Genomic DNA, 60,948 nt, shown 5'->3' with positions numbered 1-60,948 from the left:
CCAATGATACAGATATGAAATATTTATGAATCTGCAATGTCCATGTGTCCTAAAGGGCAAACTGAGTTGGCAGAATGGCAAAGGCCTTCTTAAAGGCTTAACCCCTTCAAAAAACAGATTAAAGCGCTGTAATTCCATGACAACAGGATGGACAATGTACTCATTTTTTATCTTTGCAGGCCAGTTGTACATATCTCTTTTTGCAGCCTTTTTTATTTATATGTGCTATTCAGTGAGATTCAAAGCCTGTTGTTTTCTTTTGATAAAGATATTGAAATGTTGCACAGGGCATTTTCTTTGTTTTATTGTGCTACTGCATGAATTGTTTCGGAAAATGAAATATTCCCAGTGATTTCTTTGCTTGATTATTCAACAGTTATATTTCATCCATTGACGTACTGCACTTAACTCACTTCTTTATTCGACTGAAAAACAAACATTCGATTTTATGTGCTTAACAGCGATCACTGTAGTGGGGGTACATAAACATTTCTCATCAATGCCATTTCAAAAGCTTAAAATCTTTATTGCTGTGTAGTTGCAAACATTTTCCCACTGTAATATCCAAAGCAGATATCCAACTTCCTGTTGACCCCTTTTCATTATTTTAATAATAAAAAAGTCATATAGTCTGAAAATGTATGGTAGTCATTATAAAGAATGCCGACTTGCATCGTGTACAGCGTTACTTCATTTTTAAACATAGATCAATGAATCGATGTCTTATCTGTGACCGCCCTGTAAAATGTCAATAAAGTTTGATTTCTTCAAAGACAACAAACATGGCGGCCGCGGTGGATTGCGAGCACTACGTACGGAATTGTCGTTTGAAAGTGAGGAATTTACATGATTTTTAAACCATGATTTTCCAGGGTGATTTTACGCAATGTCCCGTCGCGGCGTTATTCTGCTTTTTAGAGCTCGGAGAGAGTAAAACTCCGCAGCGTGGTCGTTAGCTGGCCAACGCGGACGGAATGACAGCCTCAAGTTTGGCTTACACAATCACTTTACAAGATCATAATTACGCGATGAAAAGATATATCTCATATTGCGGACGCTCGTCCGTGGATTAATATGAAGTCTTTTTTTTTATTTAAAGGCTCCATGCTGTGGGAAGCTGTACGTGTGCAGACTGTGCCATGATGCTGCAGAGGACCACGAGATGAACCGCTTTCAAGTGGAAGAGGTCCAGTGCTGCGTGTGCTCCGCCGTCCAGCAGGTGATTTCCTGTTGCCTGAAAGTGAAGTGATTGTCATTGTGAAACACTGCAGCACAGCACACAGTGACACAACGAAATATGTCCTCTGCTTTTAACCATCACCCTAAGTGAGCAGCCATGGCAGGCGCCCGGGGAGCAGTGTGTACTTTGCTTGAACCGACAACCTTCTGATTATGTGTCCAGTTCCTTACCTGCTAGGCCACCACTGTTGTATATAATTCTGGAAGTGATGGAATATCTGACTTCCAGTTAGTTAAACCCAAATCTGTCAATTTAAAAGTTTCTTAGATTTTTAATTTTTTTTATTTTTAGAACAACTGCTTCAGTTGTGTTAACAGAGCTGAAAACAAATTGGCCAAATTCACACTAGTACAGTATTTCGAACCCAGCAAATTTGGGTTCCACCTACATCATTATTTTAAAAAGTGTCAATAAATGTTCTAGATTGTAGATTTTCTGTAAATGCTTTCTGCGAATGTTTAAAGATTTTTGAACAGTTGTGTATAAATGTAGTGATCGGGTTTTAGTTGTGATTCTTCCCAACTCTCCCACCGTTTGGTCTGGTTGATTCAGGTGCAGCAGTTTTGCCGGGACTGTAACGTGAAGTTTGGCGAGTATTACTGTGGTATCTGTCATCTCTTTGATAAGGACAAGAAGCAATATCACTGTCAGCCGTGCGGAATATGCAGGTCAGTTTACATACATTTTCAAATTAATTATTTGACAGTTCAGATACCATTACAGTCAGAAATGTGATTTTATGAATATGCATTTATATATTTCAGTTCAAACCGTAGCCCATCCTACTTATATAGGGTGGTAGTAGCCTAGTGGGTAACACACTCGCCTATGAACCAGAAGACCCGGGTTCGAATCCCGCTTACTACCATTGTGTCCCTGAGCAAGACACTTAACCCTAAGTTGCTCCAGGGAGACTGTCCCTGTAAATACTGATTGTAAGTCGCTCTGGATAAGGGCGTCTGATAAATGCTGTAAATGTAAATGTTATGTTGATCTTTTGCCATTTATATAGACAGCGCTGGTTAAACAACTATGAAAAGGTAGTGATGGCTGATAGTTGAATTCACTCTTAAAAACGTATGGATTCATTCATGTATTGAAAATAATAGCATCACCGTGAATACAGTGTATATCACCACATAAAACATCACAATTTATTGCTGTATCAACATTTTCTAACAGCCCTAATATTTCGTAAAACCCCAGGACCTTCAGTTGCACAGAAATTTAATTTAATGCTTGCTGCATCTCTGCATTGAAATTATAATGTTGTCTTCTCCTAGAATTGGACCAAGAGAGAAATACTTTCACTGTGAAAAGTGCAACTTGTGTTTAGCCAGTGACCTGCGAGGAAATCACAAGGTATAATCTTCATGAAAGTCCTTGCATGAGTAGTTGGAGACAGTATGTAAATACCCTCATCTCAAATTATTATAAACTTGGATTTTTTTTTTATATATATATTTAGCTGTTACTTCTTTAGTTACTCAAGGACATTTGAAAAACAGTAATTATTTTGTTCTGAAACGGTTTTGTTTTAGTGTGTTGAAAATGTCTCCAGGCAGAATTGTCCGGTGTGTATGGAGGTAAGATGATCTGTTTTTTTTTTTTTTTTTTTTAAACTCAAACAAGCTCTTTTCCTCACACATCCTTATTATCCTTTCAGGACATTCACACATCCAGAATAGGAGCTCACGTGCTTCCCTGTGGCCATTTGCTGCATAAGTATGTATTAGATTTTTTTTTTTTTTTTTAAACAGAACAGATTTTCTTCTTAGCTTTAATCTGCCATTCTCTCTTTTACAGGACCTGCTTTGAGGACATGTGTCGAACAGGGTTAGGGTTATCTTATATAAATAATTATTTTATGCATGCACTTTTAACAGTATGCAGTGTACCAAATTGGAATGAACAGGATTTTATAGTGCTTATGTTCCTGTAGTGCATATCGCTGCCCCCTCTGCATGCACTCAGCCCTAAACATGGAGACATACTGGGATCAGAGGGACTCGGAGATTGCAGAGTCACCCATGCCGAGTGAATACCAAGACGCCACTGTTAAGGTGCTTTATCCAGACTTATTAAGTTTAAATGGTGACTAGTCACATTCAGTTTTTATATAATTCAAATGTGTAGTAAGCTATGCCTTAAATCTAGGCCACTCTGCTGGGCCTTCACTTACTACTATGCCGTAAATTCCAGGTCATTTTAGGCTGGTCAAATCCTTTCATCAGGGTACAGTGTAAATTACACCAGAAGACTTGTGTAGTTGCTCCACACAGTATTTGGGTCTGGAGTACACATCTAATCTGTTGTACTGTGTATTATTTATTTCTGTGATTTGAATTGTCAGTAATAATAACCAGGCCTTTTTTCCCCCCTACCCCTTCAGATTATCTGTAATGATTGCCAGACACATTGTGTTGTTCCGTTTCATGTGCTGGGACTGAAATGCACTGGCTGTGGATCATACAACACTGCACAAGATGGGGGACTGATGCAGTCTCAACAACGGCGGGAGTGATTAATCACAGATGCAATTACAAGCATGCCGGGCCGCTGGAAGACCAAGGGTTCCACCCTCCCCCGTGTGACGTTGGACTAAGACAATGCAATGTTATTTAGTAGTGAATTCGATGTGCTCTGTATTGTTCCATGCAATATTTTGTTTTCATTGAACAGGATATTATTTGACTCAAGCTGACCCATCTACTAACGGTGATCTCTGATCAACTGCAGCTCATTTCCGTACTTGCCTAGCCTTTCGTCTCATGTATCATGTATCAGCGAGAAGCGGATTATTCACTGTGGAGTGAGAACCATATTACATTACAGGTTATTTTAGATGCGATTGTGCTCATTTCTTATTGATATTGAGGCTTGGCATCTTTATCTGAGTGCTGAACAGTATTTTTGGATTATGGGAATTTGCAATCGGTTTGTCATTTGTTCTTAGCATCTATAAATCGTTTTCTGAACTGTCAGTCTGCCTGAACTTCTTTTGAACTTCACACTATCATAACACATTTTTAAGTCATTATATGAAATGTGGAACTAAGACTCTACTAGAAGATTTGTTCTGTTGTTGCACTTGTAGCTGCTTTGCAAGGATGGCTTTTCCTGGTCTACATTTCTGTGTCTCCACAGAAGAGAAGACCGGTAGTGGTGGACTGTGTCCACATTGAAGCGGTTGGCTATGTTTCAATCTTCTTTCTTTCATTCATTCATTCATTCATCATCCATTATTTGCTTTTCTCTTCTTAAACACTACGGAGGAGATCCCTGGTTGGTCCATGTCTTATCCACCAAAGTCATCAATCTGGCAACACAACGAACAACTTAACCGTTTCAGTCTTTTATTTCGATTAATATTTCAAGACATTATATTGGAGTTCTTTCATGCCTTGAGACACAAGACGAGTCCGTCGTGAGCTGTACGTCGCGCATGCGCAGTACGGACTGTTTTAAACCCGTCCCGGCAGAGCATCGTTCTGCAGCGCCACGTCGTCTCCTCGGGGGGGCTGGGTCCCCGCGGTGCTGGCGGCCTCCAGCGGCGCAGGAGCCGGCGTGGGGTTCGCGGTCGGGTCCGTCGCCGCAACCGCGACGTCCGTGGCCGCCGGGAGCGGGATCGTGACGCCCTCCGTCGCGGGCTCCGGCTGGACGGTGGCCGCGGGGGGTTCGGGCCGAGCGGCCTCCAGCGACTCGGAGGACTCGGCGGACTCGGCCGACTCGGAGCACCGCGGGGCCGCGTTGGCCGCGCACTGTCGGCCGAGCACATGGTCCCGTTAGACGACATATTCTGGAGCGACCAGCGTTTCACGAGAAAAGGCGCCTACTTACTGCTGCGACAAAGAGCACCAGGACCACGGCCCTCAGAGTCTCAAGCCTCTTCATTTCACCACCTGCAACGTGCAAAATAAAAAAGAATCTGGCAAATGAAGGAACATGGTAGTATTTGTTGTATAAGGACATTACCTTGCATTGTGTTTGATATAATTCTGGTTCTTGCCCCTGAAGCCTGTGAAAGCTGCATTAAAGTGAAGGTCCTGCCTGTTTACATGAAGCCCTTTATGCAAAACCTTTGCCCACCCACTATAGTTCATTCCTAAAAAAAAAAAGAATAATTCATATGTGATGCTCAGGAAAATATGTGTTATAATTACGATCTGTACCATAATTACAGATCGTAGTACAACACGATGTGTCAAAACAAGATATGAAAATTAAATATATGCCCTTGTCCTTTTAACTTGTAAACATCTCGTTTTATCACCGTGGCCACGACATAACTTATACCTTCCCGACAAACAAGATCCCCACTGCGAGCTGAAGAATGTCGTCCGCAGGGCAGCTCCAGATTCCTCCCTTCTGAAGAATGTACGCAGATTGGAGCAAGAACGGTCTACTTTGTACATTTCCCACTGGTGGGACTAATAAAGAATCATCTTATCTACGATGGACCAGGATGAAATGATGACTGGTGGATTTGAGTGACACAGTTCAAATTTTTGCCACAATGCAACTTTTTGTATATTTGTCATTTATTTGAAATTCAGACATTGTGATGCGAAGCAAAATCATTTATTTGCAGGCATCTTTATATTTTTCAGTCTGTCTTTTCAGGCCACATCTGAAATCTTACTTTTACAAAGTGGCAACCATCTTAGTCTCCATAACTGCCACAGAATAGGTGTGGTCAAACTTTTTATTGGTACTTTACCTTTTACCTTTCTGAATTGACAAAATAGTACTGCAAATGCAGAGAAACACCAAATGCCACAGACTGTTAACTTTATTTTAGGCCACAGAAAAGACAAAAAGGGAAACAAAACATGCAGCAAACATGCACCTATATGCAGCAAAAAAAAAAAACAATTAAGATTCAAAGTGGACTGAGAGAAAGTCTGATGTATGTTGAATGTCCATAGTGTTTCATTTATGTGCTTCGACATTCACTTGCTACTGGTTCATGAGATTTATACCAGCACAATGGCATTAACAGAAGTACGGTGGCAGTAAGAATACAAGCTAGCCAAACTAACCATTTAATTGAAAAAAAAATTTCAAAATCGGTCAAGTGTAGCAGTTTTCACAAGTGATTACAAGAACAGCATACAGAACACAGTGGGTACCGAGAGCATCACATGAAATAACTTGTCTTCATTTCCATTTAATTAAAGCGATGTGGCACTCACCAAGCAAGAACATATTAAAGTTTATTTAGTAACTATCTGGTATGCAGATTCTCTCACTCACCGTAAAGAACATTTTATTGTAAAATAACCCGAAACGTTGCTGATATAAGGGGATGGCTAATTTAAACAGACAGCCCAGTAATCACCTTGGGCCAGGGGGTGTAGGTGTGGTTCTCAATGTATATCTAGAACTGGAACACCAGCGGTCTCAGCATGCCATGTTGGTTTTATGTTGTTGTGCTCTCTGGCCGAACGGTGGTCAGTAACTTGGGCAGAGAGGTAAAGGGGTTTCCAGGTTAACATGAGCTCAACCTGATGGCCAGGAAAAGAGAAATGGAGGACAGCATATACATCAATTGGGAGGGCAAATTAAATTTCTTATTCGGTCAGAAGAATACAGTTCTTTGAAAGTGACTGGCGCTGTATGTCTTGAGTAGATTTAGAAAAACAATTAGGCTGGCTGGCTAGGGGATTTCATGATCAGTAAATGTTCACATGATTGGAAAATAAGCACCTTACTGCTGCAGCAAAAAAAAAAAAAAAAAGAAAAAAAAAAAATTAACAGCTCTCATCACCTCAGTTTCTGAAAAATTAAACTGCTCAAAACACACCACTAAATACATATCACTCACGTCTTTCAAGCAATTGGATCCTTTCAAAAAGTAATTGTTCTGGACTCAAAAGGACATGACTAGTCAAAACTTACATTTTGGTAGGGGCTGAACCCCAGAAAAACCCACAGACAGGAACAGGATTCAGAAATAATTATAAAATGTTTGAAAGACGTCTACATTTAGACAAGTGTACTACACAAGACGCAGACTGTCTGCACAGTTCAAAATAAATTTTCCACAGACAGAGGACTTGAACAGACTTTATTGAAATAAACACATTAACGTGTAGAACAAGGAAGGAGTCCTAGTCAACAGAAGACACCACATCCTGTGGGAGAAACTAGTGGTAAAAACTAAACTTGGAAACAAGTATTGCATTACAGTCAATATAGACTGTCAGATGTTCACCTCAATCTGCTTCTTTAGGAACCGACTCTTCTGAAGGAGATACTGGAGTTTCGAAGTCACTCATGCTGGTCTCCCTCATATCTGGGTTCGCTCGATTTAAAGCAGGAAGACTGGTGCACAGAAAGTTCAATATGTAAAAAATAAATGCATTAATTTCCATCCCTTTATTCAAAAGCAGAACCAAAGTTTTTAGATAAAGACATGTTGCTCCTTGGAGTGTTATAATAATAATAATAATAAAATAAAAATGGATTAACATAAAAAAAAAATATATACTTTATATATTTTTTTTATTATTTATTTATTTTTTTGTTCCGCCCTGACGATGAGCCTCAAGTAAGTCTGCAGGCATCGGTGCATGGGAGTTATTTTTTAAATAAAATCAAATGTCACGAGACACGAAAGGCCTCTTTCAGCAATCGATATTTATCGATTTAATTGATGCATTGTGGCAGCCCTAAAACAGTCAGTGTAAAAAGATAAAAATAGAAATATACCTAATGCTTGACTTCTTAGTCTTGACTGCAGCAATGATGACCCCAACCACAATGATGCCAGCACACACTGCTATGGCACCGTAAGAGACAGGACTTAACCCTTGGTGCATGTCTTGGCAAAAATCCCCACTGTAGCCCTTGGAACAAGCACAGGCGGTAGCCCCATTCTGGGACACACATTCGCCCCGCCCACCACAGAGATGCTGGTCACATGAAACTGGTTCCAGGACCTGTAAAGGCACATTGTCCAACTTGCCTGAAGAGCGAAATATAGACCTGGGAGAAGCAAACATGGCTGGGACACCTACAAGAAACAATAGAGCCGCTGGTACAGCAGGGGGAAAAGGGGGCTTGAGAATCCACATTAGAAGTATATCATTTCAAGACTTACAGTTCTCGTCTGAGTAGTCTGGGCAGTCAACTTGTCCATCGCAAAACTTTGAAATGGGGAGGCATGTGAGCCCATCTAGGCACAACTTGGATTCAGGAGGACAGTGCTGGTACGGGACACAGTCCATGGCATTGGCAAGGAGGTAGCCATGGGAACACTGGCAGGTCCTGCCCCCAGGGAAGGGGAGGCACAGGTGACTACAGCCTCCATTACCATCAGAGCACAAGTTGGTCCCTAAACATTAAAACATTAACTTAAGGCAATGAAGGGCCCCTGAAACTCGATGCGATTTCAGGCTAAACATGAAATAAATTTCGTAGGTGGATTGTTGAAGTTCTGCATATCAACCACATGGAAAGGAAATAAATTTGAGGGGTTAAAAGGTGACTTATTGGGAGTAACTTCTAAAACGCACATGAAACACAAATGAGAAAAAAAAAAAAGAAAAAAAAAAAAAAAAAAAAAAAAAAGTATATCTCTGATCGAACCAAACACACCCACGCCGCTTTGGCAATGTTGTGGATCAGCTGGATGTGAAATTACTACACAAGGTGTAGTGTATACAGGTACGGGGAGGTAAAATATAAAAGGGACAACTGTATTGCACCCGTACCTTTTTGACTGGACGTGCTAAATCCTTTCATACTGACGATCTCAGTATCAACTTCAAACCACAGATTTTCAGTGAGGCCACCTTCACTGTACCAAAATCTGGTCATGTCTGGACAGAAAACATGGCACTGCACTTAAATGCAATACACAAAACAATGCATTTGGTACAAGGGGAGAAAAAAAATTTAAATCCAACATTTAGCTCTCCAAGGAAAAGGACCACCCAGAGTTCACACGGCACAATGTTAGCTAAACAACGCCACCTTCTGGCAATAAGGTATCAGTATGGTTAGGAACTGCAATGGCACATTACCCCTTTTAGTCACCCAGACGAGAACGTTATTTATAAGAGTAAATGCCTTCAAGCCAGAAGCAGTTTTCAGCTCCCTATATCTTGTACCATCAAGGCGAATGGACACTATATCTCCAGTACCTGAAGAGACAGAAGACATTTTACAAATAAGAACCAATTAAAACCGCTTACATTGCCAAAATTATTTCCAAATGCAAACCTCACCAATGTCAGCCCAGTACAGTTCACTGCCATCTTGCGAAAACGTCAAGGATTCCGGCTGCACCGAATCCTTCCACAACAGAGATCGGTTTCGCCCGTCCATGTAGGCGCATTCTACTCTGGCGACCTGAGCATCTCCACTCTTCCCGAAATGAACAAAGCAAAGGCGCCCGCTGGGTGGGTGAAGAGCGATGGCTTCCAGGCTGTTCTCAAACGTGCCACTGATCAGCACAGTGGTATACTTTCCCTGCGCCGAGGTGACCTGAAGCCGTGGCTGCTTGGTGCTGCTCCAGTACACGTTCGAGGTCACCCAGTCCAGAGCCAGAGCCGTGACGTAGTCCTCTGTCTGCCAGCGCAGCTGGCCCCTCGAAACCAGTGAGGAGTCCTTCATCTGGAAAAGTCCCACTGCGGCCTGACCCGCATCTGCCAGGAACAGAGTCTGGTCCCGAACCACGAGATCAAGCATGGTGGGCTCGTTCATGTTGGGAAGCTGCAGCAGGTGATGTTCTGGCCAGTTCTTCAAACCTTTTGTACGATTTCTTCTGTGTATATATACCTACAGCACAGTATTGGGAGAAATTCCAATAACTTTTGCAGTGAGAGGAAAAAAATATCTAAGAACATACCTTCGTAATTGCAACTGGGGACAGCAGCAGGATGAATGACACGTATTTTGGTTTAGAGCATGTCAATCCATCCTCGTCCAGGAGCAGATAAGATGGACATTTGCATTCAGCTTTCAGGCCAGGTGCCAGCACACACAAGTGAGAACAGTGAACCTTTCCACATGGGTTCTGCATGCTCGGTTGCAACAAAGGATGAATAACCTGCAAACAGGACAAATCAGAACAAAGAAAATGTTCCTATAAAAGACTGGAGTCATGAGGCCGGGAAAAAAAAACTTCACCTTTAGTCCGAAAGGCTGCCCAGGTCGTTTCAGAAGAACTTCACGGTTCTTTCCGGTAACTTTGTTAGCCTTTTGGATGGTTCCCCTCTTTGTATCAGACCAGTACACCATATCATTGAAGACAGACACAGAGAAAGGACTGGGAGTCTCCATCAACTGTAGGAGCTAAAAAGGTTTAAAAGGAGGTTCAGACATGTCCACTGTAAACACATTCTCTGTTCCACTGCATAGCAGAACAGGTCTCTACGGTGAACCTCCTTATTTCAACATTTGGACTCCGTACCTTGATGTCTCCCCCATCCAGGGTGGCCGATCCAATGCACTGTAGTTTCTCATCAGTCCAATAGATTCGGTTCTCCAGAGGATCCACAGTCAGACTGACAGGCCACCTCAGGCTTTCTTTGATCAGCACAGTTCGGCTAGAGCCATCCATACCAGCCTGTTCAATATGTGCCTCATCTCCAGTTGCAGACCAAAACATAACCCTGGGATAAATCACAAATTTCAGAATGTTCACGCAACCTTGTATTTGTGTAATTACAGTGGGATGTCCTCACCCCCTCTGTGGCAGCAGAGCCAGCGAACGTGGCTGTTCCAGATCTTCATCGATCACGGTCACATAGTCCTTGGCAGTAGTATCTAGTCCAATGACATTAATCTGACTTCCAATTCCATCAATCCAATACACATTCCTGCCAACCCAGTCCACTGCAATGCAGTCTGAATTTATTCCTGCAGGAGGGCGATTATTCAGTTTTATAAGAGATCATATTAGTCAGTTGAAGGTGAAAAATGTACCATATTTACTGACCAACCTTTGATTAACGTTCCTTTGTCCTTCTGGTCCAAAGAGGACCACTTTATTTCATCAGCATTCACATTGGCCCAGTAGACTCTCTGCTCCTTGTGGTCATAATCCACCGAAAAGATGAACCGCTTTTCAGATGAAATCAGCACTTCAAGGCTGGAACTTTGAAGTCCAAGAAGGAATAACTCTGACTGCACTGATGCCAACAAGTACGGCTCTCCTACTTTATATAAAGAAAAAATATTCAACAAAGTTAGTCGTGAGATTAAGTCATTCGAAAGCTATTCGTACCTGTAACCTTGCAGCTATGGCCATCAGGTTCCAGCACATATCCTTGGCTGCAGTTGCACCAGAACGACCCCTCAGCATTGACACATGAATGATCGCATATATTTAGAATATTTTCTGCACATTCGTCAATATCAGCACAGGTCACCATGTCCATCAGCAGCCTGTAACCGGACTTGCAGCCGCACCGCTGCAGACGGCCAGCCAGAGGTAAGCGTGAAAACCACAGCAAAACGGAAGCGGTTATTGGTGGCTAGTCGCAACTCACCGGCCCTCGTGGGGTGCTGTAGCAGATGTGAGAACACCGGGACTGGTCCGTGCATTCTGTGAGGCAGGTGCCACCTTCATCGGAACCATCCAGGCAGTTCGCGGCATCGTTGCAGACCAGGTTGACGGACAAGCACTCAGAACTGTCACAGCGGAACAGGTGTGACGGGCAGGTCACGTTACCTGGGAAGGGGAAAGTCCGCCTTTGACTCGTTTGGTCAAGGGTCATTTGCGTTACGTTGAAAGGCCAACTTACAACCAGCTTCATCGCTCCCATCAGCACAGTCGCTAGTGCCATCACACTTCCATATCTTCGGGATGCACTGGGTTCTGGAGGCACAAGTCAGCTGGAACTCCCCACACTCCAAATGGACCTTCTTACAATTCTGGAATAAGTACACTAGATTATTTATGTACCTTGTAGAATCAAAAGTCATATCTGCAGTAATGTCCGTTTCTGTCATGTGGTCAATATCTTGGCAGGTCGATTCTCTGTTTAATGGCTCTGGAGGCTTGATTATTCACCCTTGGGTGCAACTTTCTGAATCAATAGAGTGCATTTATGAAAGCACTTTATAAGAGAATGACTATTTGTGATCGACTAAAGGAATAGGGGTTTTAACAAAACACAAGAAATGCTGGGTCATTGAGATTTTTCATTGTATGCCCTACAATGACAAAGAAATCAGGATTCTGCCCAAAGCAAAGGTGGTAGTAGCCTAGTGGGTAACACACTTGCCGGTCAACCAGAAGACCCAGGTTCAAATCCCACTTACTACCATTGTGTCCCTGAGCAAGACACTTAACCCTAAGTTGCTCCAGGGAGACTGTCCCTGTAACTACTGATTGTAAGTCGCTCTGGTAAGTCGCTAAGGGCGTCTGGTAAAGGCTGTAAAATGTAAAGCATAAAGATCTTCCTTGCAACGAAAGTGTGCGCCATTCCTTCACCTTCTCATCCGTGCCATCCCTGCAGTCCTCTTCTCCATCACAGAACCAGTCCGCCAGCAAGCACTCGTGGCTGTGGGGGCAGCGGTGTTTGCTGGAGCACGGCGGGGGCTTGGCGCAGCCCTCCTCATCAGAGTGGTCCCTGCAGTCCGTGTGGCCGTCACAGCGCACGCTCATGGACACACACTGGCCATTGGTGCAGCGGAACTCGGAGCTGCTGCAGATGTCAGCTCCTGAACACACGCCGGGGGCAGTAACCAACGCTTCAGAACGAGCAAATCTAGATCAGTTCTAATGATCGAGTACTTTTGAGTGGACCGAAGTGGAACCATCTCCACTGCATGCAGCCGGGGGCTTACAGTCAGGCCACACACACAAAAATATATCACTGCAGACACACGAACCACAGTTGGCCTCGTCGGTCCCATCCCGGCAGTCCCGCTCTCCATCACAAAGGAAAGTCTCAGGCAGGCAACGGTCCTTGTTATCGCAGGAATGGACGCAGGTCTCCGAGCCAGTCAGACAGCCGGCCTCGTCCGACTGGTCCTCACAGTGAAACACGTCATCACACACCAGGACCGGGTCGATGCACTTGCCGTCGGCACATCGGAAGAGATCTGAGCGGCAGAAAGCACAGCCTAACGTCAACCAGCCAACGGCAGTGGGACCCACCAACATTTAAGGAAATTTGAGCTGTAAACCGTACTGTAACATAGCAAAATAACCAGAAGGTACATTTAAGAACATGATAATTTTTATTTAGAAATAAAATTGCATGTTGCTAATGGCCTGTAATCAGAAGGTTGTGGGTTCCAATCCCGAAGCGGCAAGGTGCCCACTGCTCACTAAGGGTGATGGTTAAAAGCAGAGGACTCATTTCGTTGCGTCACCGTGTGCTGTGCTGGTCCTTTCCAAGGACCTTGACCCCGTGTGAAAAATGTCCCACGGCGTATAAAACGTTACCCTGGTCGCAGGGTTCGGGACAGTCCTCTTCATCGGAGCCGTCGTCACAGTCCGCTTCCCTGTCGCACACGTGGCTGTACAGGACGCAGCCGGTCCCGTCCCTGCACGGCTTCGTGCCCAGGCGACATCTCGGCGGCGCCCGCTGTCGGGAAGCCACCGCGCCGTCGCCCGGGCCGAGCGCGCAAACGAGCAGACCCGCCACGGGACACAGGACACGCAACAAATACATGACGACGACGGTCGTCTCGCGAAAAGCGCTGCGTGGAGTGCGTGGCGCTTTTATACCCCGGACAGGTGCGTCAATTACCGATATTAATCATTAATACAACAACTCACATACATTATTTTGTACGACGGTAACATCACGCTCAGTATTGAGCAAATATATTCATGCTTAAATTAGTTCGACTCTTTAATAACGTTGGACCGTTGATGACGTCACGGACTTTGTCGCGTTCACATTCTAATCAACACGCAACCTGACGTCACAACGCAAATTTAGATACATTTTTATGTCATTCACTCACAAGAAATAATTATTCTGCTCTGTAAGTCTGGAATGTTGATCAAAGTATATGAGGCTTTCGGAAGTAACCGGAGATCAAAATGCATATCATCCAGTCTGTACGGACAGTGATAAGAGGCATAAATACTAATTAATGCAAACTTTTGTGACTGTACCTTTCTTTCAAGAGTTCTGTCATATGCTAGTATTCTACAGCTTGGTATGGCTGGCTTACGATGGATGAAAACTGTGTAAACATATGTCACACCCTCCCAAATGTTGTGATTGTTGTGATAGTATATTCGAATTTGTTTTGCATAACTAATGGTTATTTCAGCTATTAATAGATCATTTTGTAAAAAAAAAAAACCTGTTGCTGTCTGTATAACTATTAGTTATGCTGATGCTTATAGTTCGAAAACAACTGCACCACATACTGTACATTGTGTGCCTATTTTGGTTTATTATTTTGCCTTTGTTTTATTTTTTATCATCTGAATCAATACTTTCGATAATATCAACAGTGTCTGTATTGACATGCTGCTGCTCTTTGGATGAAAATAATCATTTAGGATCAACACAAAGGGCTGCCAATGAGTAATATATTTTTTAAAAATCTGTGTGTAAATCATTATGTTCATGTGTCACAGTTTGTGCTTTTTCTTAAGTTAATGTGTGAAAATCAAGTATTAACATGAATTAAGTTACTGATTGTACATTTCTTCACTTATCCATAGCAATTTAAAGATTATGTGCCTTCCAGAGGGTATTTAATTAACATTTGTGATATTTTTGTAATGACTTGTGGTGAGAAGCGTTTTTTCACATAAATAATCTGAAAATGAATATCATTTTACTGCTCTCTGTACATCTGATAATAATGTTGAAGGTCGCCTGCCTTCTCGCCACCGCTCTACGAGCGCCACGCACTCCTGTCCTCTAGATGGCGCTGGTGAGACACTTCGGTCTATTCTCTCCGCCGCAAGGTGCGTTCCGCGCCGCGCAACATGGCCGTTTCTCGGCCTCGCCTGCTGCTCCTGATCGCCGTGCCCGCCTGGCTGCTCTGTGTGACTCTGTATCGCTCCCACCGCCTGTGCAGCGGCAGAGTCGTTTTTGACGCGAGCGGGGCCCTGCCGAGCTACGCGTACCTTTTATTTAGGAGCCGAATTCGGGCGCTCCGCAAAAAGCGAGGCCGTCTGTATCCCTCCACCGAAGGCGTGCCTGAAACCGGCTTCGCCGTAGTCAACTGCAGGTATTTCACGTTGCCTTCCCGGCCTTTATTAAAAAGCAGTGTTCGATGCGAGGCTGAGATTTACTGAACCCCACGCAGGATCGATACCGATCACCTCCGACAGTACTGCAGTGCCGCTGGGTATGGCTGGGACTATCCCGACAGCGCGTTCCGGGACATTCCCTTGCTCTACCCTGCCGTGCTTTGTTCCCGTTTATTTGCTACCATTGTGTCTTCAGCAGGATTCAGATTAAGCCCACTAGGTAAGAGATTCATTGCAATTTCGAGTGTTATGAGTGTTTTATGTTCATGTATATTCATGCATGTCTTAACTTAGTGTTTTTAATTCTACTTTGATTGCGCTACTATCTCTACCTCTGCTGCAGATTTCCCCTGTGGGACCAATAAAGGCCAAAAATTCACTTAAGGGAGACCATACCACTCAAAATTTTGTATAATGTATTATGGACCTGTATGAATGCAGCCCCGTCTGGCAGGGCTCTACCCCCCTTTTTTTGTGAATGAACATTTTTTTCCCTGCCTTCCAGGTCTCCTCTGCCTCCAGCAGACAGTGAGGAAATTGCAGCCTGTGGATGAGCTGAAGAAAGGACCTTTCCAGTTACAGGCATCTGTATCAGAGTACAGGCCTGTTTCAGCCGGGGTTGAGGTTGACGTTTCATTTAAAGCTGTTGGAGATGCTGGACCTGTCTGGGAAAGTCAGATTACCCTGCTGTCACCAAAAACCAAACATCTGCAATGTCATCAGGACAGACTCACGCAGGCCGATGGTGAGGAAGCTGTAGTTTTCTTTTTAAAAAAACATAATATGTGTTGGAAAAACCCATCAATCAAATGCCCTGTTCAAAATGGTCATTAAAATAAAATCCAGGGTTCCTAAAGCCATTAAAAACCTGGAAAAGTCATGGAATTTTCCAGGTTTTTGAATATAAAATCAACATATATACAGTACAGGCCAAACGTTTGGACACCTTCTAATTCAATGTGTTTTTTATGAATGAACACATGAGGAGTTATGTACTTAACAAAAGAAAGGTGAAATAACTGGCATTCCATGAGCTTCAAGAGGTCGTCACCTGAAATGGTTCTCCAACAGTCTTGAAGGAGTTCCCAGAGGTGTTTAGCACTTGTTGGTCCCTTTGCCTTCACTCTGTGGTCCAGCTCACCTCAAACCATCTGGATTGGGTTCAGGTTCGGTGACTGTGGAGGTCAGGTCTCCACTTTTTGTTAAGTACATAACTCCACATGTGTTCATTCATAGTTTTGATGCCTTCAGTGTGAATCTACCAACGTAAATGGTCATGAAAATAAAGAAAACACATTGAATGAAAAGGTGTGTCCAAACTTTTGGTCTGTACTGTATGTCATTGAAATCTGATTGACACATGAATTTGTAATGAAGTACATAGTTACTGTAAGACTGTGCAAGAAACGTTATTCCTACGTTTACAACTTTCTCAGCCATGTGTCTCTTTTTAAAAGTCATGTAAATATCCAACATGAGGATTTGGATGACTGCAGATGTACGTGAGCTGCTCAAAGCTCGATGGGTGACAAGGTGGCCCTAAGATCAGTGAGGACCAAACTGTCTCGAGCCATTAGAGCAGGAAAGCGTACACACGGGCAGAAAATTCACAGCCACTTCCAGGACAGCTGTGACACGTGCCGCATGTGGCAGGGCATCCAGGCTGTCACAAACTACAGGACTAAAACCTCCACCTGGGACAGGGATTCTTTGCACGATTCGACAAACAGAACGACGTGACTGAGAGGAAATCCGGTTGATCAGGTGCTGTGTCTAACTCTTTGCAAAGTCTACTGGACCAGACAGCATCCCTGGAAGATGCTCAGAGAATGTGCAGACCAGCTGGCAGATGTTCTCACAGACATCAACATCTCACTGAGCACCATTGTTCCTACGTGTCTCAAGGCCACCACCATCGTGCCATTGCCAAAGAAGTCTTCAGTGTTGTGTCTCAATGACTGCCGTTGCACTTACACCCATCATGATGAAGTGCTTCTCGAGAGGCTGGTCATGTAACATATGAAGACACTGCTGCCCTCCACCCTGGACACACTGCAACTTGCATATCGTCCAAACCGCTCCACGGGTGATGCCATCGCCACCACCCCACATCTGACCCTTCCTGAGTGAGACACCTCAGTCTGTCTGGATCAGGAACAGCACCACCACACTGAGCACTGGAGTTGAAGGTCAACAATCTGTTTGTGAACGAAAGAGATTATTGTTGACTTCAGAAGATAACCACTGCATCAGGAAAGCCACCAACTTTGTGAAGGACTCTACACACCCCTCACACGCACTCTTCACCCATCCGGAAAAAAGTACCGAAGCATTCGGGCCCTCACTGCCACACAACAGCTTCATCTCACAGGCCATCAGACACCAGGGACACTCGGGGACTTTGCACTCTGGACTGACACACACACACACACACACACACACACACAACCTATGTTATATTGAGTAATATTATCTATCTGTAATATTATTTATTATTGCACCGTTCCATTTGTATTTGCACTATTCTTACTTTATATTACTCATTTCACTAGTTTATCACTGTCGTGTCTGTCTGTCTCGTTGGCTACATGATTTTTGTTTTTTTGCCTGTCACACGGTCACTTTATATCAGTATGTAACGTTTAAACGTTACATGTAGCTCCAGGTTCTGGAGAAACGTTATTTCACTTTGTACTGTCTAACATGTATGTAGCTGAAATGACAATAAAGTAAACTTCAACTAAATTATAGCTGATCATCTACACCAGAACCTGATTGAGGTCATTTTACTCAGGCTTGCTTGACCTTATCACCTGGATGACTGAGAACCTTCACTCTGTGAAATGATTTAAAATTAATACGAGTTCCCCTATCCTGTCTATGGTCCTGCAGTGGCTAAAAATGGCGATAGGTGTAAAGAGTGTTTTGTTGATTCGGCTTCACTGTTCAGGGAAATGTGTAAGAACCATGTTTAGTGAAGTGAAACACTGCAGCACAGCACATGTGACACAACGAAATGTGTCTCTGCTTTTAATCCATCTTAGTGAGCAGTGGGCAGCCATGAAAGGCGCCTGGGGAGTAGTGTGTGGGGATGGAACCTTGATCAAGGGGACTTGAGTGGCACTTTGGTGGTTCTGGATTTGAACCCGCAACCCTCTGATTATGGGTCTGTTTCCTTACCCACTAGGCCACCACTGCACTAATTAGTATTTTGTTAACCTCTGGTCCAAGTTGCTTTTTAATGGATTAATAATAGAATAATACAATATTGGTCCCCATATTTGCTAAAGGCTAAATTTTAAAGGCTATTTGGACATGTGTATGATTTTTGTGTTGTAGGGACAGATGCTGGAACAAGAGTGGAAATCAGAGTATCCTGGTCCACCGGGCTGAGGTGGACCTGGACCTTGTATGGTCATTTTTTGAAGCACCTGCTCTGGATTCAGCGTCCTACAGCCTACGGACTGTGGATGCAGTCTCAGTGTTTGGCTGAAGTTGAGAAGCACAAAGGTAGCCAACTTCCTGATGTTGGTTGTTTTGGTTAGTTACTGTTCTCACGTGTGTCTGAAATCTTTTAATAAATGTTATGCAAAGTATGATTTGTCTCTGCAGGAGCTGATGCAGTCAGAGCGCCTGTCTCTGTGCATGTGCTGTACAGGCAGCCGTTGGTTTTACCAGGCAGGGCATCCATCCGAATTTGGGAAGACCGCAATGATGCCAGTTTCCCAGCTCAGAAAGCTTGCAGGTTTCAAATGGAAGACCCAAAGACAAGGGACTTGTTCATTTTGGGGGAAGTTAGAAGTTAATCATATGTTGGGTATGTGTGTTTTTTTTTTTTTTTCTCTTCTCTCCCCTCTCCATGGAACCCATTTTGAAAAGAATATTTGTCTGATCTTTTTTATTAAATAATTTATTTGTCTTTGGTTCTGTTTTTTTTTTTTTTATCCCGATTCAAATTCAAATATTATTTGTCATATACTTAGACATACACGGTATGATATGCAGTAAAATGCTTTGGTGACTGTACAGACCACAGTGACTGTACAGTATACAATGACCAATATGCAAATATTGCAAACATAACCAAATATTACACTTTTATGTCTTTAACATAAAATATGTGTAACAGGTAGGGTGAAGGTGTGCAAATGAGTTGAGTCAATGTATAAAGTGAAAAGTAAAAAAAAAATTGCAAGAGTTTTGTGCAAATTCTGGGGGGGTTGAGTCCAGAGTGGTTGGAAGTGCTGGAGTGTATTGGAGTTCTATGAAGTGATGTTGAGAGCTCGTATAGCCTGCGGGAAGAAGCTCCTCCTCATTCTCTCTGTGTTGGACTTCAGGGAGCGAAAGCGCTTCCCTGATCGCAGCAGAGAGACGAATCCATTGTTGGGGTGGCTGAGGTCCTTCACTATCTTCCCGGCCCTCGTCCAGCACCGCTTGCTGTAGATGGATTGAAGGTCAGGGAGCTTGGTAAGGATGATGCGTTCAGCTGATCGAACCACCCTCTGTAGGGCTCACCTAGGACAAGCAAATAAACAGCAAATAAGTAGTCATCTGTAGAAATGCCATAACAAGGGAAAAGGGGACTGATGAAAATTTAATGCATTTGATATCCTGTTTTTTTTCTGCATATGTGCATTAATCATTTAAAAGCATGCTGTTATAAAGGGGCCTTTTAGATTTGTACACATTTCATCCTGATGGTTGGAACACTTGAGAATCCACAAAGAACACAAAACTAAGATATCATAGCCAGGTTTGTCTCTCACTTGTGATGTTGTCAAATCTGCTTAGGATCTTTTTTTTTTTTTTTTTTGCCCATTATCATGATGCACGTGTTTCTAGAGGAAAGTGCAGGAGGTTGGAAGCAGAGTGGGTCAATGCAAGTAAACATTTCTTTTTATAGCTCCTCGAGGAGAACTGAATACTCTGTGTGGACTGGTAGATGTTCTCCATCTCAACCAATCCAAGCATACCTAAGGACGCGCTGTTGGCTCACTCGCGTCAGTGTACAAGCTCCTGGCTAGCAGCCCCTTCTGCATCTTCTGCACTGCATGAATAGAACAAAGGAGGAGCTGAGTGTGGCTGAGTGATGATCATTCAGGAGATAATTAAATGGTATGTATTTTAGCAAAATGTTTAATATCCAACTATTCGTCAGTACGTATGTATGTATGTACTTTGCTGTTATTATCCATTCATGGAGTCCTCATTCTGTCATAAAGGTGCAGCCATGCATGATAGATAACATTGTTAGGTGAGGCAGTGTGTGGGAGATGTTATAGTGTACAGTATTTTTCATTCATATGAGAATGAAAAAGAATAATTTAAATTCATTTGGACAAAGAAGGGTTGAAAATACCTGTCAGTTGCTGAATGTGGGGTGTAATGTAAGTTTTATTCTGCGCTCCTGCCATGTTCCTGCTCCAAATATTACAGATGTGACCTATCCATTCTCAGCCAGCATATCTGTCTGGGCTGCACCTGGAATCACTGACCATGGTCTCTGAAGGTAAAAATTGTATTTCTTTAAATTATATTACAGATTATGTCCATTGTCATAGAATTTAAAATAAAAAAAAGTACATTTCCTTCAGGGAAACAAAAGGACTTGATGAAATCCTCATCCTCAAGCCTGGTTGATTGTGGTCACCCTCAGAAGAAGGATGGGCAGAAAGTCGTGTATGAGGTCCAGTTATCTGGAGGAGCTCCAGAAAAGAATCAGTGTGGGCTTCTCCAGAGTGAGCAGGAAAACGTGGCCGTAACTGCACCAGCTAATGGCACGGTGCACTCGGATGTTAAGGAATGGATTGCATCCAGAGAAAACGTTTGGGGTTTGAGCTCTGACCACCAGGCGACGGGATCGAACAGCAGGCTGGGATGGACTGGTCCAGAGGATGACCTGACTGAAGAGACATCATTCGATAAGTCCTCCTCCATGTCTTTTCTGGACTCGCACATCCAGGACAATTCAGAGGGCTTGCAGATCAGGATTGGCATCAGCGTAGCAATAAAGACTGAAATCGTGCTAATTGATGAGGACGATGACATGTCATTGAGGGAGAAGACCGTCGCCGATGTCTCGGTGACGGATGGAAGTGCCGCTCAGCTGGTGTGTGGTCAGCTGCTTTCAGTCTTCTCTAACTCCACCGACTCGTCCTCTGAATGCATTGAGGGAAGCCTGGCCGCAGAGACCCCCCTTCCGACTGTCCAAACCAGAAAACCCCATTGCTGTTTCTGCACGATCATGTGACTGTTGGGGATGAGCAGAATTCCAATGTTAACTGACCTAAAAAGGATGTCATAATGCTTCTGTTTTTTTTTTTCTGTAAATGTTCCAAATGAGGAGAAAAAGCACAAAAGCTATAAATATATAAGTTCTGCCAAAGCAAGTTACACTGAGCAGAATACATGGAACCTGTATGTTTCAAGAAATATCCTTTTATATATGAATCACTTTTCTAAACACTGTGTGTGCGTGACCCATTTGAACAGTGAAATGTAACTTGAACACATAGTGTGCTTATACAGAACAATGCCTCAGATTAGTTCAATTTATGGCATAATGGAGTATAGGGTTCACTTATGCATTATGAAGATGCCTGCTTCATCAGTCTGTTTGTGTATTTTATATTTAGCCTTTTAAACATGTTTTGTCCACTTGCTTTAATGTTAATAAATGTGTCTACGCTCCAGCATCTTGCAGTCTGAATTGTCTTCCATATTCTGGTGCCTGAGCCTTGACCACGCGCATTATCTGTCTCCAGAAGGAAATGCTATCAGAACAATTTTCTGAATGAGCTGGAGGAGACACTCCCAGGAAGTGGTGGGTTCTCTCCCTGCCGTCTTACGTGCAAAGAACTCCCAAAGTCCCACTGACACGAATGTTCTACAAACGCAATTTCACCGGAGGATGTAAACAAAACCATAAATTAAGACCAGCAAGCACGTATGGGTCTTCCATACATGCTGGCATGCCACCGCGACGGGAAGGGCCGGGATCTGTCAACTTTGACGGATAGGTCGTTTTTAATCACACCCCTGCAGAGTGCGTGGTCAGAAGTGGGGGGCTTGGCAATGATAGAGTCGGTCCCTTCTGAGCAGGGTGATATGAGCACAGCGTTCTTATCTACTCCCCCCATATCGAGGTTCCATGCTACCCAGAGGGTCCGCTGGAATGCAGCACTGTGTATTTTGGGTAATTTAAGCCATGACCTTATGCCTTGCCACACTTTCCAAAAGTGGCAACAAAGCTTTGTGGGGCAGTGACCTTTCACTCCGGCTTCCTGCTATTTTGTAGAAGTCTACTCAACAAGGTAGGCTGTTCGTGTTTTTTGACATTTTTAATATATTTGCTAAAGAAGAACAAAGCAAAAGTAGAAAACATACAAAACCTGACATTATCAGCTTAGTGTGTGTGAATGTGCCTCACTAGATGGTGAGACAAGGCCGAGGAGTGTTGAGGAACTGATGGTGACACACTTCCCCTCAAACCACTACCCTGAGAAAAAACTACCATTCTCAGAAGCTACCACTCACAAGTGCCACAGCAAAGTCTGGAGAGTAGAGATGGAGGGATCACCGAATGACACCGAGGACCAATGAGAAGCTAACAGAGATGTTGCTGAGAACAGCGGTTGTAGTGACGGCTTTATTCTTCCTCTCTTCTCCGGTGCTGATTAAAGGTCGGCTTCCTTCTAAACTTTATTAATAAAAAATATTATATTTATAAAGCTAATTAAAAAATTGTTGAACCCAGGCACAAAAGTGTTGCCCGAGATCTTTGACGTATGTGCAACGTGTCACCCGAATGCCACCTGTGATGAGAAAACCGATGGGAGCGGTGGCTTCACCTGCAACTGCATGTATGGCTTTGTGGGCAACGGAAGAACCTATTGTGAAGGCGAGTGTATCATGAAAAATACATAAAGTTGTGAATTTGTATTTAATTCTTAATTCCCTTAGCCTGATTGTTTATTGTTGATATTTATTTGAATAGATAAAGATGAATGCCAGACCAGTTCTTATAACATCTGTGGGAGACACACAGCCTGTCACAACACCTATGGGAGCTTCTATTGCACCTGCCTCTCAGGATACAGTCCCTCCAACAACATGGCCATTTTCATCCCAAATGATGGGACATACTGCCATGGTAGGAACATGTTCATAAATAATGAGGGTGAAACAAATGGCATTTTCAGAAAATGTCCTGTTCCATTAGTCTTGTTTTTTTGTCGACATATGTTACAGTCCTTGTAAGAGCCAATTATTTGTTAATTCATTTGTAGTAATAATTTCATTGAAAGAGGACAGAGTGATAAGGATAACATTTCAGAATTAATATTATTGCTGTAAAAAGTAACGTCAAATACAGACTAGCTTCAAAAGGTGGCACAGAGGAACAAAACCACTTCAATCATTACGACTTGTTTGTTAATTTCCCCCTTTATTTTGTGTCAGACATTGATGAATGCAAGGTACAGGGCATTTGTGGAGAAGGTGGCCGCTGCAGAAACAAGCCAGGCTTCTTTGAGTGTGAGTGCCAAATTGGATACCAGGTTCAGAACGGATCAGTTCCCTTTCATCCACGCAGAGACCAAGCCTTTTGTAAAGGTGAATAACATCAGTATCATTACTTTACATTTAAAGAATGTATATACGTTTATGCATCTACATGTGCTGTAATCGGTTTCCTTTGAAATTAACTTTAACTTTATTGACTAGTTGACTGCATCTGACTTGCTAATCTGAGTGAATGGTGATGTTTTTCTAGCAGTTGAATGCGGACCCCCGCCTTCAGCAGAACATGCTGTCCAGATCTCACCCACACGAAACCGTTATGGCAGCATGATTAATTATAGATGCAAAGAGGGCTTCCTCTGGAGGGGTGGAGACAACATGTCATTCTGTGGTCTTCAAGGCATGTGGAAAGGCCCGAGCCTTATCTGTGAAGGTAAAGTACACTTTCTTCTTATTTCCTCTTAGCTGTGTGAACTAAGCATCAGCTGAATTAAAAAATTGGTTTAAATAAGTGATTTTGATGAATGTCCAATAAACCAGGGACCTTGTTGCCATTTTAGAGGTTGACTGTGGCGAGCCCCCGGTTTTCCCATATTCAATTAGGAGGTGGACTAAAAACAGGAAGATGGGCTCAAAAGTGTTTTATGACTGTGATGTTGGATTTCATAACACAGGAACTGAAAGTATTTCGGTTTGCACAGCTAACGGTAAATGGAAGCATCCTAATGTTCTATGCCAAGGTATAGAAATTCATTCCTTTTTCCAACATGTTACCATAACTGTATGCAACGTGATTATAAGTATTATAATTTTTTTGCATCTAAGTTATATGGGCTTCTTGTTAATTTCCAACAGAGATGGTATGTGGTGAACCACCCGCTATCCCTCATACACTAATGTTGTGGGACAAAAGCACCAGCATTGGCAATAAGGTGTTTTATGAGTGTGACACACAGCATTACTATGTGGGCGATGGAAACATTTCCATCTGCACTACGAGTGGCGTGTGGAGCGAAGCAACGGTCACGTGTCAAGGTAGTAATTTCCAGAGATTCACAGCCGAAGAGCATATCTGCCGATTTGAGGCCTCAATGTCGTGGCTGTTTTTCCTACCCAGAAATCGTGTGTAGAGACCCTCCTCTGCTGCCACACGCTGGACAGGTGTGGAACGGCAGCTCAACGGTTGGCAGCACTGTACTGTATTTTTGTGCTGAGGGGTTTTATTATGTGAATGGATCCAGGGTTTCGGTCTGTACAGGTCACGGTAACTGGTCCAGATCCACTTTGGTTTGTCAAGGTAAACATTTATTTTCATTCTGGTCACGTGTGTAATGGTAAATCAATAAATTGGCCTAGTTTCTTCAGGCCTAGTTCAAATAACATATTTTCATTGATTCTAGTGTGCACTAAAACTTTTTAGCCATTTCTGAAATTTGTTTAAACTAAAAATGAACATTTATTTGCAGACTTGAATACTCAATAACTCAAAGCAAATTCTTTTTGGTCCAGGAAAAGAATTTATTTATTGAAATCAACTTGACCTAATGTCAACCGACTCATAAACTGGGTGGCTATGAAGAGGAATATAATTGCTTATGACCTTTTACTGACTGTTTTCACTTTCCCCACAGAAATTGACTGTGGTGATCCACCTGTGTGGCCACACTCACATATGAGGTGGAATCAAAGCAGCAAAATGAATGCCTTGGTGTTTTATGAGTGTGATGCGGGATTTTATAATGCCGGACGTGGCAATGTTTCAGTTTGCACGGCCGAAGGTGTCTGGAACCAGTCTAATATACTGTGTCGAGGTACTGGGCCCTGAGCTTTGCTGATTTATTAAAAAGGCCAGACACATTCGTAAGACTTGTTTAGAGGAGCATGTCTCCTCACAGCATTCATTTGTTTTTGTCTTGACACATCACCTGTCTAATTGTGAGCTATTTGATCATTTTCAGAGATAACATGTGGCAAACCCCCAACGTTCCCACACTCCCACGTGTTGTGGAATAAACATTCTAATATCGGAATGGAAGTTTTCTATCAATGTGAAGTAGGATATTACAATGTAGGTGATGGGAATAGTTCAGTGTGCTCTGTAAGTGGAGAATGGAAGAAACCTTCTGTCATGTGTCAAGGTACAACACTGTGCTCAAAGTCACAGATTTATTGCTATAGTAATGGTTTACTTTGTACTTTGTTCAATGGCCTTGTTTCATCATGCTGCTGGTCTTGAGCAGAGATCAGCTGTGGGTGGCCTCCTGTAATGCCACACGCTGTCATGCAGTGGGACAGCAGAGCTGGACTGGGCAGTGTGGTTCAGTATGCGTGCAAAGATGGGTTTTACCAAGATGGTGGAAAGGGTTATGCAGTGTGCACATTGGGAAGGAAGTGGAAAACAAATTCTGTGTCGTGTAAAGGTAAAAGCAAGCAAATCAACTGACCTTGACCCCTCTGACCTTTTTGCACATCGAGTTCTTTCTTAAACAACTTATAATGTATCCAGGTTCAGTTTTGAAGGACTACGTATTTTATGTTTCCAGAAACGGGAAAATATTCCATTGACTAATTAATCATTTAGACTTTCATCACCATTGCCATCAAGTATTTTTTTAAACTGAATAAATGTTTGTTGTGTGTTCTGCAGCAAAATGTGGTGCTGTACCTGAAGTTCCGTACTCAGAAATTGTGTGGCAAAATGACAGCATGGCACTCCATCGGTGTATGAATGGATACTACAACCCGGGTGGAAATAACAGGTCCGTCTGTGGGCATAATGGACAGTGGAATACTACAATGCACTGCAAAGGTAGAATCTTATTTTAAATTTAATATTCATGTCAGTATGGACTGCCGCATTTCTCAGTATGTGTACGTTTTTTTCCCCTTTTTGACAGAACTCGATTATGGGATTAATGACATACATGTTTTTAATGAAAAGTGCTTGCGTTGGAAAGCTGGAACAAATTCTGGCAAAAAAGAGGATTACAAAGTATGTGTGCATAAATATTTTGGGAAAATGTACATTTTTTCCAGAATTTTATCAGTAATGTTTACCATCACAACAATGACTTGAAGTAATGATTATTCAGTAATTCTGCTTTATTCCTATTGCAGATGGTTTTTATTGGTGTGAGAGATTATCAAAAGATATTTCGTGATGAAAGGAGGCGATATTTCAGCTCATCTGCCGCGAGGCCTGAGGTTTGCTTGGATCTGCTGCCAGCAACAAACTACACTGTCAACATCACCACCATGTCTGCTCTCACCTCTACCATTACAACCATCAATACATCTATTCCTGGTATTCAAAAGCACTGTGCAATGTGAAAACAGAAAATACAGTTCTGTACAAAGGTCTTAGGCTGTTTAAATATATACAGTGTAACAATACCTCAGAAACTGTTCAAAGGGGACAATGTAAAGATAGAAAAACTGCAAATAATGATTATTAGAAAGTGAAAGTAACAATAATTAAATTTCAGAAAAGATATCTAGACGTCTGCTAGAAGAATAGAAGGTTGGCATCTCACACCTCTGTAAACATATTAGTGAAAATTATTCCTTTTGGTAACCTTTCCCCTTATGAGGACATAAGTTGACAAATTCCACATCCGACCATCTGAGCTGCCACTCTCTGAACGGTGAAGCAGAATGACAAAAGCACTCTTTACACTTATCACCATTTCTAGCCACCGCAGGACCATAGACAGGCCAGGAAACTCGTTAAATAATCTCACAAAGGGGCATTTTCATGATAGAGGACCAAAACAAATTTGCTTGCAGCTTGTATAAATAACCTTTACTAAATTGGCATATGTATCAGTGCCTAAGACTTTTGCATAGTACTATAATTCTCGGGAGAAAATGAACTAATTTCAACGATATAATTTCTCAAAGCCCCCCCTGTTCCTGAAGTGACATACAGGGATGTCGAGTCTCCACTGCCAACACTCTGGTTGCGTAGATCTACTTGCAGCCTTGACCCAATCTGGTAAGAATGCATTATTAATACCAATACAGTCTACCTAGACGTGTCCACACAGTGGGGACAGTGCAGTCTTCACTTTCTTCTGATGTAACATTCACCTGTTATATTGATGGTTTGGGATTACAGCCTTTATGAAGTCTTTGTGATGCCAGTAGAGGGCACCCTGGTATTTGACTGCAACTCTCCCAGGACTCCTCACTTCTTCAACCAAGGAAGCTGCCATGGGGAATACATAGCGGCTCAGATCCAGTTGAAGGATGTTGGAAAAGAAATGAACTTCACTATTGGGGATCAGCAATACTATGGGCAATTTTATAATGCACCCCTGGAGAATGGGAAAGACTACAGTATCGTGTTAAGGACTGTTTGTCAGTGGGGCCAGGTAAGACCTAAAAGATCATATAAGATGCATTACATGTACCACCTATAAAAAGAAACGTTTGCATGAGTTCAAGATAGAAATGTGTCTTTTATTTGTCTGATATTTCTGGGCCCTGATTTTTTTAGATTAGTAAGAGGTCATGCGTCATCTGGGCAAAAGCAAGGGGTAAGAATGTGTTTTGCACTGTTTGAATTATGTGTGCACCCTGCAGTGGCTGGTGCCCTGCCCAGGGTGGGTCCCTGCCCTGTGCCTAATGTCCTGTACTGGGCACCCATAACCCATAATAAGGTCGTATGAATGTTGAAAAAAATTTATCAATTTTCTTTTATTTCTGATTTAAAGGTACATCCCAGATCATGAAGATTTCAGCTCTTTTAACTTGTGGATCCATTGGGTCTATTGGGTGTTTGTTGTTTGTGGGATACTCTTATGTTCGGTGAGACAACGCACTTATGTTTAGCTAAGTGCATTAATATAATTCGGAATTTATACGATTACTGAAACAAAAAATACATTCTCAGAGCAGGTTACTATTTTATTTTTCAGGTATTTCAAGCGGAGATAATAGATTTCAAGTACAATGTTATGTCCAATAGAAAAACTACAAAATGTGCAATGTGGCTTCTGTTGATTCAAATACAAACAGAGAGTGTGACACAGGAGTCACTGGGCTGAAACAGTGGGTGCTGGTGCACCTGATTAGCGCATCCTGATCCCTCCAAACTGAAGCTCTTTAAACACAAGATGCATGGTGCAAACCAGAATTTGCTGCAACATTAATGTGGACCTTGATGTGGACCGCCTGTTCCATTTAATTTCAGTTCCCGACGATCCAGTCACATGCCTACGGGTTTGTTTATGTTCATTTCAGTTTCCCTTTTGGCAATCACGCTGTCGTTTGTTTGTGTTTAATAAAAAAGTACTTTTTTGAAAAGATGAGCTTTTGCACCTCTTTTGCACCTGCACCTACCAAGATGAGCTTCTGCACCTGCACCTACCAGAGTCAGAGTCATCAGAATGTGGACTATGACTGGGAACAGCTGTGTTTACTTTAATAAAAGTGAAGTGATTGTCATTGTGAAACACTGCAGCACAGCACATGGTGACACAATGAAATGTGTCCTCTGCTTTTAACCATCAACCTTGTTGAGCAGTGGGCAGCCATGACAGGTGCCCTGGGAGCAGTTGCATGTGTGAATAACAGCACATGCGAATCAGCAAAATTTGCCAAGATGCCATTGGTGAGCCATACAACAAAAGCTCAAAAACAGTCTTTAAGGTCTTAAGGCTCTCCAGAGAAATTTCGATGTGTATTCAGTCAGCCCATTTGGAACAATTTATCCAAATGTAAAATAAGTCATTCAAAAGATTCCAAGATTCTTTGCACATCCACTTTGTCAGGCCAGCACCCTTATAAATACTATGAAGTTTGGTGTAGATTGGGTGTGGTGGGCAATTGACACATGGCGAATCCTCAAAAGATTGGTTGATGTTTTAAGTTACTCCTTGTTTCCACATGGATGAGCTACGTCCATTCCGGAAACATAATATATGTGAAGCAACGAAAGGTTAAAAGACAATAGGGTGAGAGGACGAAGGGGAAGAGTAAAACTATAGTTCAATTTGTTCATTTCGTGACCTTGGTAAAAAACAAAGAAAAGTGGATTAAAATACTAATTAAAAAAATTCTATTGAAGAGTGACCACTATGAGTCACATAAAATTAAGGTAATATTTTGAGCAAGAAAAAAAATGAGCATGCCAGAACATTGATGTTAGCATGCTAACATCAAAAGTGTTAAAAGGGCATGGGCATGATGCGTCAAATAAAATTTAAAAATGTTTAAAAATGTGCATGTTAATATGCTAGTGCGGTAACATCAAAAATGCTAACAGTGCGTGGTCATGATGCGTCACATGAAATTTGGTAACGTTTGGATCATGTTTAAAAATTAGCATGTTAGCATGCTAACATTAAAAAAATGCTGACAGGGCGTGGTCATGATGCGTCACATGAAATTTGGTGAAGTTTGGATCATGTTTAAAAATTAGCATGCCAAAGCTAGCATGCTAAAAACAAAAATGCTAACAGGGCGTGGCCATGATGTGTCACATAAAATTTGGTAATGTTAGGACCATGTTTAAAAATTAGCATGTTAGCATGCTAACATAAAAAAAATGCTGACAGGGCGTGGTCATGATGAGTCACATGAAATTGTAAAATTAGCATGTTAGAATGAACTTAAAGAGGGCATCATGTATATTGAGTTTTTTTAATAAAAAAAACGCCAGCACACCATTGCATATTCGGATAATTGTTTTATTTATTTATTTATTTCCTGGAAAAGAATAATAATAAGAAATAGAAGAACAACATTTTGGCTTTCCAAGCCAAAATAATTCAAATAAATGGTTTGTCATACTGACAGACTTAAGCTGAGTAGATGTGTGGCTCATTAGTAAATCTGTCTCATTTTACTCTAGTCGAGTTTCAGTCGAGCATTTTAGTAATATAAAGTCATAAAGTCATAAAGTAATATAAAGATTTATTTTGTCATGACTATTTTAGTCTAGTTGTAATCAATTTCGTTTTTTTGGAATCATGTATGTCCATAATATCGTTCATTGAAGGTGCCGGGCTCCAAGGTGATGGCTTCTTTTATATCCATGACAGGTGGGACAACCTTAAGAATATTAGGGATTGGTAGTTCGATAAGACTCTTGGGAAACCTTTTGTGGTCAATCGTATTAAATACTGACTTTAAAGCCTTGTGTAGAGATGACCCATCTGATTTCTTAGTGAGGTACTTGAACCTTTCATTTTTCAGTATGCCTTGAAACATTTGTGCATTCTCTTCTATCTCTCTCATCTCTGGAAAATCAGCCTGGTCCACAAAAAGGAGCATCATATCCAAGCAGGCATATTCCACTTTACCATTGCATCTCGTCGGGTTTATCATTCTGACTGGTTCCGCTAACCAAACATTATACTTGATTATCTCTCCCAGGACTATATCCAGAGGAATCGTGTGCCTATTGGACCCATTGCCCAGCAGCTGGATCAGTATGTCCAGGTTCATCGTCTCAGCCGCCAAATGCAATAAGTAGACTTCATCATGTTTGTAATGAATTCTGTGTCCAGTCTCCATCAACTGTGTTATCCTTGACGTGACTTCTTTCAATCCATGGTTTTGTTCCATATATTTATATCGTTCTCTCTTATGACTGTAGCAGACTGCTGTTGCGCTCAGAGCCTCGTGAAGAAACGTGTCCAGCAAATACAAGCAGTAGCAATAGTGTCTGTAGATAATTGCTTCAATAAAGGCCACTGAAGGTGGCAAATTCAACTGATTACGCAATTCCTCCAGCTTTACGTTAGATTCTTTCTGTCTCAAAGCACTACAATACGTTTTTTCCATATTACCTTTTTAGAAATTCTAATAATGTTTCCTTTTTACTACTTAAATAGTTTTTTCAGTATGTTCTTTAATGCACGTCTTTATTGTTCTGTCTTCTTTATTTCACTTATTCTGTATGTACTTCTTTCTTAATTAAATTTGTTTTGCTCCAATGCAGTTCTTTATTGTTCTTTAGTTCTCTTATTCTTATATACTTTTGTTATTTATCTCGTCTTCATCACATAAAAAAGGATTGTTGACAAAGATATTTTCTCATAAATTGTGTTGACGAAAAAACTACTTGCTAATCAGATTAGTAAAGAGCCCAGGTTGGCCCGGCACTAAGTCAGTGGCACAGTCTGAGGCCCAGGTCTGTCAGCAAACAGACACAGATGAGCCAGCAGCCATGTGGGTGCGAAGACACACGAGCAGGCAGCCACGGACAGTGTACATTCATCACAGGATCACACCAAATAAGCTTATCATTTGCATGTAGGCTTGTCTCTTGGTAGACGCTCCATCGCAAGGTCTTCTTGTTTTCTTGCTTCTCTGCGGCTGCAGGCCTCCTCTTATCAAGTCGCGGTCATTCTGTTCTGCAAACAACCTTTAGCCCACAAGTTTCTCATCCAAGAGACTAATGAATAAATATAGTGCGCATATTAAAAAGATTAATACAGTTTAATACATGTGAGATATAAATGTCAAAAAGGTAATAAAAGGTAATTGCATGATAACTTATATCCATTTCCCAACATTCCCCGGCATTAATCATGTATTTTACTCTTTTTTGTTATTTTCCCTAATAACCTCTTCCTTTAGGATTTTTGACTATTAGTTCATAAACTGAGCAATACATTTATACTCAAAGGGTTTGTTGCTTTAATTCTCGGAGAGATTCTCGGAACAGTTGCCTTAACTGTAAGTCACTGGGCTCCATGGTCATCTCAAAGCCCTCATTATGGTCTTTATTTTCCAAAAGCGGGTATAACTGTGTGGGATCAACCTCCCTGGATAAGGCCGTAGTGATGAGACGGTTCACAAGACTGCGCAGACAAAGAATACAACATCCACACAAGGTCAGAATTGCTGCAAATACAGCTGCATATGTTAATACAGATTGAACTAGGGCTTTGTATTTCCCGAATACATTCATCCAGGAATCCCGCATCGTAGTTTCCACCCCCGAATGCTCCTTCATCTTCCGGTTGAGGGTGCAGAGGCCGTCAATGGCCAATGTGTGAGTAATGTGCCGCATGCCACAGGGCTAACATTCCAGAGCCTCTAGGAACGGCTTCGACAGGTTCATGTGTCAGATTAAGAGCCCTTTCTTCTGTTTCTTCATTGGCCAGCAAGTAACATGAGAGATGGGCTCACGTTATACAAGCCAGATCAGAGGCACTAACACTGTGTGTGTGCGCATGTGAGAGTGAAGTGAAAGTGATTGTTATTGTGAAAGCACACCACACAGTGCACACAATGAAATGTGTCCTCTGCATTTAACCCATCACCCTTAGTGAGCAGTGTGTGGGGGCGGGGCTTTGCTTGGTGCCACCTCAGTGGCACCTTGCCAGTTCGGGATTCAAACCGGCAATCTTTGGATGACAGAAAAGACCAATATAAAAGATTTCAAGCAATCTGAAGACTGATCTGACTACACAGGTAAAAAGAGGAAAAAAAAAAAGATTTATACATTTACAAACAGTAATTCTCATAATACACACCACAATTATTAATACTAAAAAACCACACTTTACCTGCCTGCCTACCTCTATATTTACCTAAATGCTGACACTGACCTACCTCATACATATTTACCTACTTCATGCTAGCATGCTAACATAAAAAAAAATGCTGACAGGGTGTGGCCATGTGTGTCACATAAAATTTGGTAACGTTTGGATCATGTTTAAAAATTAGCATGTTAGCATGTTAACATAAAAAAAATGCTGACAGGGCATGGTCATGATGCGTCACATGAAATTTGGTGAAGTTTGGATCATGTTTAAAAATTAGCATGCCAAAGCTAGCATGCTAAAAGCAAAAATGCTAGCAGGGCGTGGCCATGATGTGTCACATAAAATTTGGTAATGTTAGGACCATGTTTAAAAATTAGCATGTTAGCATGCAAACATCATAAAAATGCTGACAGGGCGTGGTCATGATGAGTCACATGAAATTGTAAAATTAGCATGTTAGAATGAACTTAAAGAGGGCATCATGTATATTGAGTTTTTTTAATAAAAAAAAACGCCAGCACACCATTGCATATTCGGATAATTGTGTTTTATTTATTTATTTATTTCCCGGAAAAGAATAATAATAAGAAATAGAAGCCAAAATAATTCAAATAAATGGTTTGTCATACTGACATACTTAAGCTGAGTAGATGTGTGGCTCATTAGTAAATCTGTTTCAGTCGAGCATTTTAGTAATATAAAGTCATATAAAGTAATATAAAGATTTATTTTGTCATGACTATTTTAGTCTAGTTGTAATCAATTTCGTTTTTTTGGAATCATGTATGTCCATAATATCGTTCATTGAAGGTGCCGGGCTCCAAGGTGATGGCTTCTTTTATATCCATGACAGGTGGGACAACCTTAAGAATATTAGGGATTGGTAGTTCGATAAGACTCTTGGGAAACCTTTTGTGGTCAATCGTATTAAATACTGACTTTAAAGCCTTGTGTAGAGATGACCCATCTGATTTCTTAGTGAGGTACTTGAACCTTTCATTTTTCAGTATGCCTTGAAACATTTGTGCATTCTCTTCTATCTCTCTCATCTCTGGAAAATCAGCCTGGTCCACAAAAAGGAGCATCATATCCAAGCAGGCATATTCCACTTTACCATTGCATCTCGTCGGGTTTATCATTCTGACTGGTTCCGCTAACCAAACATTATACTTGATTATCTCTCCCAGGACTATATCCAGAGGAATCGTGTGCCTATTGGACCCATTGCCCAGCAGCTGGATCAGTATGTCCAGGTTCATCGTCTCAGCCGCCAAATGCAATAAGTAGACTTCATCATGTTTGTAATGAATTCTGTGTCCAGTCTCCATCAACTGTGTTATCCTTGACGTGACTTCTTTCAATCCATGGTTTTGTTCCATATATTTATATCGTTCTCTCTTATGACTGTAGCAGACTGCTGTTGCGCTCAGAGCCTCGTGAAGAAACGTGTCCAGCAAATACAAGCAGTAGCAATAGTGTCTGTAGATAATTGCTTCAATAAAGGCCACTGAAGGTGGCAAATTCAACTGATTACGCAATTCCTCCAGCTTTACGTTAGATTCTTTATGTCTCAAAGCACGATACGATACGTTTTATCCATATTACCTTTTTAGAAATTCTAATAATGTTTCCTTTTTACTACTTAAATAGTTTCCTCAGTATGTGCTTTAATGCACATCTTCATTGTTCTGTCTTCTTTATTTCACTTATTCTGTATGTACTTCTTTCTTAATTAAATTTGTTTTGCTCCAATGCAGTTCTTTATTGTTCTTTAGTTCTCTTATTCTTATATACTTTTGTTATTTATCTCGTCTTCATCACATAAAAAAGGATTGTTGACAAAGATATTTTCTCATAAATTGTGTTGACGAAAAAACTACTTGCTAATCAGATTAGTAAAGAGCCCAGGTTGGCCCGGCACTAAGTCAGTGGCACAGTCTGAGGCCCAGGTCTGTCAGCAAACAGACACAGATGAGCCAGCAGCCATGTGGGTGCAAAGACACACGAGCAGGCAGCCACGGACAATGTACGTGTATTTGCTGCGTCTATCTGTTTAGGAATAGAGAACGAGTGTCTTTAGGTTTATAGGTTTGTGTGTTTGTGTCCTCACGTGGTTTCTTTTTTGTCCGCATACATATATTTCTGAATGTGTGTGGGTTGGTGGGTGTGTGTTAGAGTTATCCATCCTATCCAACACTTATAAACCAGAGAGATGTGACACGAAGCAGTTGAGCTCTTTTTACTTGCAAGGAGAGCGATCAGAGACGATCATGCCTCCAAAAGGTCTGCCGTCTCTTCCGCTTCCTCTCTTTTTATATAATAGAGGGCGGTACATTCATCACAGGATCTCACCAAATAAGCTTATCATTTGCATGTAGGCTTGTCTCTTGGTAAACGCTCCATCGCAAGGTCTTCTTGTTTTCTTGCTTCTCTGCGGCTGCAGGCCTCCTCTTATCAAGTCGCGGTCATTCTGTTCTGCAAACAACCTTTAGCCCACAAGTTTCTCATCCAAGAGACTAATGAGTAAATATAGTGCGCATATTAAAAAGATGGATACAGTTTAATACATGTGAGATATAAATGTGTCAATGGCTGAGTTCGGGGACGCATTCGCAGGCATGCCATGAGCGGGTGGAGTAGTCGTCGTACTGGGAGAGGAGGACCGGAGGCGCTTGGCCGGTGATAAGGCGGCCGGAGGTGAGCTGGAGCGGGAGTGTGGCCGTGGAAGCGCTGCAGCGCGGCTGGGAGGGAACTCTGGCTCCATGGGGGGTAACGGGGAAGATCGTATTAGCAAAAGGGGGCAGGCAAACTCAAGGTCAATGGTGGGCGAAGGTCGTAGTCACACTGGACAATCAGATTAGAGATCGTCGTCACAAGAGGGGCAGGCAAAGTTCTAGGTCGGGGACAGGCAAAGGTCATGGTCATGGACATAAATCTGTCGGGCGTGGGAAAGTAAGGCTGGCGTCTATGGAAGTAAATTCGTCAAAGAGCGGGCAGTGTCTCCTCAGTGTCATCTAGCTTTTATACTTGGTGCTGCCCGCTCTCACTTCCGTTTCCGGGTTGCCGTCTCCCCGGCTTGTCTGGCACTCTCTGGTGGACTGGAGGTGTATTGGCCGTGACAGAGCGCCCCCTCCTAGGCCCAGCACCTGACGGGCCCGGCCTATCAGGGTGTCGGTCGTGGAAGTCTAGGAGCAGGGCAGGATCCAGGATATCCCGCCAGGGAACCCAAGACCGGTCCACCGGCCCAAATCCTTCCCAGTCCACCAGGTATTCCAGGCCGCGGCCCCGCCGACGTACATCCAGAAGGCGACGGACCGTGTAGGCCAGAGAGCCGTCAACCTGACGTGGAGATGGTGGTAGAGACGGGGGGGGGGGGGTTGCAGAGGCGACGAGTGAGCTTTACGGAGGTGGGAACCGTGGAACACCGGGCTGACGCGCAGAGTGCGTGGGATGGCCAACTGGTATGCCACTGGGTTGACACGTCGGATCACCCGGAACGGACCAATGAAGCGGGGTCCTAGCTTTCTGGGGCTGGATGACATGGGCAGGCCTCGAGTGGAGACCCAAACCCTGTCACCGCGGTGGTACACAAGGCCTGGTCGCCGATGTTGGTCTGCCTGTCGTTTCATGCGCTCAGCAGTTCCATTGGTGGTCCGAACTGCCACACCACTTCCTGGATGACTACGTCGGCGGTTTGGGCAGCTGTAGAGAGCTGTAGGGAGTCCCGGCAGGGCGATGAACCGGGCCATCTTGGAAAACCGGTCGACCAGCACCATAATGGTGGTCATACCCCTGGATCTTGGCAGTCCCGTGACAAAATCCAGTGAGACATGTGACCATGGGCGATGGGGGCGAGGCAGGAGAAGTAGGAGGCCTTGTGGTCTCTGCGTGTCCGCTTTGTGAGATGCGCAGGTAGGGCAGGCTGCGACATATGCCTGTACATCCGTAACTAGGCCCGGCCACCAAAATGTCCGGCGAATATTGGCGAGGGTGCGCTGACGTCCCGGGTGCCCGGCCAGTGGGGTATCATGCCCCCATTGTAGGATGCGTGGACGAAGAGGGGGTGAGACGTATGTGAGGTTGGGAGGCAGGGTTCGAGGTGGGGGGTGGTGTGCATGATCGGCAATTTCGTCTTGCATGAGGGTCCAGTGCACAGGGGCAAGTAGAAAGGGCTGTGAGAGTATGGGAGAGGACAGATTGTCCTCCGTCTCTGGGACGTATTGGCGGGACAGGGCATCCGCCTTCGCATTTTTTGTGCCGGGGATATAGGACACAGTGAACTCGAACTGCGTGAAGAACAGAGCCCATCGTGCTTGGCGTGGGTTGAGGAGTTGGGCATTTTGGAGATACGCCAGATTCTTGTGGTCAGTCAGGACTAAAAAGGGGTGGACTGCCCCCTCCAGCCAATGGCGCCACTCCTCCAGAGCTAGTTTTATAGCCAGGAGTTCCCGGTTCCCGACATCATAATTTTGCTCAGCAGGATTGAGTCGCCGGGAGAAGAAGGCGCAGGGGTGCAATTTGTTGTCCTGGGGATTACGTTGTGACAGGACTGCTCCTATCCCTAGACTAGAGGCATCGTCTTTAACGATGAATGGGAGTTGGGGGTCTGGATGGAGCTGGATTGGAGCCGTGGTGAAGAGATGTTTTAATTTGGTGAATGCCTGCTGAGCCAGGGGGTTCCATCGGAGTGTGGTGGGTTTGTCCTTGAGGAGGGAAGTCATGGGTTGGGCTACTTTGCTGAAATTGCGGATGAATCGGCGGTAGAAGTTGCCGAATCCCAGGAATTGTTGGAGGTGTCGGATGGTGATGGGCACTGGCCAATCAGCGACTGCTGTGGTCTTGACCGGGTCCACGGCGATTCCTTGGGGACTGATGTGGCAGCCCAGGAAGGAAATTTCGGTGGCATGGAAAGTGCTCTTTTCCAACTTGGTGAAGAGACGGTTCTGTAGGAGACGCTGGAGGACTTTTCTGACATGGGAGATGTGAGTCGAGAGGTTGGGTGAGTAAATGAGGATGTCGTCTAGATAGACAAACACAAACCGGTCTAACATGTCCCTGAGGACGTCGTTGACAAGCGCCTGGAATGCGGCTGGGCTGTTGGATAGGCCAAAGGGCATGACCAGATATTCATAGTGTCCTGATGGTGTGATGAAGCCGGTCTTCCACTCGTCCCCCTCCCATATCCGAACGAGGTGGTATGCATTCCGGAGGTCCAGTTTTGTGAAGATGGTGGCTCCTGACAGTAGTTCGAATGCAGTATTCAGGAGTGGGAGTGGGTACCGGTTTTTCTTGGTTACCGCGTTCAGTTTCCTATAATCGATGCATGGTCGCAGTCCCCCATCCTTCTTCCCCACAAAAAAGAATGGGGCGGCGGCTGGAGAGGTGGAAGGACAGATTATGCCACTAGCCAGGGATGCTGTAATGTACTCGTCCATTGCCTTTCGCTCCGGGGAGCAGATCGATCGCCAGGTCATAAGGCCTATGGGGGGGCAGCTCCGCCGCCTTGTCCTTATCAAAGACCGCAGCAAGGTCATGGTAACAGTCGGGGACCCCCAGAGATGCGGAGGTGGCGTCGTGTGGAGATCGGGACGTGGCCTCTGCCGGCTTCTCGGTCAACTCGTCTTCAATGGGCGTGGTTTAGGTCGGTGGGCGTGGTTTGGTCATGGTTGCACCTGGAAGCGGGGTTAACGTGGGGTTGGGTTGAATAGGGGCAGATTGCGGTCTGTGGGCATAGTGGTTGCCGTTGTGGACTGGGGTTTTGGGCCTAGGCAGTGAGCATGGCATGGGTTGAGGGGCGTGGCCAAGTCTCACCGTTGCTATGTGTGTGGACCTAGAGCAGTTTGGGGGCGTGGCCTGACGGAGTTGGTGGTGGGTGCATTGGCGTCCCCACTGTTTGATATGGGGCTCATGGGTGGTCAGCCACGGGTAACCTAACACTATGGGGTCATGGGGTGTTGTGGTTAGGTAGAATATAATTTTTTCCACATGGTTGGGCTCAAGGCAGACGAGAAGGGGTTTGGTTTGGTAAAGTACTTGCCCTGAGCCCACCGGGCTGCCATCCAGTCCCATAACCGCGCGTGGTGGATCACACCGGGAGACTGGGAGCTTGAGTCGGGTGGCCAGGTCAATGTCGATTTAAGTTCATGGCCGCGCCGGAGTCCACCAGTGCTCGCCCCTGATGTTGGCTGGGTCTGGGTTTCTTCCAGCAGATGATGATAGGAAGTGAGCAGCGGGTGGTGGCTCTGGGAAGTGCCTTGGTGCTCCCCCGGGGGCTCTGAACCTGGGGCAAGTGGAGGGGGTTTCCCGATGGTCGTGGTTTGATTCGCCGGTTTGGACAGGCAGCGCTGAGGTGGTTTGGGCCTACGCAGTAGTAGCAGAGTTTCTGCTCCTCTCTTCGTTTTCGTTCCTGGGGAGGGAGCGGGGGTCGGGCTCGGCTCATTTGCATGGGTTCTTCAGATGCATGGTGGGGCGGAGCCCTAGGGGCGTCATGCTGGCGCGCGGCGGGGGGTACAGTGGAAAGGGGCGTGGCTACGTCGTTCTTGGCTGCGCTCGGCGAGACGTCGGTCGATGGACGTGGCCAGCGCGATAATGCTGTCCAGCGTGGTTCCCCAATCGCGATTCACCATCTCGTCTTTCACCGCCTCCCGGAGGCCTTGGTAGAACGCGGCGGGGAGCGCGGCGTCAGTCCACTCACTGTCGCTCGCCAGGATTCGAAATTCAATTGCATAATCGCTCACGCTCCGATTTCCCTGATGTAACAACATGAGCTGCAGAGACGCCGCGCGGTCTCACCCTGAAACACGATCTGGAGGCGGTCCAGGAAGGCGGGGACAGACAGACAGATCGGGTCGCGCTGCTCCACCTGCGGCGGAGGCGGAGAAGCAGCCGGCACTGCGTGATAAATCCGCGACAGCTTCTGGAATCCCCGTCGTAAAGCGGCGGCGGGGCCAATCCAGCCAGAGTGGACATGCAGGACCGGGACAGCTGGACTGGGACTGCAACGAGTGGACGTGGGCCGAAAGATCAGCGAGAGCGGAGCTGATCTGGTTTAGTGCGCGCTGCTGCTGGAGCTGCGTGTCTTGGTGATTCTGAATTGAAACGTGCTGCTGCAGGAACACGGTCACCTGAGCCAGCGTGGTTGCCATGTCTGCTGCGTCAGGAGATGGCCCGCTCTTACTGTCACTGGCCGAGTTCGGGGACGCATTCGCAGGCATGCTTGGAGCGGGTGGAGTAGTCGTCGTACTGGGAGAGGAGGACCGGAGGCGCTTGGCCGGTGATAAGGCGGCCGGAGGTGAGCTGGAGCGGGAGTGTGGCCGTGGAAGCGCCGCAGGTGGGCTGGAGGTGTATTGGCCGTGACAAAATGTCAAAAAGGTAATAAAAGGTAATTGCATGATAACTTATATACATTTTCCAACATTTCCCCCCTGTTTATCATGTATTTTACTCTTTTTGTTATTTTCCCTAATAACCTCTTCCTTTAGGATTTTTGACTATTAGTTCATAAACTGAGCAATACATTTATACTCAAAGGGTTTGTTGCTTTAATTCTCGGAGAGATTCTTGGAACAGTTGCCTCAACTGTAAGTCACTGGGCTCCATGGTCATCTCAAAGCCCTCATTATGGTCTTTATTTTCCAAAAGCGGGTATAACTGTGTGGGATCAACCTCCCTGGATAAGGCCGTAGTGATGAGACGGTTCACAAGACTGCGCTGACAAAGAATACAACATCCACACAAGGTCAGAATTGCTGCAAATACAGCTGCATATGTTAATACAGATTGAACTAGGGCTTTGTATTTCCCGAATACATTCATCCAGGAATCCCGCATCGTAGTTTCCACCCCCGAATGCTCCTTCATCTTCCGGTTGAGGGTGCAGAGGCCGTCAATGGCCAATGTGTGAGTAAGGTGCCGCATGCCACAGGGCTAACATTCCAGAGCCTCTAGGAACGGCTTCGACAGGTTCATGTGCCAGATTAAGAGCCCTTTCTTCTGTTTCTTCATTGGCCAGCAAGTAACATGAGAGATGGGCTCACGTTATACAAGCCAGATCAGAGGCACTAACACAGTGTGTGTGTGCGCATGTGAGAGTGAAGTGAAAGTGATTGTTATTGTGAAAGCACACCACACAGTGCACACAATGAAATGTGTCCTCTGCATTTAACCCATCACCCTTAGTGAGCAGTGTGTGGGGGCGGGACTTTGCTTGGTGCCACCTCAGTGGCACCTTGCCAGTTCGGGATTCAAACCGGCAATCTTTGGATGACGCGTCCCATTTCCTTACCTGCTAGGCCTCCACTGCCCGAGAGAGAAAGAGACTGAGAGGAGGTGGAGCTGAGTGTCCAGGGCTCTCCACTGACGCCCGTACTCACTGCGCCTGGCTGTGTTCTTCGTGGCTCTCCTCCTCTGCCTTCTGTCTCTGTGTGTTTGGTGGGAGCGGCGGCATTCTGTCACATCGGCGAGCTGACGGGGGAAGGAAGTGCAGAGGCGGGACATAGTATAACCAACCATTTATTATTAAACACAAAGAAACAGGGCACGATGCCCGAAAACAGGGGAAATAACGAGGAGAACTTAAACTAGCCCGCAGGCGCGTGGTGATTGCCAGAACTCAAAACACAAACGGTTGCCAGGTCCAAAACGAAGGTCAAGTTCATGAAAGTTCACTAAACAGAGTTCACTAAAATGCCCCCACTCCAGAGGCGCGGAATCACAGGCTTTTTAAAAGCAGTCCTGATTGGCCCCAGATGATGTTTCCAGCTGTAGCCAATCCTGACAAAATGTAATTGACAACACACAATTGACTTACCTCACTTTTTTCCTGATATACATATATACCTACCGCAATCATGCAAATGAGGTCAAATATAGTAAAAAAGATGAATTCATACTTTCACTAAACACAATATTAACCTGTAGCTAAGCTTTTAAATAAACAATAATCCTTACAGAGCTTGTTATCCGCATACGTACCTACCTACTTCAAGCACTATGAAGACTCCACCTTCAAAATAATAATCAAGACGTCCTGCCCCAATTCACTCTTCAGAAGACCCTGAAATTATAATACTACACAAAACACAATATTATACTTAATTGACACCCCACTTTGAGATTCATACCTTCACAGAAAAGACCAATATAAAAGATTTCAAGCAATTTGAAGACTGATCTGACTACACAGGTAAAAAGAGGAAAAAAAAATATTTATACATTTACAAACAGTAATTCTCATAATACACACCACAATTATTTATACTAAAAAAACACACTTTACCTGCCTGCCTACCTCTATATTTACCTAAATGCTGACACTGACCTACCTCATACATATTTACCTACTTCATGCTAGCATGCTAACATAAAAAAAAATGCTGACAGGGTGTGGCCATGTGTGTCACATAAAATTTGGTAACGTTTGGATCATGTTTAAAAATGAGCATGTTAGCATGCTAACATAAAAAAAATGCTGACAGGGCATGGTCATGATGCGTCACATGAAATTTGGTGAAGTTTGGATCATGTTTAAAAATTAGCATGCCAAAGCTAGCAAGCTAAAAACAAAAATGCTAACAGGGCGTGGCCATGATGTGTCACATAAAATTTGGTAATGTTAGGACCATGTTTAAAAATTAGCATGTTAGCATGCTAACATAAAAAAAAATGCTGACAGGGCGTGGTCATGATGAGTCACATGAAATTGTAAAATTAGCATGTTAGAATGAACTTAAAGAGGGCATCATGTATATTGAGTTTTTTTAATAAAAAAACGCCAGCACACCATTGCATATTCGGATAATTGTTTTATTTATTTATTTATTCCCCGGAAAAGAATAATAATAAGAAATAGAAGAACAACATTTTGGCTTTCCAAGCCAAAATAATTCAAATAAATGGTTTGTCATACTGACAGACTTAAGCTGAGTAGATGTGTGGCTCATTAGTAAATCTGTCTCATTTTACTCTAGTCGAGTTTCAGTCGAGCATTTTAGTAATATAAAGTCATAAAGTCATAAAGTAATATAAAGATTTATTTTGTCATGACTATTTTAGTCTAGTTGTAATCAATTTCGTTGTTTTGGAATCATGTATGTCCATAATATCGTTCATTGAAGGTGCCGGGCTCCAAGGTGATGGCTTCTTTTATATCCATGACAGGTGGGACAACCTTAAGAATATTAGGGATTGGTAGTTCGATAAGACTCTTGGGAAACCTTTTGTGGTCAATCGCATTAAATACTGACTTTAAAGCCTTGTGTAGAGATGACCCATCTGATTTCTTAGTGAGGTACTTGAACCTTTCATTTTTCAGTATGCCTTGAAACATTTGTGCATTCTCTTCTATCTCTCTCATCTCTGGAAAATCAGCCTGGTCCACAAAAAGGAGCATCATATCCAAGCAGGCATATTCCACTTTACCATTGCATCTCGTCGGGTTTATCATTCTGACTGGTTCCGCTAACCAAACATTATACTTGATTATCTCTCCCAGGACTATATCCAGAGGAATCGTGTGCCTATTGGACCCATTGCCCAGCAGCTGGATCAGTATGTCCAGGTTCATCGTCTCAGCCGCCAAATGCAATAAGTAGACTTCATCATGTTTGTAATGAATTCTGTGTCCAGTCTCCATCAACTGTGTTATCCTTGACGTGACTTCTTTCAATCCATGGTTTTGTTCCATATATTTATATCGTTCTCTCTTATGACTGTAGCAGACTGCTGTTGCGCTCAGAGCCTCGTGAAGAAACGTGTCCAGCAAATACAAGCAGTAGCAATAGTGTCTGTAGATAATTGCTTCAATAAAGGCCACTGAAGGTGGCAAATTCAACTGATTACGCAATTCCTCCAGCTTTACGTTAGATTCTTTCTGTCTCAAAGCACTACAATACGTTTTTTCCATATTACCTTTTTAGAAATTCTAATAATGTTTCCTTTTTACTACTTAAATAGTTTTTTCAGTATGTTCTTTAATGCACGTCTTTATTGTTCTGTCTTCTTTATTTCACTTATTCTGTATGTACTTCTTTCTTAATTAAATTTGTTTTGCTCCAATGCAGTTCTTTATTGTTCTTTAGTTCTCTTATTCTTATATACTTTTGTTATTTATCTCGTCTTCATCACATAAAAAAGGATTGTTGACAAAGATATTTTCTCATAAATTGTGTTGACGAAAAAACTACTTGCTAATCAGATTAGTAAAGAGCCAAGGTTGGCCCGGCACTAAGTCAGTGGCACAGTCTGAGGCCCAGGTCTGTCAGCAAACAGACACAGATGAGCCAGCAGCCATGTGGGTGCGAAGACACACGAGCAGGCAGCCACGGACAGTGTACATTCATCACAGGATCACACCAAATAAGCTTATCATTTGCATGTAGGCTTGTCTCTTGGTAGACGCTCCATCGCAAGGTCTTCTTGTTTTCTTGCTTCTCTGCGGCTGCAGGCCTCCTCTTATCAAGTCGCGGTCATTCTGTTCTGCAAACAACCTTTAGCCCACCAGTTTCTCATCCAAGAGACTAATGAATAAATATAGTGCGCATATTAAAAAGATGAATACAGTTTAATACATGTGAGATATAAATGTCAAAAAGGTAATAAAAGGTAATTGCATGATAACTTATATCCATTTTCCAACATTTCCCCCGTTTATCATGTATTTTACTCTTTTTTGTTATTTTCCCTAATAACCTCTTCCTTTAGGATTTTTCACTATTAGTTCATAAACTGAGCAATACATTTATACTCAAAGGGTTTGTTGCTTTAATTCTCGGAGAGATTCTCGGAACAGTTGCCTCAACTGTAAGTCACTGGGCTCCATGGTCATCTCAAAGCCCTCATTATGGTCTTTATTTTCCAAAAGCGGGTATAACTGTGTGGGATCAACCTCCCTGGATAAGGCCGTAGTGATGAGACGGTTCACAAGACTGCGCAGACAAGGAATACAACAACATCCACACAAGGTCAGAATTGCTGCAAATACAGCCGCATATGTTAATACAGATTGAACTAGGGCTTTGTATTTCCCGAATACATTCATCCAGGAATCCTGCATCGTAGTTTCCACCCCCGAATGCTCCTTCATCTTCCGGTTGAGGGTGCGCAGGCCGTCAATGGCCAATGTGTGAGTAATGTGCCGCATGCCACAGGGCTAACATTCCAGAGCCTCTAGGAACGGCTTCGACAGGTTCATGTGCCAGATTAAGAGCCCTTTCTTCTGTTTCTTCATTGGCCAGCAAGTAACATGAGAGATGGGCTCACGTTATACAAGCCAGATCAGAGGCACTAACACAGTGTGTGTGTGCGCATGTGAGAGTGAAGTGAAAGTGATTGTTATTGTGAAAGCACACCACACAGTGCACACAATGAAATGTGTCCTCTGCATTTAACCCATCACCCTTAGTGAGCAGTGTGTGGGGGCGGGGCTTTGCTTGGTGCCACCTCAGTGGCACCTTGCCAGGTTCGGGATTCAAACCGGCAATCTTTGGATGACGCGTCCAATTTCCTTACCTGCTAGGCCTCCACTGGCCGAGAGAGAAAGAGACTGAGAGGAGGTCGAGCTGAGTGTCCAGGGCTCTCCACTGACGCCCGTACTCACTGCGCCTGGCTGTGTTCTTCGTGGCTCTCCTCCTCTGCCTTCTGTCTCTGTGTGTTTGGTGGGAGCGGCGGCATTCTGTCACATCGGCGAGCTGACGGGGGAAGGAAGCGCAGAGGCGGGACATAGTATAACCAACCATTTATTATTAAACACAAAGAAACAGGGTGTAACTACTCCGGTCTGCTCAAAAGGACTTCACGCTTCGTACTGATATCCACTGATGTTTATTTCTCTAATACAGGTTATGAAACGCTGATGGACCACTGTGAAAACTAAAATAAAAAGGTTCAATATTTCAAATTAACATTCATCACAAAATATAAACACAAATTGCACATTCCAGATGTAACAAGGCAATAATAGCTTCATAAAATAATATTTACCGTGTGCGCCTGTTTGACCAGTAGTAGAATGAATGTTCGTTTCTTTATTGTTCCTCTCTCGTATTTCTCTGACTTCTAGACTTCTCTCATAACTTTTCTCTCCCGCTACTCCCACATACACTTCCGGGTCGCGCTATCACGTAACTCGTACAGGTATAACATTCTCTAAAGCACAGGTAATTTTACAAACAAACACTTTTAATTATGATGCTATGTTACTCATTGCATTAAATGATTGTGCAATAATTAATACAAATTAACAATCTCTAAATTACTGACTTCCTTCTATGATCCATTATAGCGCCAGCTACACTCCCACCAAATTACCTTTGATACAATGAAGATGCTACACGTAACTCTTCATGCAATACATCAATGGGTAATTTCCAAATAAACAACTCCTTCAAACCACACACATTCAGAAACGAACATTAAGACTCTTTAGTCACATTTCAATGTACAACAGTAGACTATAACTTTTAATTACTTTCCACAAGAACAACTAACTTTTGTATGGGTCTTTCTATGATGGATGGTTTACGTAAGCGTTCACCCTTCTTTCCCAGCTGTCTGTCGCCGACTTGAAGTGTCACTGTCCTAACCAGTCCATCATCACCCTCATGAGTATCTACAACTCTGCCCAATGTCCATTCATTGCGAGGGATATTTTCATCTTCGATTATTACTATGTCATCAACTTTCATGTTGCGTCTAGGTACATGCCATCGCTGTCTGAGAATAAGGTTAGCGAGATATTCCCTTTTCCATCTGCTCCAAAACTGCTCTGACAGATATTGGACTCTTCTCCAGCGTTTTGTTGCATACAGATCTTCTTGAATGAACCTCCCAGGTGGGGGCAGTGGTACAGAGCCTTTCATGGTGATCAGATGATTCGGTGTTAAGGGCTCTTAACTTGAAGGGTCACTGATGCTATTAACAGTGAGCGGGCGACTGTTTACAATGTACATGGCTTCATAAAGAAAGGTCCTTAAAGATGCATCATCCAGCCTTCCAGCACTTTGCGCAATAACTTTATTCTGTACACTTCTTACTGTCCTGATTTGACGCTCCCATGCACCTCCAGCATGGCTTGAGCTTGGTGCATTCATGAGGAAGTCGCACTGCTGATTTGCCAAGTATGTAGTCATTTTATCTTTGTCGATTTCTTGTAGAGCTTTGCCATTTCACTTTTTGCTCCCACGAAGTTTGATCCCTGATCTGATCTGATTTGTCTGACAGCTCCACGAATGGCTATGAAACAACGTAAAGCATTAATAAGCGCATCAGTTGTCATGTCGTCCAGCATCTCTAAGTGAACTGCTCTAGAGCTTAGGCATGTGAAGAGAATGGCATAGCGTTTGTAAACTTTGCGACCTTGTTTAGTATTAAAGGGCCCAAAGCAGTCCATACCTACGTAGGTGAAAGGTGGGGAAGGGTCAGTGGGATCTCTGGGCAGATCTGCCATTTTTTGTTCCTCTGGCGGTGCACGAGCTCTCCTGCACCATACACACTGTCTGATGTACTTAGCTACTGCTTTACCTCCTCCAACAATCCAAAATCCGTTAGCTCTGATCTCATTTAAAGTTTGGCCTTGATGATGTGTCTTGTCATGATAGTGTGCAATAATAAGTTGTGTAATAGCACAGTCTTTAGGGAGTACTACAGGATGCCTTAGCTCAAAGTTTGTACATGCCTTTCTCAGCCTCCCTCCAACTCTCATTACACCATCCTGGAGGAATGGATCAAGCTGATGAAGCCTTTTGCTACAGGGTAGCTTTCCTGTTTTCTGTTCAAGTTTGTTTCACTCTTCCTGAAAGGCATTTTGTTGTGCTAGTTTGACAAGAGTTAATGCAGCTTGTCTCTTTTGCTCTACATTTGGAGGCTCTACAGTCTTTATTCGTTTAGCCATTCGTTGGATTCGTGCAACAACATTAACTGCAGTAGTCCACTTTGAGAACTGTAACAAATGTTCTGTAATGTCACACTGTTGTGTTGCCTCAGTATCCAGCACTTGAATAGCCTTTACCTCCGGATCTCCCACCAACAGCCCTGGCGTGCGTTGCTCTGTTACTATCTCCCTTTCCCATAAAAACTTGGGACCTGTAAACCAGTTTGAGTTCATGAGGTTGGCTACGTTAAGGCCACGTGAGGCGTGGTCAGCTGGATTCTCTGCCGTGTCAATGTAATACCATTGCTCTGGGTTTGTAGTTTGACGTATTTTCTGGACACGGTTGGCTACAAAAACATGAAATCTTTTGGCCTCATTGTTAATGTACCCAAGAACCACCTGTGAGTCTGTCCAAAGGTATTCTTTGTCAACTCTGAGCTCTAGTTCTCCTTTTAGCATGCAGCTCACTGCAGCTGAGGTTGCAGCTGCAGTTAGTTCTAACCTTGGTATGGTGACTATTCTGGTTGGTGCAACCCTTGCCTTGCCCATGACTAAAGTGCAGTGTACTTGATGTTCACTCAACAATCTGATGTAGGAACACTGGCCATATCCTTGACTGCTTGCATCAGAGAAGTGATGAAGTTCGACTCTCTGCACTTCACCAAAGTTCTTGGGCTTGAAGCTCCTAGGGATCTGAATACCTTGTTGATTTTCTAGATCTTTCATCCAACTCTCCCACCTCAGCTTCAGTTCGGTAGGTAATGGGTCGTCCCACCCTATACCCTTTTTGCACATTTCTTGCAACACTCTCCTTCCTTCTAAAATGAAAGGGGCTAAGAACCCTAAGGGATCATAGAGAGATGCTACGACAGAGAGGACCCCACGTCGTGTTAGTGTTTTTTCATCAAGTGTCACTTGGAAGAAGAAGTTGTCATTTTCTATGTTCCATTTTATCTCTAGTACTCGTTGCACTGGAAGGTCATTGTAGTTGAGGTCAACATCCTTTATCTCAGCTGCACGTTCTGCTATATCGATTGAGTTCAGAACATCTCGGTTATTGGAAAGAAACTTGTGAAGGTGTAGCTTTCCCTTAGCGCACAGAGCTTGGGCCTCCTTTACCAGTTCAATTGCCTCTTCAACAGTTTCCATACTTACAATGCCGTCATCCACATAAAAATGCTTTTTGACAAAGTTAGCTGCTAACTGATATTCTTGTTCATTTGTATTGGCCAGATATTTCATTCCATAATTAGCGCAGCCCGGAGATGAAGATGCTCCGAAGAGGTGGACTTTCATGCGGTATTCTGTGGGCTCCAAGTCTGTGTTTCCATCTTCCCACCATAGGAACCTCAAAAAGTCTCTGTTCTCTGCACTGACGTGGAACCTGAAACATCTTCTCCACGTCACACATTATTGCGATGGGGTGCTTGCGGAAGCGACACAACACTCCTGTCAATCCATTCGTAAGATCAGGCCCTGTTAACAGGTGATCGTTTAATGCTGTCCCTTCAAACTTTGCGGAGCAGTCAAATACCACCCTGATCTTGCCCGGCTTTCGCGGGTGATAAACGCCTTGATGTGGTATGTACCAGACATTTCCTGATGTTGGCGGTGTAACTGCTTTTTCAGCATCACCATCTCTGAGAACTTCTTCCATGAATTTTACATAGTCGTTTTTAAACTTGGGGTCTCTGTCCAGTTTCCTTTTAAGCTGCTTTAAACGGACTAGAGCCAAGCCTTTGTTGTTTGGGAGCTGTGGCCGCACTTTAAAGGGAAGTGGCATTTCAAGGTGACCATGTTCGTTTTGACAGATACTTTCCTTTAGTATTTGAAGGAACTGAATGTCATCCTGTGAGATCTCTTTGTCACTTGGTTTGGTATCTGCGAAATCTGACTCAAGTACCTTAATGATGGTAGATGGAGTTACAAGGGGTATCTCTTTCACAGACACACGGTGACATAAACCAGTTACATCCATTGCACTGACAGACTGTGGTGGCCCTCCTACGATGCTCCAGCCTAGGTCTGTTCTAACAGCATAAAGCTTGTGATGACCTCTCTAGGAGCTAGGGCTCTGGAACAGTCATAGCCGATCAGCAATCCAATTGCACAGTCCATTAAGGGGGGAATCTCTTGAGCAACATTTGCTAGATGCTTCCATTTGCTAGCTGTTTGACATGTTGGAATGTGCGTGCGCTCTAGAGGAATAAAGTCTCTTGTGTAAGCTGGAGGTAGGTCAATACATGTATTGGAGAAGATTCCTCTGACTTTAAGTCCTTGCACTCTTTGACTCTTCACAATAGTGTCTCTTTTGACCATGGTTGCAAGCTTTAGTTTTACTGGCTCAGTCGCTGCCTGCAGCTTTTCACACACTTCCTGATCAATGAATGTGTGGGTGCTTTGCGTATCTAATAGGGCATACACCAAGGTTTCAGTATTAGGAGCATTAGCTGCTGAGATCCACACTGGTACAATCATTGACGTACTCCCATTCTGACCTCCTTCCACAGAACATGATAGTGAGGACATGTTTTCTTCTGCTTTGCTTTGTGTAGGTTTGATTGTTGGAAAGCGATCTTCATGCAGCGGAGTTGGATGGCTCTTTTTGCATATGCTGCACATAGCTCTGTTTTTACATTGCTTAGAATTATGACCTTTCCTCAGGCATGCAAAACACAGCTTGTTTTCATACACATATTTTTTCTTATCCTCAGACATTTCGGTTAGCTTTGGACACTTATGTATGGTGTGGTTTTCTCCACAGCAAGCACACTTGTTCATGCTTGAGTTTTGTGGTGGTATGTCTCTTTTTCTTTGTTTGTCAGTGTCTCTTGGATTAGCTTCCTCTAAATTAGGCTTAGTTGTGGTGGTTGAGGTATCTGGTTGAGGTGTTTTTACATTAATAACAAAGGCATTTGCTTTCGTGCGTTTAATTTCTCTTACTGGATTTTTGACTTTAAGGCGTATAAGGACGACACAGGGTTACAAGCTATACGTGCCTCATTAGAAATAAAGGAAGCAAACCGCTGGAAGCTTGGGTAGTCCTCGCCTTGATCGAGCTGTTCTGTTACGTAGCGATTCCACCTGGACGTTATCCAATCTGGGAGTTTAGTCAGCAACTTCTGGTTCTCCTCACAATCGTTTAGCACTAGTAGACCTTTTGTGTGAGGCATTGCATCACTACATGTTTGCAGAAAATCACTGAATTCTCTCAGTTTGACATATTCTTTTCCACCAATTTTTGGCCAATTGTTAAGTTTCTCCCTGAAAGCACGTTGCACCACAAAGGAATGTCCATATCTTGCATTGAGCCTTTCCCATGCCTGTTTATAGGCTTCTTCATCTTTATGATAGAAGCTGCCTTCAAGAGTAGATTTTGCCTCTCCAGCTATGTATTTTTGCAGATAAAATAGCCTGTCTGCAGGATTTGAGCATCGTCTCTCTATCAGAGCTTTAAAACTTGTGCTCCACTCTATAAACTTTTAAAGGGTCACCATAAAACACAGTAGGCACTGGAGCAGGTAACTGAGTGAGAGCTATTGACTCTTGAACTGCCTGCACAATGGCTGCCTCATTTTTTGTGACCAGATGATCATCACATTTAATGTAGGAGGTGGATAGGCTAGGACTTACTTTGCTGTGTGCATACTTCTCACTTTTCTCTTTGATCTCCTCTTTGGTGTAGACTTTCAGCTTTGCTTGCATTACCTCAACGTCTCTTTGATTTTCAAGTCTTTTCAGTTGTGGACGGTGAGCTTCAATAGCTTCCTCCATTTCGATTTCAACTTTCTTTGCAGCCAATTGCGCGGCTGCCTCTGCTCTCTTGTTCGAGATGCTAGATGTCTCTGAGAGATGGTCGAAGTGAGGACTGCTTTCCGTTACTCTGGAGGCAGTAGATCCATATATTGATCTGGCATATTCATTGTCAAGAAGCATGCGTAATCTTGCCTTTTCTTGTAATGCGTCAAACTCACTTTCTTCCTCTGTTAGCCGTACTCTCGTTAAACGCAACAAGTCCAACGTTACAGCTGAGCACGCATCAACTTTTCTCTGTATGTCTTGACTTGGAGTTATTTGCGTTCTAATATTGTCATATAGTTCGAAATCAAGCATTTCAACATCATCCATCATGCTACATAAATCCTTTTCTGGACATACTGCCTTTAATCTTGTGCGAATGTCTCTTGCTTTAATTTTCCATTTATCATAGACTGATTGGAACTTTCTTTCCCTTTGAGCTGATTCTTGCTCTTTTAGCTCCTGCATTTTAGGTGTAAAATGCTTTTCACGGGAGGACTTTCTTATTCCCTCTTTAGAATGATCAGGAACATTTTCCTTTGGTCTTACAACTGCCTCCATATTTAGTTCACGTTGTTCTTGAAGCTCATTTTGTAACAAAGAATTATCATGGGAAATCATTTTGTAATGTCCTGTTTCGTGTATCCTTCAGTAACTGAGGCCATTTATAATTGCATTCTCTGACCTTAGGACGCGCATTTGGGCTTGGTCTTGCTCCCGCAGATGAAACGTTAAACTCTAAAGCCTGAAGCTTGCTGTAGTTTATTTCTCTAATACAGGTTATGAAACGCTGATGGACCACCGTGAAAACTAAAATAAAAAGGTTCAATATTTCAAATTAACATTCATCACAAAATATAAACACAAATTGCACATTCCAGATGTAACAAGGCAATAATAGCTTCATAAAATAATATTTACCGTGTGCGCCTGTTTGACCAGTAGTAGAATGAATGTTCGTTTCTTTATCGTTCCTCTCTCGTATTTCTCTGACTTCTCGACTTCTCTCATAACTTTTCTCTCCCGCTACTCCCACAAACACTTCCGGGTTGCGCTATCACGTAACTCGTACAGGTATAACATTCTCTAAAGCACAGGTAATTTTACAAACAAACACTTTTAATTATGATGCTATGTTACTCATTGCATTAAATGATTGTGCAATAATTAATACTAATTAACAATCTCTAAATTACTGACTTCCTTCTATGATCCATTATAGCGCCAGCTACACAGGGCACGATGCCCGAAAACAGGGGAAATAACGAGGAGAACTTAAACTAGCCCGCAGGCGCGTGGTGATTGCCAGAACTCAAAACACAAACAGTTGCCAGGTCCAAAACGAAGGTCAAGTTCATGAAAGTTCACTAAACAGAGTTCACTAAAATGCCCCCACTCCAGAGGCGCGGAACCACAGGCTTTTTAAAAGCAGTCCTGATTGGCCCCAGATGATGTTTCCAGCTGTAGCCAATCCTGACAAAATGTAATTGACAACACACAATTGACTTACCTCACTTTTTTCCTGATATACATATATACCTACCGCAATCATGCAAATGAGGTCAAATATAGTAAAAAAGATGAATTCATACTTTCACTAAACACAATATGAACCTGTAGCTAAGCTTTTAAATAAACAATAATCCTTACAGAGCTTGTTATCCGCATACGTACCTACCTACTTCAAGCACTATGAAGACTCCACCTTCAAAATAATAATCAAGACGTCCTGCCCCAATTCACACTTCAGAAGACCCTGAAATTATAATACTACACAAAACACAATATTATACTTAATTGACACCCCACTTTGAGATTCATACCTTCACAGAAAAGACCAATATAAAAGATTTCAAGCAATTTGAAGACTGATCTGACTACACAGGTTAAAAGAGGAAAAAAAAATATTTATACATTTACAAACAGTAATTCTCATAATACACACCACAATTATTTATACTAAAAAACCACACTTTACCTGCCTGCCTACCTCTATATTTACCTAAATGCTGACACTGACCTACCTCATACATATTTACCTACTTCATGCTAGCATGCTAACATAAAAAAAATGCTGACAGGGTGTGGCCATGTGTGTCACATAAAATTTGGTAACATTTGGATCATGTTTAAAAATGAGCATGTTAGCATGTTAACATAAAAAAAATGCTGACAGGGCATGGTCATGATGCGTCACATGAAATTTGGTGAAGTTTGGATCATGTTTAAAAATTAGCATGCCAAAGCTAGCATGCTAAAAACAAAAATGCTAACAGGGCGTGGCCATGATGTGTCACATAAAATTTGGTAATGTTAGGACCATGTTTAAAAATTAGCATGTTAGCATGCTAACATAAAAAAAATGCTGACAGGGCGTGGTCATGATGAGTCACATGAAATTGTAAAATTAGCATGTTAGAATGAACTTAAAGAGGGCATCATGTATATTTAGTTTTTTTAATAAAAAAAACGCCAGCACACCATTGCATATTCGGATAATTGTGTTTTATTTATTTATTTATTTATTTATTTATTTATTTCCCCGAAAAGAATAATAATAAGAAATAGAAGAACAACATTTTGGCTTTCCAAGCCAAAATAATTCAAATAAATGGTTTAGTAATATAAAGTCATATAAAGTAATATAAAGATTTATTTTGTCATGACTATTTTAGTCTAGTTGTAATCAATTTCGTTTTTTTGGAATCATGTATGTCCATAATATCGTTCATTGAAGGTGCCGGGCTCCAAGGTGATGGCTTCTTTTATATCCATGACAGGTGGGACAACCTTAAGAATATTAGGGATTGGTAGTTCGATAAGACTCTTGGGAAACCTTTTGTGGTCAATCGTATTAAATACTGACTTTAAAGCCTTGTGTAGAGATGACCCATCTGATTTCTTAGTGAGGTACTTGAACCTTTCATTTTTCAGTATGCCTTGAAACATTTGTGCATTCTCTTCTATCTCTCTCATCTCTGGAAAATCAGCCTGGTCCACAAAAAGGAGCATCATATCCAAGCAGGCATATTCCACTTTACCATTGCATCTCGTCGGGTTTATCATTCTGACTGGTTCCGCTAACCAAACATTATACTTGATTATCTCTCCCAGGACTATATCCAGAGGAATCGTGTGCCTATTGGACCCATTGCCCAGCAGCTGGATCAGTATGTCCATGTTCATCGTCTCAGCCGCCAAATGCAATAAGTAGACTTCATCATGTTTGTAATGAATTCTGTGTCCAGTCTCCATCAACTGTGTTATCCTTGACGTGACTTCTTTCAATCCATGGTTTTGTTCCATATATTTATATCGTTCTCTCTTATGACTGTAGCAGACTGCTGTTGCGCTCAGAGCCTCGTGAAGAAACGTGTCCAGCAAATACAAGCAGTAGCAATAGTGTCTGTAGATAATTGCTTCAATAAAGGCCACTGAAGGTGGCAAATTCAACTGATTACGCAATTCCTCCAGCTTTACGTTAGATTCTTTATGTCTCAAAGCACGATACGATACGTTTTTTCCATATTACCTTTTTAGAAATTCTAATAATGTTTCCTTTTTACTACTTAAATAGTTTCCTCAGTATGTGCTTTAATGCACGTCTTCATTGTTCTGTCTTCTTTATTTCACTTATTCTGTATGTACTTCTTTCTTAATTAAATTTGTTTTGCTCCAATGCAGTTCTTTATTGTTCTTTAGTTCTCTTATTCTTATATACTTTTGTTATTTATCTCGTCTTCATCACATAAAAAAGGATTGTTGACAAAGATATTTTCTCATAAATTGTGTTGACGAAAAAACTACTTGCTAATCAGATTAGTAAAGAGCCCAGGTTGGCCCGGCACTAAGTCAGTGGCACAGTCTGAGGCCCAGGTCTGTCAGCAAACAGACACAGATGAGCCAGCAGCCATGTGGGTGCGAAGACACACGAGCAGGCAGCCACGGACAATGTACGTGTATTTGCTGCGTCTATCTGTTTAGGAATAGAGAACGAGGGTCTTTAGGTTTATAGGTTTGTGTGTTTGTGTCCTCACGTGGTTTCTTTTTTGTCCGCATACATATATTTCTGAATGTGTGTGGGTTGGTGGGTGTGTGTTAAGAGTTATCCATCCTATCCAACACTTATAAACCAGAGAGATATGACACGTAGCAGTTGAGCTCTTTTTTCTTGCAAGGAGAGCGATCAGAGACGATCATGCCTCCAAAAGGTCTGCCGTCTCTTCCGCTTCCTCTCTTTTTATTTAATAAAGGGCGGTACATTCACCACAGGATCACACCAAATAAGCTTATCATTTGCATGTAGGCTTGTCTCTTGGTAAACGCTCCATCGCAAGGTCTTCTTGTTTTCTTGCTTCTCTGCGGCTGCAGGCCTCCTCTTATCAAGTCGCGGTCATTCTGTTCTGCAAACAACCTTTAGCCCACAAGTTTCTCATCCAAGAGACTAATGAGTAAATATAGTGCGCATATTAAAAAGATGGATACAGTTTAATACATGTGAGATATAAATGTGTCAATGGCTGAGTTCGGGGACGCATTCGCAGGCATGCCATGAGCGGGTGGAGTAGTTGTCGTACTGGGAGAGGAGGACCGGAGGCGCTTGGCCGGTGATAAGGCGGCCGGAGGTGAGCTGGAGCGGGAGTGTGGCCGTGGAAGCGCTGCAGCGCGGCTGGGAGGGAACTCTGGCTCCATGGGGGGTAACGGGGAAGATCGTATTAGCAAAAGGGGGCAGGCAAACTGAAGGTCAATGGCGGGCGAAGGTCGTAGTCACACTGGACAATCAGATTAGAGATCGTCGTCACAAGAGGGGCAGGCAAAGTTCTAGGTCGGGGACAGGCAAAGGTCATGGTCATGGACATAAATCTGTCGGGCGTGGGAAAATAAGGCTGGCGTCTATGGAAGTAAATTTGTCAAAGAGCGGGCAGTGTCTCCTCAGTGTCATCTAGCTTTTATACTTGGTGCTGCCCGCTCTCACTTCCGTTTCCGGGTTGCCGTCTCCCCGGCTTGTCTGGCACTCTCTGGTGGGCTGGAGGTGTATTGGCCGTGACAGAGCGCCCCCTCCTAGGCCCAGCACCTGACGGGCCCGGCCTATCAGGGTGTCGGTCGTGGAAGTCTAGGAGCAGGGCAGGATCCAGGATATCCCGCCAGGGAACCCAAGACCGGTCCACCGGCCCAAATCCTTCCCAGTCCACCAGGTATTCCAGGCCGCGGCCCCGCCGACGTACATCCAGAAGGCGACGGACCGTGTAGGCCATAGAGCCGTCAACCTGACGTGGAGATGGTGGTAAAGACGGGGGGGGGGGGGGGGGTTGCAGAGGCGACGAGTGAGCTTTACCGAGGTGGGAACCGTGGAACACCGGGCTGACGCGCAGAGTGCGTGGGATGGCCAACTGGTATGCCACTGGGTTGACACGTCGGATCACCCGGAACGGACCAATGAAGCGGGGTCCTACCTTTCTGGGGCTGGATGACATGGGCAGGCCTCGAGTGGAGACCCAAACCCTGTCACCGCGGTGGTACACAAGGCCTGGTCGCCGATGTCGGTCTGTCTGTCGTTTCATGCGCTCAGCAGTTCCATTGGTGGTCCGAACTGCCGCACCACTTCCTGGATGACTACGTCGGCGGTTTGGGCAGCTGTAGAGAGCTGTAGGGAGTCCCGGCAGGGCGATGAACCGGGCCATCTTGGAAAACCGGTCGACCAGCACCATAATGGTGGTCATACCCCTGGATCTTGGCAGTCCCGTGACAAAATCCAGTGAGACATGTGACCATGGGCGATGGGGGCGAGGCAGGAGAAGTAGGAGGCCTTGTGGTCTCTGCGTGTCCGCTTTGTGAGATGCGCAGGTAGGGCAGGCTGCGACATATGCCTGTACATCCGTGACTAGGCCCGGCCACCAAAACGTCCGGCGAATATTGGCGAGGGTGCGCTGACGTCCCGGGTGCCCGGCCAGTGGGGTATCATGCCCCCATTGTAGGATGCGTGGACGGAGAGGGGGTGAGACGTATGTGAGGTTGGGAGGCAGGGTTCGAGGTGGGGGGTGGTGTGCATGATCGGCAATTTCGTCTTGCATGAGGGTCCAGTGCACAGGGGCAAGTAGAAAGGGCTGTGAGAGTATGGGAGAGGACAGATTGTCCTCCGTCTCTGGGACGTATTGGCGGGACAGGGCATCCGCCTTCGCATTTTTTGTGCCGGGGATATAGGACACAGTGAACTCGAACTGCGTGAAGAACAGAGCCCATCGTGCTTGGCGTGGGTTGAGGAGTTGGGCATTTTGGAGATACGCCAGATTCTTGTGGTCAGTCAGGACTAAAAAGGGGTGGACTGCCCCCTCCAGCCAATGGCGCCACTCCTCCAGAGCTAGTTTTATAGCCAGGAGTTCCCGGTTCCCGACATCATAATTTTGCTCAGCAGGATTGAGTCGCCGGGAGAAGAAGGCGCAGGGGTGCAATTTGTTGTCCTGGGGATTACGTTGTGACAGGACTGCTCCTATCCCTAGACTAGAGGCATCGTCTTTAACGATGAATGGGAGTTGGGGGTCTGGATGGAGCAGGATTGGAGCCGTGGTGAAGAGATGTTTTAATTTGGTGAATGCCTGCTGAGCCAGGGGGTTCCATCGGAGTGTGGTGGGTTTGTCCTTGAGGAGGGAAGTCATGGGTTGGGCTACTTTGCTGAAATTGCGGATGAATCGGCGGTAGAAGTTGCCGAATCCCAGGAATTGTTGGAGGTGTCGGATGGTGGTGGGCACTGGCCAATCAGCGACTGCTGTGGTCTTGACCGGGTCCACGGCGATTCCTTGGGGACTGATGTGGCAGCCCAGGAAGGAAATTTCGGTGGCATGGAAAGTGCTCTTTTCCAACTTGGTGAAGAGACGGTTCTGTAGGAGACGCTGGAGGACTTTTCTGACATGGGAGATGTGAGTCGAGAGGTTGGGTGAGTAAATGAAGATGTCGTCTAGATAGACAAACACAAACCGGTCTAACATGTCCCTGAGGACGTCGTTGACAAGCGCCTGGAATGCGGCTGGGCTGTTGGATAGGCCAAAGGGCATGACCAGATATTCATAGTGTCCTGATGGTGTGATGAACATTGTCTTCCACTCGTCCCCCTCCCATATCCGAACGAGGTGGTATGCATTCCGGAGGTACAGTTTTGTGAAGATGGTGGCTCCTGACAGTAGTTCGAATGCAGTATTCAGGAGTGGGAGTGGGTACCGGTTTTTCTTGGTTACCGCGTTCAGTTTCCTATAATCGATGCATGGTCGCAGTCCCCCATCCTTCTTCCCCACAAAAAAGAATGGGGCGGCGGCTGGAGAGGTGGAAGGACAGATTATGCCACTAGCCAGGGATGCTGTAATGTACTCGTCCATTGCCTTTCGCTCCAGGGAGCAGATCGATCGCCAGGTCATAAGGCCTATGGGGGGGCAGCTCCGCCGCCTTGTCCTTATCAAAGACCGCAGCAAGGTCATGGTAACAGTCGGGGACCCCCAGAGATGCGGAGGTGGCGTCGTGTGGAGATCGGGACGTGGCCTCTGCCGGCTTCTCGGTCAACTCGTCTTCAATGGGCGTGGTTTAGGTCGGTGGGCGTGGTTTGGTCATGGTTGCACCTGGAAGCGGGGTTAACGTGGGGTTGGGTTGAATAGGGGCAGATTGCGGTCTGTGGGCATAGTGGTTGCCGTTGTGGACTGGGGTTTTGGGCCTAGGCAGTGAGCATGGCATGGGTTGAGGGGCGTGGCCAAGTCTCACCGTTGCTATGTGTGTGGACCTAGAGCAGTTTGGGGGCGTGGCCTGACGGAGTTGGTGGTGGGTGCATTGGCGTCCCCACTGTTTGATGGTGCCCCTGGGCCAGTCAATATGGGGCTCATGGGTGGTCAGCCACGGGTAACCTAACACTATGGGGTCATGGGGTGTTGTGGTTAGGTAGAATATAATTTTTTCCACATGGTTGGGCTCAAGGCAGACGAGAAGGGGTTTGGTTTGGTAAAGTACTTGCCCTGAGCCCACCGGGCTGCCATCCAGTCCCATAACCGCGCGTGGTGGATCACACCGGGAGACTGGGAGCTTGAGTCGGGTGGCCAGGTCAATGTCGATTTAAGTTCATGGCCGCGCCGGAGTCCACCAGTGCTCGCCCCTGATGTTGGCTGGGTCTGGGTTTCTTCCAGCAGATGATGATAGGAAGTGAGCAGCGGGTGGTGGCTCTGGGAAGTGCCTTGGTGCTCCCCCGGGGGCTCTGAACCTGGGGCAAGTGGAGGGGGTTTCCCGATGGTCGTGGTTTGATTCGCCGGTTTGGACAGGCAGCGCTGAGGTGGTTTGGGCCTACGCAGTAGTAGCAGAGTTTCTGCTCCTCTCTTCGTTTTCGTTCCTGGGGAGGGAGCGGGGGTCGGGCTCGGCTCATTTGCATGGGTTCTTCAGATGCATGGTGGGGCGGAGCCCTAGGGGCGTCATGCTGGCGCGCGGCGGGGGTACAGTGGAAAGGGGCGTGGCTACGTCGTTCTTGGCTGCGCTCGGCGAGACGTCGGTCGATGGACGTGGCCAGCGCGATAATGCTGTCCAGCGTGGTTCCCCAATCGCGATTCACCATCTCGTCTTTCACCGCCTCCCGGAGGCCTTGGTAGAACGCGGCGGGGAGCGCGGCGTCAGTCCACTCACTGTCGCTCGCCAGGATTCGAAATTCAATTGCATAATCGCTCACGCTCCGATTTCCCTGATGTAACAACATGAGCTGCAGAGACGCCGCGCGGTCTCACCCTGAAACACGATCTGGAGGCGGTCCAGGAAGGCGGGGACAGACAGACAGATCGGGTCGCGCTGCTCCACCAGCGGCGGAGGCGGA

General features: G+C 44.1%; 6 protein-coding genes and 2 long non-coding RNA genes across 15 annotated transcripts; 6 read left to right on the top strand and 2 right to left on the bottom strand.

Annotated features, from left to right (window-relative positions):
- The first annotated feature begins 777 nt into the window (after positions 1–777).
- On the top strand, positions 778–4,218 carry rchy1 (ring finger and CHY zinc finger domain containing 1). The gene is made up of 9 exons (XM_028996270.1): positions 778–833; positions 1,100–1,219; positions 1,793–1,908; positions 2,524–2,602; positions 2,782–2,826; positions 2,907–2,965; positions 3,047–3,076; positions 3,183–3,303; positions 3,633–4,218. Exons 1-9 carry the CDS (start codon positions 783–785, stop codon positions 3,762–3,764), a joined length of 753 nt encoding a protein of 250 aa, XP_028852103.1. The 5' UTR covers positions 778–782; the 3' UTR covers positions 3,765–4,218.
- A 361-nt stretch (positions 4,219–4,579) lies between these two features.
- Positions 4,580–5,325, bottom strand: LOC114799537 (cyclin-dependent kinase inhibitor 1C-like). Its single transcript, XM_028996271.1, has 3 exons — positions 5,216–5,325; positions 5,081–5,142; positions 4,580–5,001 (listed from the first exon to the last, which is right to left on the bottom strand). Exons 1-3 carry the CDS (start codon positions 5,271–5,273, stop codon positions 4,705–4,707), a joined length of 417 nt encoding a protein of 138 aa, XP_028852104.1. The 5' UTR covers positions 5,274–5,325; the 3' UTR covers positions 4,580–4,704.
- A 1,968-nt stretch (positions 5,326–7,293) lies between these two features.
- On the bottom strand, positions 7,294–13,886 carry lrp13 (low-density lipoprotein receptor related-protein 13). Its single transcript, XM_028996605.1, has 18 exons — positions 13,650–13,886; positions 13,091–13,303; positions 12,690–12,919; positions 11,998–12,127; positions 11,743–11,924; positions 11,478–11,664; positions 11,194–11,406; positions 10,936–11,110; positions 10,662–10,863; positions 10,379–10,543; positions 10,098–10,298; positions 9,475–10,027; positions 9,271–9,390; positions 8,959–9,066; positions 8,346–8,579; positions 7,955–8,258; positions 7,458–7,567; positions 7,294–7,377 (listed from the first exon to the last, which is right to left on the bottom strand). Exons 1-17 carry the CDS (start codon positions 13,876–13,878, stop codon positions 7,459–7,461), a joined length of 3,555 nt encoding a protein of 1,184 aa, XP_028852438.1. The 5' UTR covers positions 13,879–13,886; the 3' UTR covers positions 7,294–7,377; position 7,458.
- A 1,060-nt stretch (positions 13,887–14,946) lies between these two features.
- Positions 14,947–20,459, top strand: LOC114799529 (uncharacterized). Of its 3 annotated transcripts, none has more exons than XM_028996262.1 (6): positions 14,947–15,406; positions 15,485–15,648; positions 15,934–16,173; positions 18,768–18,938; positions 19,041–19,245; positions 20,332–20,459. In XM_028996262.1, exons 1-5 carry the CDS (start codon positions 15,162–15,164, stop codon positions 19,232–19,234), a joined length of 1,014 nt encoding a protein of 337 aa, XP_028852095.1. In that variant the 5' UTR covers positions 14,947–15,161; the 3' UTR covers positions 19,235–19,245; positions 20,332–20,459. The 3 variants fall into 3 exon arrangements, with proteins under 3 accessions (XP_028852095.1, XP_028852093.1, XP_028852094.1); XM_028996260.1 differs by lacking the exon at positions 20,332–20,459 and adding an exon at positions 19,766–19,824; XM_028996261.1 differs by lacking the exon at positions 20,332–20,459 and having other exon boundaries at positions 19,041–19,353.
- Positions 20,402–22,120, top strand: LOC114799531 (paralemmin-2). The gene is made up of 3 exons (XM_028996263.1): positions 20,402–20,543; positions 20,865–20,937; positions 21,023–22,120. The coding sequence occupies exons 2-3, from the start codon at positions 20,925–20,927 to the stop codon at positions 21,676–21,678; spliced, it is 669 nt and encodes a 222-aa protein (XP_028852096.1). The 5' UTR covers positions 20,402–20,543; positions 20,865–20,924; the 3' UTR covers positions 21,679–22,120.
- Positions 22,121–22,558: 438 nt separating this feature from the next.
- On the top strand, positions 22,559–31,671 carry susd1 (sushi domain containing 1). 6 transcript variants are annotated; one of them, XM_028997348.1, is made up of 20 exons: positions 22,559–22,741; positions 22,861–23,110; positions 23,185–23,328; positions 23,425–23,580; positions 23,889–24,041; positions 24,202–24,381; positions 24,509–24,688; positions 24,804–24,983; positions 25,066–25,245; positions 25,580–25,759; positions 25,907–26,086; positions 26,189–26,368; positions 26,596–26,757; positions 26,846–26,940; positions 27,066–27,252; positions 27,849–27,942; positions 28,066–28,321; positions 28,447–28,486; positions 28,664–28,757; positions 28,868–29,255. In XM_028997348.1, the coding sequence occupies exons 2-20, from the start codon at positions 23,011–23,013 to the stop codon at positions 28,884–28,886; spliced, it is 2,760 nt and encodes a 919-aa protein (XP_028853181.1). In that variant the 5' UTR covers positions 22,559–22,741; positions 22,861–23,010; the 3' UTR covers positions 28,887–29,255. The 6 variants fall into 6 exon arrangements, with proteins under 6 accessions (XP_028853181.1, XP_028853180.1, XP_028853178.1 ...); XM_028997347.1 differs by lacking the exons at positions 28,664–28,757; positions 28,868–29,255 and adding an exon at positions 31,329–31,671 and having other exon boundaries at positions 24,205–24,381; XM_028997345.1 differs by lacking the exons at positions 28,664–28,757; positions 28,868–29,255 and adding an exon at positions 31,329–31,671.
- Positions 31,672–32,530: 859 nt separating this feature from the next.
- Positions 32,531–34,984, top strand: LOC114799813 (uncharacterized). Its single transcript, XR_003751277.1, has 2 exons — positions 32,531–32,794; positions 34,642–34,984. It is a non-coding gene; the product is annotated as an uncharacterized LOC114799813 (long non-coding RNA).
- Positions 34,985–40,852: 5,868 nt separating this feature from the next.
- LOC114799812 (uncharacterized) lies at positions 40,853–44,289 on the top strand. The gene is made up of 2 exons (XR_003751276.1): positions 40,853–41,192; positions 43,947–44,289. It is a non-coding gene; the product is annotated as an uncharacterized LOC114799812 (long non-coding RNA).
- The last annotated feature ends 16,659 nt before the right edge of the window (positions 44,290–60,948 follow it).

Source organism: Denticeps clupeoides, chromosome 11 (genome assembly GCF_900700375.1).
Source record: "Denticeps clupeoides chromosome 11, fDenClu1.1, whole genome shotgun sequence".
Classification (NCBI taxonomy): Eukaryota; Metazoa; Chordata; class Actinopteri; order Clupeiformes; family Denticipitidae; genus Denticeps; species Denticeps clupeoides.
This window is presented reverse-complemented; position numbering and strand designations above follow the sequence as displayed.

Bases quoted from the DNA above. Each gene is read 5' to 3' on its own strand.
- rchy1 (XM_028996270.1), top strand. From the start codon at position 783: ATGGCGGCCGCGGTGGATTGCGAGCACTACGTACGGAATTGTCGTTTG. The intron at 2,966-3,046 runs GTATGTATTAGA...TCTCTTTTACAG, and splicing joins TGTGGCCATTTGCTGCATAA to GACCTGCTTTGAGGACATGT. The intron at 3,077-3,182 runs GTTAGGGTTATC...ATGTTCCTGTAG, and splicing joins GAGGACATGTGTCGAACAGG to TGCATATCGCTGCCCCCTCT.
- lrp13 (XM_028996605.1), bottom strand. From the start codon at position 13,878: ATGTATTTGTTGCGTGTCCTGTGTCCCGTGGCGGGTCTGCTCGTTTGC. The intron at 11,665-11,742 runs GTGAGTTGCGAC...GGCCGTCTGCAG, and splicing joins ACAGCACCCCACGAGGGCCG to CGGTGCGGCTGCAAGTCCGG. The intron at 9,391-9,474 runs GTGAGGTTTGCA...CTGTCTCTTCAG, and splicing joins ACTGTACTGGGCTGACATTG to GTACTGGAGATATAGTGTCC.
- LOC114799529 (XM_028996262.1), top strand. From the start codon at position 15,162: ATGGCCGTTTCTCGGCCTCGCCTGCTGCTCCTGATCGCCGTGCCCGCC. The intron at 15,649-15,933 runs GTAAGAGATTCA...CCTGCCTTCCAG, and splicing joins ATTCAGATTAAGCCCACTAG to GTCTCCTCTGCCTCCAGCAG. The intron at 16,174-18,767 runs GTGAGGAAGCTG...TTTGTGTTGTAG, and splicing joins CAGACTCACGCAGGCCGATG to GGACAGATGCTGGAACAAGA.
- susd1 (XM_028997345.1), top strand. From the start codon at position 23,011: ATGACACCGAGGACCAATGAGAAGCTAACAGAGATGTTGCTGAGAACA. The intron at 23,329-23,424 runs GCGAGTGTATCA...TTATTTGAATAG, and splicing joins CGGAAGAACCTATTGTGAAG to ATAAAGATGAATGCCAGACC. The intron at 26,941-27,065 runs GTATGTGTGCAT...TTCCTATTGCAG, and splicing joins GCAAAAAAGAGGATTACAAA to ATGGTTTTTATTGGTGTGAG.
- LOC114799537 (XM_028996271.1), bottom strand. From the start codon at position 5,273: ATGCAGCTTTCACAGGCTTCAGGGGCAAGAACCAGAATTATATCAAAC. The intron at 5,143-5,215 runs GTAATGTCCTTA...TGCACGTTGCAG, and splicing joins TATATCAAACACAATGCAAG to GTGGTGAAATGAAGAGGCTT. The intron at 5,002-5,080 runs GTAAGTAGGCGC...CTCGGCCGACAG, and splicing joins TGGTGCTCTTTGTCGCAGCA to TGCGCGGCCAACGCGGCCCC.